General features: G+C 39.2%; 11 protein-coding genes and 1 non-coding gene across 12 annotated transcripts; 5 read left to right on the top strand and 7 right to left on the bottom strand.

Moving 5' to 3' along the window:
• Positions 1-2,502: 2,502 nt before the first annotated feature.
• Positions 2,503-3,444, bottom strand: LOC147860387 (18.1 kDa class I heat shock protein-like). The gene is made up of 2 exons (XM_087324244.1): positions 3,088-3,444; positions 2,503-2,955 (listed from the first exon to the last, which is right to left on the bottom strand). Exons 1-2 carry the CDS (start codon positions 3,314-3,316, stop codon positions 2,681-2,683), a joined length of 504 nt encoding a protein of 167 aa, XP_087180370.1. The 5' UTR covers positions 3,317-3,444; the 3' UTR covers positions 2,503-2,680.
• Positions 3,445-11,675: 8,231 nt separating this feature from the next.
• LOC147860386 (18.1 kDa class I heat shock protein-like) lies at positions 11,676-12,731 on the bottom strand. Its single transcript, XM_087324242.1, has 2 exons — positions 12,347-12,731; positions 11,676-12,203 (listed from the first exon to the last, which is right to left on the bottom strand). The coding sequence occupies exons 1-2, from the start codon at positions 12,573-12,575 to the stop codon at positions 11,929-11,931; spliced, it is 504 nt and encodes a 167-aa protein (XP_087180368.1). The 5' UTR covers positions 12,576-12,731; the 3' UTR covers positions 11,676-11,928.
• A 1,714-nt stretch (positions 12,732-14,445) lies between these two features.
• Positions 14,446-14,518, top strand: TRNAH-AUG (transfer RNA histidin (anticodon AUG)). Its single transcript has one exon. It is a non-coding gene; the product is annotated as a tRNA-His (tRNA).
• A 4,762-nt stretch (positions 14,519-19,280) lies between these two features.
• LOC147860384 (18.1 kDa class I heat shock protein-like) lies at positions 19,281-20,031 on the bottom strand. Its single transcript, XM_087324243.1, has 2 exons — positions 19,744-20,031; positions 19,281-19,610 (listed from the first exon to the last, which is right to left on the bottom strand). Exons 1-2 carry the CDS (start codon positions 19,970-19,972, stop codon positions 19,336-19,338), a joined length of 504 nt encoding a protein of 167 aa, XP_087180369.1. The 5' UTR covers positions 19,973-20,031; the 3' UTR covers positions 19,281-19,335.
• Positions 20,032-23,360: 3,329 nt separating this feature from the next.
• LOC147860383 (16.9 kDa class I heat shock protein 2-like) lies at positions 23,361-24,234 on the top strand. The gene is made up of 2 exons (XM_087324247.1): positions 23,361-23,749; positions 23,909-24,234. The coding sequence occupies exons 1-2, from the start codon at positions 23,545-23,547 to the stop codon at positions 24,178-24,180; spliced, it is 477 nt and encodes a 158-aa protein (XP_087180373.1). The 5' UTR covers positions 23,361-23,544; the 3' UTR covers positions 24,181-24,234.
• A 2,251-nt stretch (positions 24,235-26,485) lies between these two features.
• Positions 26,486-27,253, bottom strand: LOC147860382 (18.1 kDa class I heat shock protein-like). Its single transcript, XM_087324236.1, has 2 exons — positions 26,967-27,253; positions 26,486-26,793 (listed from the first exon to the last, which is right to left on the bottom strand). Exons 1-2 carry the CDS (start codon positions 27,193-27,195, stop codon positions 26,516-26,518), a joined length of 507 nt encoding a protein of 168 aa, XP_087180362.1. The 5' UTR covers positions 27,196-27,253; the 3' UTR covers positions 26,486-26,515.
• Positions 27,254-33,906: 6,653 nt separating this feature from the next.
• Positions 33,907-34,838, bottom strand: LOC147860381 (18.1 kDa class I heat shock protein-like). Its single transcript, XM_087324430.1, has 2 exons — positions 34,462-34,838; positions 33,907-34,249 (listed from the first exon to the last, which is right to left on the bottom strand). The coding sequence occupies exons 1-2, from the start codon at positions 34,670-34,672 to the stop codon at positions 33,969-33,971; spliced, it is 492 nt and encodes a 163-aa protein (XP_087180556.1). The 5' UTR covers positions 34,673-34,838; the 3' UTR covers positions 33,907-33,968.
• An 11,969-nt stretch (positions 34,839-46,807) lies between these two features.
• Positions 46,808-47,894, top strand: LOC147860380 (18.1 kDa class I heat shock protein-like). The gene is made up of 2 exons (XM_087324245.1): positions 46,808-47,211; positions 47,524-47,894. The coding sequence occupies exons 1-2, from the start codon at positions 47,001-47,003 to the stop codon at positions 47,799-47,801; spliced, it is 489 nt and encodes a 162-aa protein (XP_087180371.1). The 5' UTR covers positions 46,808-47,000; the 3' UTR covers positions 47,802-47,894.
• A 3,254-nt stretch (positions 47,895-51,148) lies between these two features.
• On the bottom strand, positions 51,149-52,438 carry LOC147860379 (18.1 kDa class I heat shock protein-like). Its single transcript, XM_087324235.1, has 2 exons — positions 52,040-52,438; positions 51,149-51,881 (listed from the first exon to the last, which is right to left on the bottom strand). Exons 1-2 carry the CDS (start codon positions 52,272-52,274, stop codon positions 51,604-51,606), a joined length of 513 nt encoding a protein of 170 aa, XP_087180361.1. The 5' UTR covers positions 52,275-52,438; the 3' UTR covers positions 51,149-51,603.
• A 2,857-nt stretch (positions 52,439-55,295) lies between these two features.
• LOC147860378 (16.9 kDa class I heat shock protein 3-like) lies at positions 55,296-56,169 on the top strand. Its single transcript, XM_087324240.1, has 2 exons — positions 55,296-55,554; positions 55,685-56,169. Exons 1-2 carry the CDS (start codon positions 55,326-55,328, stop codon positions 55,960-55,962), a joined length of 507 nt encoding a protein of 168 aa, XP_087180366.1. The 5' UTR covers positions 55,296-55,325; the 3' UTR covers positions 55,963-56,169.
• Positions 56,170-61,751: 5,582 nt separating this feature from the next.
• LOC147860377 (16.9 kDa class I heat shock protein 3-like) lies at positions 61,752-62,657 on the bottom strand. The gene is made up of 2 exons (XM_087324246.1): positions 62,295-62,657; positions 61,752-62,132 (listed from the first exon to the last, which is right to left on the bottom strand). The coding sequence occupies exons 1-2, from the start codon at positions 62,497-62,499 to the stop codon at positions 61,861-61,863; spliced, it is 477 nt and encodes a 158-aa protein (XP_087180372.1). The 5' UTR covers positions 62,500-62,657; the 3' UTR covers positions 61,752-61,860.
• A 1,942-nt stretch (positions 62,658-64,599) lies between these two features.
• Positions 64,600-65,801, top strand: LOC147860376 (18.1 kDa class I heat shock protein-like). The gene is made up of 2 exons (XM_087324241.1): positions 64,600-64,922; positions 65,055-65,801. Exons 1-2 carry the CDS (start codon positions 64,694-64,696, stop codon positions 65,327-65,329), a joined length of 504 nt encoding a protein of 167 aa, XP_087180367.1. The 5' UTR covers positions 64,600-64,693; the 3' UTR covers positions 65,330-65,801.
• Positions 65,802-69,904: the final 4,103 nt, after the last annotated feature.

Genomic DNA, 69,904 nt, shown 5'->3' with positions numbered 1-69,904 from the left:
TTCCTTAGGATTTCCCTGTGGAAACCAGTCATACTGCTTTTCTAATTTCACATGAATACGAAAGGAACCTTTGTATTCATGCATTGTAGCCACAATTTTGGCCAAAACATACTTTGGCAAATAATCCTCGTTCTGTATAATCTATTTCTTGAGTCAGAGACAAGTAGTTAAAGCACTTCTGCACTGCTTGGCTAACTTCATACTGTAAAATGTATTGGCAAGTAAACCTTGTTCTCCATGATATATTAAATGAGTCCGAGACAAGTGGTTAAAGTGCTGGTGGGCTAACATGATACTGTAAATGAATATAGAGGCATTGACAAAGTATGTCCTGCAGAATGAAAAGCCAGTTGTGATGGTCACTGCTGAAGAAGAAATACCAGATGAATTTTTATCTCAGCTGGTCATCAGGAGGTGGTTGTTCTGTAAGTCTTGCCTCGTTACTGATGTGGAAGAGGCACTTTGCAACTTCAGAAGGCTCAAAAATATGCATCTGCATTCAGACTCTCATGCAAATGTGTGAATTGGTCATGTAAGATGATGTCACAGCAGGTAAGATTTCAATTGGTCATCATCTACCTTGACTCCGTCAATGGGATTATCCACATTGTCTGCAAATATTGAGTGTATATGATCTCCATAGCTATGCCATATATTTGTTCTGCCTATACAAATTTCATCTTGATTGTGCTATGAACTCTTCTAGTTGGTCAATGTATAGATGGGAAAGAGTAGGTAATAAATGACATCCTTGTTTCACTGCCACAGGGCTTATAATGAAGCCGTTATTCTTCAATCTCCATCTCATTTGCTGGTATCACCAGGCCACCATTATTTTGGTGTGCTGAAATGTTGTCTAATGTCTGTTGGTGTGGCGAAATGTTGCTGTGATGAAGTAAACTAGTTCTGTTTGGGTGTCCTTGTGCAGATCAGACAATGTGAATGCGAATGATGATCTCCATGATGTGGTGTTGGGATGGCCCATGTGCACTATATCTTTTGTTGTTAACTTTCCTTGGCTTGCTTAATCACAACTCTGGGGGTGGTTTACCCTGTGAAGAGTATGGCATACATCTCTTGGATATGATTATATTATAGTCTTTGCCATAGCTGCACACTGTGTCCCTTGCTACCGACCTCAAATTTGGCTTAACTAACAAAGTTTGTCACCCCTAGACAAGAACATCATATGCCTCGGTTTCGTCAATCCTTTGAGAAACTCAAGGAATGATCTTTGGATTAGACAATGTCTTTCCCGTGTGGAGAGATAGATCTTACCACAATACGTTGTTTTTGTTTTTTTCATCTTATAGAGATTTTTAGTATTGGTAGGGTGAGTTCTTAATGATTGGCTCATGATTGGGTGTCCGAATGCCACGCATCATGGTCTAGAATAATCCTTCTGATATTGTCAGCAAACGTGGCCAGTATAGTTTCAATGATCTTATGTGTAATGAAGTCTTTGCGACTTATCATCAATGACAACATGATGAAGTCTATGGTTTTATTAGGTTACCGAATCTGGGCCTGGACATCATCTTTTTTGTCATCTTGCTTCCTAGCCACTTGCTTGCAATTCTACCATATTAGCCACTTGCTTGCAATTCTACCATATTAGCCACTTGCTTGCAATTCTACCATACTTTGTCAAAACATTGAATGATAATTAGAGCTCAAACAGAACGTTTATAGCATCTATCAACATGTGGCTCCATATTACATATCTCCATTCTTTTTTAATTCATCATGAAACATTTCAATCACAATGCTGTAACTTGTCTTGACGTTTTCACTTTGGGAGTAACTTTTCCATCAATTTGATCATCTGCTGAGAACATGTTAAATCTATATACTATTAATAAGGATGAATCAATGGATATTTTTTTATTATCGTTCCAAACTGATTGTCCGAGCATCTATGAACCTTGCATCTCTACTATACTCCGGTAAATCCTTCTTTTCATTCAAGGGTGAGAAAACCTGATGGGCAACCATGGCATAAATATGTGAAACAATAGACAAATTGTGTGATTATGATTGTTTTACCCGACTAGCGTATATTTGCTATATAATTCCGATTGTACAAGTGATTATCTGAAAATTCATTGGAGGTTATATTTGCTAATTTTTCCTCTCTTAACAGCTTCTCTTGGTAGGTCACGTGCACATTCATTTTAGGTTATTTTCATCTGTTTATACCAATGTATTTTGCTAATTTTGCCACTCTGAGCTCCTTTTGCTAGGTTACGTGTACACTAATGTATTTGCTGATTCTTCCTCTATAAGAACCTCGCTGATTTAGCAAGAGCGGAATTCTATTATTAGATAAGGCGTATATTGTAGACACTTTACATGCATGAAGATGATATTACATGATTAGTGGCATGTTGTCTTTGATTAGCAGCTGGGAATAAATAATAAGCGAAAAAATTTCAACTGCACGGAAAGTTTGATACAAGGAGATCCAGAAAAGATATTTAATTGTTTCCTGATAATATTAGAGAGATAATTCGCATACAACTACCCCCAGCATATCAACTGTCAGCTTTAAATGATATAAGGAGAAAAAGAAGACGAAAAAGTATTGACTGGCGTTTTTTACGTATCCCATAGTAGAAATCAGAAGCAAAAGTTGCTGGGCTTGGATGGAATACAAAACCTAAACTCAGGGTTATCAAATTTAACCCGAGATATCAATGGTGCGTACAGCAGTTTTTGGCTCAGGCGGTGTAAACTTGGGGACAGTGACTGTGAGAACACCATTCTCCATGGCTGCCTTCACTTCCTCCACCTTGGTATTCTCTGGGAGCTTGAAACGGCGGAGGAAGCTTCCCTGTGAGCGCTCCACCCTGTGCCACCTGTCGGTAGAAGATGTCTCCTCTTTCTTGCGCTCACCACTGATCTGCAGTACACGCCCTTCTTCCACCTGCACCTTCACTTCTTGCTTGCTCAGACCTGATTAGCACACAATGCCAAGGGAGTCAGGACTACCGTACCATAATTTGGAAGAGAAAAGTACTGAACTGGAGTAATAGTAAGGCTAGTTAAACCAAATGGTTAGAGAAAATTCAGGCAGGGTTTCGTTACCAGGTAAATTAGCCTTGAAGATGTGGGAGTCGGGGGTCTCCTTCCAATCCACCTGCGTGTTGGCAACCGCTGCAACATCTCGAGCAAATCCGGGATGGTCAGGGAAAGAGGAGACAGTCCAAGCAGAAGAGAGCGGGAAAGAGGGGAAGATGAGGGAGTCGGAGAAGATGGAGTCGAGGGGATCTTCTGATGCTTTGCGATTGCCACGTCCAAAGAAGGAAACAGCCATTGCCGAGAGCGATTCTTGTCCTGAGAAGAAGATTCTCTGTATCTGTGGGTTAAAATGGCGATGGAGAGAGAGAGAGAGAAAGAGTTAGGGGAGTGATGGGAGCTTGAGATTATGTGTATGCAGAAGACTTAATGGCGATGGCGATGGCGATGGCGAGCCCTTTCTTTATATCTGTGAGTGGTGGTGGCGGTGGTAAGCAGTGAGGAGGAGGAGAAGAAGGATCTGGATGTTTCTAGAAGAGTAATCCCGATGTTTCTAGAAATCTCTCAGAAGAACTAAACGTTTATAATAAAAACAAGAAGAACTCGTGGACTATCTTTATATATAAAAAAAAACGTTTATAACTCCCCGTCTTGAAGCTCCTTTTTACCCCTCACTGCCTCCTATTGTAGTTCCTTACAAGAATCCAACATGGTGGACATTTTGAGTTTCCACGGTGTGCTATCATGGACATTACGTTGGGCGGGAGGACATGTATGGGTGAGGTGAGGCCCGAGGGTGAAGATAAGAGTAGTGACTAGTTTGAGTATGAGTAGTGCATTTGAATGTGGATGATGAGTAGACCCATATTAAAATGAGGACATGTGGCCTTGGGTTTTGGCTTCAAATCAACCCATGGGATTAACAACTTTTAACAATGAATTAAGGTCCTATGATTGCCATTTAAGAGAATAGGCAAGAAAACCCCTTCTCATACATTACAAATACCAATGCATGGAGAAAATAGAACCATGCAGCCAACATTAACAAGATAATATCAATGAATTATGTTCTAATGACTATTGATCTACTTGGTGATAAAGATCCCTTTTATATATTATATATTACACACACTTAACCCTTTATGTTAACTAGAAAAGCGCCAAACGTTAACCTCCACTTGCAGAAGTTACCATCTTCTATTGCATTGCTTGAGTGAACATGATCCTCTTTTATGTGGGAACATACCTTTGCAACTATGTTCTGTCCTCCAAAGCTTCACTCAAGAAGCAAGTGCAAAACCTCAAAACTTTGGACACCATATAATATTTTGCAAAATAAAAGAGGTCACAATCAAATAGAACAAATAATGGTGAAAACAAGAATATATATTAGCAAAGTGCCAAAGCGTGATGACGACAAGGTTTGATGCAACATGATTTCATACTCTAGTGCGACCAAGTACATATATAACGTAGCGGATGATGTGAAAAGCCAACCTTCGAGTCACTCCCAATATACATTTAGACATGGTATTAACTTGATGGGTGACATGAAAAACTAGCCTTGTACATATAAGTGATCACTCTCAATCCACATCTAGATATGGTCTTCTGAACACAAGAATGTCAAGATTGGAATGATGCCACTATAATGCCTAGATAGGCAGGCATGTACTTGCATTCGTGAAACTAAACATGATATATTTTGTTTTGGCTACATCCATTGGAGCAAAGGCCACCCAACATTTGGAAACTTGGGATACTGATATATATATATATATATATGATCCCATGCATGTTTCAAATAATAATTTGTTCGTAGCCCATGGTTTTGGAGATCATTGATCATCATCAATAGCTATTGGCTAAGCAAAGCAACCAACCAATGTTCTTCTTTGGATTCCAGTACATTTCAACTCTTCTTCTGGACGATAATGTCCTCCATGGCCAATTCTGTTAGATATAAGGTTGTGACTTTTGACATGCCAATTCATAACGTGTAAAGAGTGGCTAGACAGTTATGGGATATATAATTCGGAAGAGTTTGGGCATAGCAAAACAGCTCTTGGCATTGGCGCATTTAGTTATAGCTGATTCCCCATATGGCAATGTCTCTACACCATGGCAGTTCTTTTAGAAGATATCAACAATAAAACTATAGACCAATACTGCAACTTTGAAAGAAGGTTGATAAGGTATCAATAGTCGAACATATAACTTTATATCACAATTTGCGTTCTTTTTCGAGAGGGAAGAAGGTTGTGGTGATGGGAAGCTTGAAACTGGTAATCTCAACTTGCGAATGCAGGTCTGATAATGGTAATGGTAACCTCAACTTTGCAGATCTTACCCAGTCGTTTTGACTCTTGGCATGGTTATGGTACCCTCACTCAACTTCAATGATAAACTCCTTTGCCTGGTAATGGTGACCTCAACTTGAATGGTTCGGAACCAAAAGTTCAACTCTTTCATGCAGTAGAAACATTTCTACAGCAGCAACAAGGATCCCCAGATATTCACCAACACTAATAGATGTCAAACCTGGACCTCCTCATCCATCCTGCACATGAATGATACAATAACCGTGGTTGGATCATCGCTTTGATAGTAAGAAAAGGCCAAATCTGTAATTTCTTACTATTTACGCATAGGTATATAAACTAATAGAAATGAGGGTTTCATTTGCCCCCAAAAAAAGTTTTGTCTTTCTCTTTTCTGTTTTTTTTTCTGTGTGCTGTTTTTCTCTGTGTGTGTGTGTTCGACATTTTCTGTGCAGGCCAGAAAACAGCAGCTCGTCCGCCTCCATTACTCCAGATTCAACAGTGGTATCAGAGCGTGGACTTTGTGAGACTGTGTGTAGCAACAAGCATCTACATTTCTGCGTTTTCCCCCTCTGCGCATGCTATTTTTCAGGACCTCGACAGAGGTAATATCTACTACACGTTTCCGTCTTGAACAGTTTTTTTTTTGTGTGCCTATTTTTTGGGGAAAAATAGACCTTGGTGGAAGGTAGAAACAGAGAAGACTTGTTGTTTCTAGTATACAGAAGTGAGGATTTACACGCAAAAGAACCTGTGTTTGGTTTTTTTTTTTTTTTCTCCTTTCGATGCTTGCTCACTTGATGTGAGTTTGTGACGTTGAAGTTACGTCTTGGTTACAGACATTTTACCTTGGCTGATATAAGAAAGAGGTGTTGTCCTCAATCGAACACACATACCTACCCTAGAACACGGCTTGAGACTAGGTAGGGAGTAGTGTCTCAACTATTGTTAGTTGTTTATATTTGGGATTGACCAAGTTTACCTAGCTTCCAAATGGCTGCCTCTGAAATGTCCGAGGTTTCAAGTACCTCACGCGGTGGTTCGTTCAATTCCCATAGAAATCACCCTATGAGTGGAAAAGACCACCTTGAGATCCGTAAATTTGACGGATCCAACTTTGCCTTGTGGAAGAATCAGATGAGAGATGTCCTGATTCAAAGAAGGCAATTAAGACCATTAAGTGGTGAAGCCAAGAGACCTGAGGGCATGACCAAAGATGATTGGGAAGAGCTCGATCTCTTGGCAATGTCTACTATAAGACTACACCTAGCCGACAATGTGTATTTCACGGTCCTAGATTGTGACTCGGCTGAAATACTATGGACCAAATTATGCAACACATATGAAAAAGAGACCGCATCAAACAAAGTTTATCTAATGAGAAAACTTTATGATCTTCGAATGAAGGACAATGACAGTGTCGCCTCTCATTTGAACGACTTTGATGCATTGTGGTCACAACTACTAGCTCAGAAAATGATTTTGGATGATGAGCTGAAATGCGTATTTCTGTTATGCACTTTGCCTACATCATGGGACACCTTTTGCACTGCCATTAGTGCTAGTGCACCAAACGGGAAACTAGTCTATAATGATATATGTGGAGCACTTTTAGGTGAAGAAATTCGTAGAAAATCTGTGATTGCATCACATAATGGAGATGCATATAATGTTTCTGATGTTGGTCCTCGCAAGAACCAACATCGTGGTAGGAGCCAAACAAGAAATAGTGGTGGAAATGATAGAGGTAGAAGCAAATCTAGGAAGAAAAATATGGAGTGCCATTACTGTCATAAAAAGGGTCACCTTAAGAAAGATTGTTATGCCCTTAAAAATAAGGAGAAAGATAATGCTAGAGGGCATGGTAGACAATCTAGTGGTCCCTCTTCCTCGTTGGAAACGGAGGAAGTAAATGCAACATGTGGTGAGACGGACATCTTGGTCCTAGATGATGTTAGCACACATGCTGGGGTGAACACGGTTTTTTCTCCATCATATACGTGGTTGTTGGACTCCGGTGCATCGTTTCATGTGACTCCACATAGAGAATGGTTCACATGTTATGAAGCCAAGTCGCTTGGGAAAGTTCGACTTGGAGACTCACATCAATGCGATGTGATTGGCATTGGAGATATCTCAATGCATTTTAGTGATGGTGCTCATTTGACCATTAAAGATGTACGCCATGTTCCCCAACTAACTCGTAGTTTGATCTCCGTTGGTCAGCTTGATGACAATGGATATAAGGTGATGTTTGCTTCTCAATCCTTCCGTATAACGAAAGGAAATATGATTGTTGCAAAAGGGAACAAAGTTGGTTCCCTCTACCCTCTATTTGTTCATCAAAAGGAACACTTGTTGGCTGTCACAGACCAGCCAATGACGAGCATTTGGCATGGTCGTTTGGGCCACATGTCAAGAAATGGCATGGAAATCCTATCTCGTTATGGCCACTTACCTAAGTTGTCATTCTCTGATTTTGCCTTATGTGAGCATTGTCAACATGGTAAGCAAACTAGAAGTGCACATAAGACTAGTGTAAACTCATCCACTAAACCATTGGATCTTGTCCACACGGATGTTTGTGGACCTATGCCCACAAGATCTTTGGGTGGTGCCCTATATTTTGTTACATTCATTGATGATGCCACTAGGAAAGTTTGGGCTTATCCAATTAAGGGAAAGGATGATGTATACCCCACTTTCAGAAAATGGCTTAGTTCGGTTGAGCTAGAAAAGGACATAAAGCTTAAGGCTTTACGTTCGGACAATGGAGGTGAGTATACCTCTCACGAATTTGTTGACTTTTGTAAGTCTAGAGGTATTCGGAGAGAGTTTACAGCTCCTTACACCCCTGTCCAAAATGGTGTGGCTGAGAGGATGAATAGAACCATCCAGGACAGAGTTGTCTCCATGCTACACCATGCAAACCTCTCGCAAGGCTTTTGGGCAGAAGCTGTTTTAACAGCAGTCCATGTGATTAACCTATCACCGAACACAACCATAGGTCTAAGAGTGGCACAAGAGGTGTGGACTGGCAAGACACCTCATTATGCTCATCTTAGAGTTTTTGGATGCGAAGCGTATGTACACATTCCAAAAACTTTAAGAAAGAAATTAGACTATAAATGCAGAAAATGTATATTTCTTGGTTACGGAATTGATGGACAGTTTGGATATCGCTTATGGGACCCTGACACACGTACTGTGGTCAGAAGTAGTGATGTTGTTTTTGACGAGAACAAAATGCATAAACAGTCCGTAAAGGAGGTAGAAGTGAGAAAGGTTGCATTTAAAGATAGTACGCCTTTTGTTGATGAAAAACAGAAAAATCTTATTGATGTAGATGCTTCGCAGTCACAAAAAACTGTTATTGACCAGGATGAAGATGCCCAAAATGATAATGCTCAGCACAATGATGTGCAAAATGATGCTTTTCAGCAAGAATATGCTCATAATGATGATGCTCAGAATGAGGTTTCTCATGCACAACCTGATGGCACTCAGGTTCAGGATTCATTGAGGAGATCTATGCGTGTGCCCAAGGCACCTAGTAAGTTTGCTGATTATGTAATGCTAACAGATGCCGGTGAGCCTTCATGTTACAATGAAGCCATATCTGTAAATGACCATGTGAAATGGAAACAGGCCATGCAAAGTGAATTGGACAGCATTTATAAAAATGGTACTTGGGATTTAGTACCTTTGCCAAAGGACAGGAAAGCATTGCCATGCAAATGGGTATACAAGTATAAGTATACATCTGATAGTGCTTCTCCAAAGTATAAAGCACGCTTGGTTGCAAAAGGTTTCAAGCAAGAATATGGAATTGACTTTGATGAAACCTTTTCTCCTGTAGTTAAGATGACTACATTACGTATGTTGCTTTCATTGGCTGCAAATCAGAATTTGGAACTTGTCCAAATGGATGTGAAGACTGCTTTCCTGCATGGGGACCTTGATGAGGACATTTATATGGAACAACCAGAAGGTTATGAAGTATTGGGAAAAGAACATTTGGTATGTAAGCTCAAGAAGAGTTTGTATGGGCTTAAGCAGTCCCCGAGGTTATGGTATCAGAAATTTGATGCCTTTATGAAGACTCAAGGATGTACTAGAAGCAATGAAGATGCATGTCTTTATACGAAAAACTGTTCAGATGGGAGTTTTATCACATTGATATTATATGTTGATGACATGCTTATTGCTGGTAAAAACAAGGATGAGTTATCCTCGTTAAAGAAAAACTTGAGCCAGAATTTTGACATGAAGGATTTGGGAGATGCAAAACATATTCTTGGTATGCGTATCACTCGTGATAGGAGTAAGCGATGTATTTACTTGTCTCAGGCTGAGTACATATCGAAAGTGCTCATGAGGTTTAATATGGAGAATGCGAAGCCGTTAAGCACTCCACTACCTTCATATGTAAATCTGAGCACACGTGATTGCCCCACATCCGATGAGGACAAGAAATTCATGTCCAAGGTTCCTTATCAATCCGCTGTTGGGAGTCTTATGTACGCTATGATAGCGACCAGACCAGACATTGCTTTCGCAGTGGGAGCTGTGAGCAGATTTATGTCCAATCCTGGTAATAAACATTGGGAGGCAGTTAAACTGATTTTAAGATATCTGTGTGGCACTAAGAATAGGTGTCTATGTTTAGGTGGTGGAACTGTATCCATCATCGGATACACAGATTCTGATTATGCTGGCTGCTCTGACAGCAGAAAATCCACTTCAGGATATATTTTTCAGTTTATGGGAGGTGCAATATCTTGGAGATCTCGTCTCCAAAAATGTACTGCTCTGTCCACTACAGAAGCAGAGTATGTCGCAGCTAGCGAAGCTTGTAAGGAAGCCGTATGGCTGTCCAGATTAGCTTGTGACATGGGCATATCTAAGCTTGTACCCATATTGTTTTGTGATAGTCAGAGTGCCATTGCATTGGCTAAAAACCCAGTATACCATGCGAAGACCAAGCACATTGGAGTGAGATATCACTTCATTCAAGAATGCATAGCTGCTGGCTATATTAGTCTTGAGAAAGTTGTCTCTCAAGACAATGCCGCAGATGCGTTGACCAAGGCTCTATCGCACGAAGCACTAGAGCATTGCTGCCACTTGATGGGGATAACTTAGGTCATGAGGTTACACATTGTTTCTTGTACATTGTGTAACATACTCATCAAGTAGGATGTGTAGGTCTTGTTCAATCTCCCCATCAGCTTTGTTGATCCCTAGTTTGGCCTTTTAGTGGGAGATTGATAGTAAGAAAAGGCCAAATCTGTAATTTCTTACTATTTACGCATAGGTATATAAACTAATAGAAATGAGGGTTTCATTTGCCCCCAAAAAAGTTTTGTCTTTCTCTTTTCTGTTTTTTTTTCTGTGTGCTGTTTTTCTCTGTGTGTGTGTGTTCGACATTTTCTGTGCAGGCCAGAAAACAGCAGCTCGTCCGCCTCCATTACTCCAGATTCAACACGCTTCCAACCGGAGAATCAGCAGCCATCGCATACTGCATATGCAGATCACACATCATGGGAAGAGTCAAAGAATTCAACTATCTTGAGCAGAAAAATATATCTTCACATCTCAAGCAGTTCACACGTAAGGAGCTGATTCTCTCAGTATGCTGCTGAGCAAAGAGAATTTCCTGTATCTTGAGCTTGAAAACATTCAGTCCACCTTGTTGTTTAACATGTACACCATGCCACATCAATATCCATCTACTGATTTAAACAAAGGCTTACCAGACCTGCTTCTCTAAGTATGCACTCAGCCAAGAGAACTTCCAGTTTCTTCGGCTTCAAATTGTTCCATTATCATATTACATCACGAGGAATCTGATTAATTGACATGCAGACAACCTTCATATTTATGGGCGGGTAGGAAGCATGGAGTGACAGAGAGAAAAGTACAAAGACTAAGGCACAATAAGGAGCTGTGCGGTGAGATTCATTTTTAGGAGGAACATCATTGTTTGCTTTGATATTCACCAATTCCAGGACAATTAAGAGAGACCAATGGAGGATTTGAAAATTCGAAATTATTTTCAATCCATGTTTGACACCAGAGAGATTAATATGAATTCTCATGATGCACTAGACAAGATTTAGACAAAAACCTGACTTTTTTATAGATGCAATATGCATTTACTCCATTTACATAATCCATTATAAGCTGATGCTCTTTAGATTTATATTAGATCCTGTTGAAAAACAAGAGCTATTGCGACTAGTGATAGAACTTGATTCTGAGCAACTACATGATACCAATCAATGTTGCACACCAGACAAGATTAAGATAAATTCCACAACACACTAGACAACATTAAGACAAAAACTGACTTTTACATTTCCAAAATGCATTTGATCCTGTTACATAATAGGCAGTGCCACCATTACAGACTGATCCTGTTTAGATGTATACTTACATACACTAGAATGCGTTTGACCTTGTTGCAAAAAAAAACATTCAGAATGCATTTGACCATATCGCAAAATAAGCATTACTGTCACAAGTGACTGAACTTGTTTCTGAGCAACCACACGATCTACGAACGCTGGTGGCTTTCCATATAAACTTAACCAGATATATCTATAGAACGGACAGTAGATTTCGGCTCGGGTGGTGCAGCCTTGGGAACAGTAACAGTGAGCACACCGTTCTCCATGGCCGCCTTCACCTCTTCCACCTTAGTGTTCTCAGGGAGCTTGAAGCGTCGGAGGAAACTCCCCTGGGAGCGCTCGACCCGGTGCCATCTATCTGAAGACTTTGTCTCTTCTTTCTTACGCTCTCCACTGATTTGCAAAACACGCCCTTCCTCTACTTGCACCTTCACTTCCTGCTTGCTCAGCCCTAAATTATGATTATTGCGGCAGCAACAAACAACAGCAGGGTTAGGAACCGCCTCAGACAATAGAAGACCGAAGGCTGAAGAATAGCAAACTGCCTTAATTAAAAACTTGCCGAAATCTAGCATCCAGGAAGGAAATAATTACCAGGTAAGTTAGCCTTGAAGATGTGCGCATCGGCGGTCTCCTTCCAATCCACCTGCGTGTTGGCTACAGCCGCAACATCACGTGCGAAACCTGGATGATCAGGGAAAGAAGAGATGGCCCAGGAAGAGGAGGTTGGGAAAGAGGGGAAGAAGAGGGAATCGGAGAAGAAGGAATCAAGGGGATCGTCTGAAGCTCTACGGTTGCCACGTCCGAAGAGGGAAACAGCCATTTGGCACTTGGAAATTGATGGAATCAAGAATCAAGAAAGATCTATGCGAAACAGATACAACAAGTTTGTGAGTGTGGGAATGCGCAGACAGTTGAATGAGAGAGGAATGTGTATAGGTAAGATTACAGAACGTACTGCAGACTTCTGAGAATTCTATCTAGATGGGTTGGAACTGCGCAGAGTGTTTTAATTTATATGCGTGTGTTTCTGTGCGCGAGGAGGAGGTGGAAGAGGAGGAAGGATCCGGATGTTTCTAGAAAACTGTGGAAGCATGTAGAACATTCTGGAAATGTCTTCGGACTGAGCCTTCGATAGAGAGAGAGAACAGAAACACTTCGGCTCTCTTTTCACACGTTATATGATTTTGGGTGTTGGGCTATGGATGAGGATCGTGTTACTTTTTTTCCACATCCTCCCTGCCATAAAAAAATGTTGACGCCTAACAATCGGCAACGGTTCGGTTCGGTGCGGTTTGGTTTGAGAGGGTCCAAACTGTTTAAATTTTTTTAAACCTGAACCGAACCGAACCACGAAACCATTACACCATTAAACCGTGGTTTCGTGGTTTGGTTTCAGTTTCCAACATAGGTCTTTTTCTTTTTTTTTTAATTTTCAATTTTTTTTAATTTATAATATTTTATTTTTTAAAAATTTTAAGATGTTCCTAAAATGTGAGAATAAGGTCTAAAAATGAAAAGATTGTTTAAAAATCATTTTTTGATTTTTTTACAAATTTTTTAATTTTTTAAATTTAAAAATAAAAAACCGTTAAACTGTTTAAACCGCGGTTTTTGGCTATTAAAACCGAACCAAACCATTGAAACCGTTAAGCTGCGGGTTTGCGGTTCGGTTCGGTTTGAACCGAACTATTGCCGATTGTTATTGATGCCTTCAACGTGTTGTAAGGTGATTGTCAGACTATGTTGGGCTCCCCGTCGGGTAGATACTAGAGCGTCTAAGTTGGGTTATCCCATGCTAAATGGAGATTGATTGGTATTGCTAATCGTGTTTGATTCTCTTCCGAATCCAAGTTTGCTTGTCCAAGTGCTAGAGCAAGTCGTCCACACTAGGTTGATTCTCTGCACGATATAGATGCAACGATGTATTAAGCTTCAGATGAAGACGTCACAATGCATTCTTGGAGTTTGGGTGTCCAAGAAATCGCTCCTCATTATTGAAAAATATAGTTGAACGTCGACACACTCAACATAGTTAGAATTGGTGAAGCCTGTGAGATAAGACTTTGATGACTTGGCCAAGTCCAAATGTCCAAATGTAAGAGCAAGATTGTTTTTGCCAAGGAGATGCTAGCAAATGTGTTTGGCAGTGCTCCTGTTTGTGTGTGGTCCATTGTCCAAGTTCTACATAACCCTACTAACAATAGCAACTTCATTGGCTATGTTGTATTGGATTGTGATCATCGTGTACCTGAGAGATCCAACAAACAAAGCCTATTGCTTCTTTTTCATGCTCTATCATGTGCATAATGGTAGTGGGGCAAATGAAACAGAGAAGACTAGATGAACCAAGTGGAAGGAAGAACTTTGAGAAACAATACGATGATATGTAAATTCTTGCTCAAAGACATCATCTGCGAGTATAGATGTGTGGGGAATATAGTGACAGATAGGGGAGATCTAAATGTGAATGAAGCAACGAAACTCCGACTATTTAATGGTAGTCTTCATGACATTGTAGGTTGTGCACTCATTCCTCATTAAAAGAAATGATTGTGCACTCATTCCTTATTTTACACAAATTCTTCATTAAAAGTCTATCCGACATGCTTGTGCAAGGATTTTGTCAAATCTCACTCTCGCACGTCAATCATGATTCCTAATGCAAGTGCTTTCTATTAAGAAAAACCAAAGATCCTATGGCCTAATGGATAAGGTGTTGGTCTATGAAACCAAAGATTTTAGGTTCAATTCCTAGTAGGATCAATTAATCTCTCCTGTTTGGGAGATTGGAAATACAAGAATGATGAAGTATTGAGTAATGTTGTCTAATCAATACATGCATGCATTGGGGAAGGAACGTAATCATCGATCGCGACGACGTAGGAACCGTTTCTGCTTAGGAACATGTTAACAACACCTTTGTAGCTTGGGCTCGTCATGCTCTTTTTTGGTTATACGAATGAGTAGAGGAAAGAATGTGATGGCATTTAGTTGCTATATAATGCGAACCTAGAAGCTCTGGTTTATAGACCATGCCTTAACCATTGGGCCATAGGATCTATGGCTTTTCACCATTTATACTTTCCACATCTAGCATATTCTTCCTTTACTACTCACTTAGAAAGCAACCCATGCCATTGCTTGTGGAATAGACTTATAATGCGCAATTTGTGTCAAATAATCTATTTCTATTCTCTGAAGGAGAACATCCTTATTAATCAGAGCATTCAACCAAACAATAGATATATGATTATTCTTTCTAGACACTTGTAATTAATGTGTGCGGTGACTCCATAATTCTTCATCATTGTATTTCCAATCTCGTAGGCTAGGATCATACTAGGGGTCAAGCCTAGAATCTCTAGTTTCAAAGCCTAGTGCATTATCCATTTAGGCCATAAAAATCACAAGTAAATTATCATTTTTACAATTATATTATTCTTCACATTACGTAGAGGAACTAAATGGATATATTAGACAAAAGTACGTCATACGATGTAATCTATAGATATCCATGACCCTACAAGTAACAATCAGCAACGGTTTGGTTTGAACCGAACCGAACCATGGTTTAATGGTTTCAATGGTTCGGTTCGGTTCAAGTTTAGGTTTTTTTAAACGGTTCGGTTTCAGTTTGGTTTCAACAGTAAAAAACCGCGGTTTAAACGGTTTAATGGTTTTTATTTTTCATTTTGTTAAATTTTTATTTTAAAATTTTAAAATTTTAAAAAAAAATCTAAAAAATTTTAAAAATTGTTTTTAAACAACCTTTTCATTTTTACACCTTATTCTTACATTTTAGGAACATCTAAAAAATTTTAAAAATTTTAAATAATGAAATATTATAAATTTTTAAAAATAAAAAATAAAAAATAAAAAAATTAACCTATGTTGAAAACCGAAACCGAACCACAAAACCGCGGTTTTTACACTTTAATGGTTTAATGGTTTGAAAAATGTTTAACGGTTCGGTTTTACAGTTTCGCGGTTCGGTTCGGTTAGGTTCAGGTTTCAAAAAGAAATAAACGGTTCGGTTTGGACCCTCTCAAACTGAACCGAACCATTGCCGATTGTTACCTACAAGTGACCTTTAAGGCGAGCTTTTGTTTTAAACTGTCAAACTAATTTGTAGTTAATGTTCGTCTTCTATCATACCAAGCAAGCTCCTCGATGATTTTGCATTTTCTAAATGACATTAAACTTTACCTCAAAATACAAAATTTTCTATTAATTGTACTCTAGTTATGTATATCAAAAGTATCACTTACACAACTATTTATTGGTTCACATTATGTATATATATTACCTTAAACACATTTATAAATATTGCTAGCCAATTACATGTATATGGCCTCATAAAGCCCTTTCAAGACACATTTTGTGTTAGTACTCAATTGTTTGTAAGTAGCCAAGAATCAGTTGATATACTTTTTGTAGTGGTAAAAGTTTTCAGGGCTTCGAATGATTCTAGAAGCTCCCTAGGAAAAGAGGAGAAAAAAAGTTGATTTTAATTCAATTTATGCAAAGACAAAGACCAAAGCTGGATAGAATAACAAAGAGAGTAAAAGGATAAGGAAAATGTGTTAAAAACAAGAGGGCCAAGATTTATAAGGAATAGCCAAAAGACTTTATTTGAATCAATTTTATCTGATAACAAAATTCTTTTGTATATATAGTGCATGTTCATGTTATGCATGGTTACCATTTGATTATCGTGCATGTACACCATTGGTTCAAGCTAATAAGTTTAAAATTGAGATCATGGGTTCAATTTCCCCCATAAAACCTTGAAAGATGAATCGATAGACTTTTTGTAATGGTTCTTCCTCATTCAAATCCCAAGAGCTCCACCTTACGCTATTTGTTCTCTTTGTAATGACCTTCATTAACCTATAGTCTAGATATTAATCCTTTCAATTACCCTAATCTTGTAATTTCATTGCATGGTCTAATTAAAGCTTTCATTTTTTGTTCTTCTATTGAGTGCTTAGAAGGTCGTAAAATCTCCTTTGATCAAGAAATCATTAACTGTGTGAATATGGTTAGGTTGTAGAGTAAGGTTAGATAAAAATAGTTTATACATTACTAGCTTGAGGGTGGTGTCAATCATCCACCCGTTTCACCCTCGAAAGGATAGATGGTGACATGTTCCTTCTCGCAAAGAACAATAGAGTAGAAGTAGTATCCAACAAGAACACCCAGAACAAGCTACAATGGTCTCTAACTAGGTCAATGAAGTTGTGTTTCATCTCAATCTCTCTCCTCATTTGCTTCATGCGATGTTCTATGTATCACTTTTTGAACCTTATGCTTAAAGTTATATTTTTTATCGCATTATTCCTTCCCCACCTCCTTTTTAAAATTGTTGATGAGGTAGAATATGAGGTTGCCACCATTTTGGACTTCAAGAACTAGAAGTCTAGTAATTGATAAGTATACTATTCCTGGGCAACTTTAGCAAGTGGCTTATTCTTGCAATCTTTCAAGTCACCCATAAAATACAATGAGGTTATCAAAAGAAAGAATTTAGTGATTCTCAAGATTAAACATTTGGTGCATTCTTTCCTCCATCTATATTAAGTAGGCTCTTGAGTGACTTTATTGACGAATAGCAAGTCTGTTCGAACTTGTGTCGTATCCTTGGCAAGGAGATGTTCTACCATTATAGATTTTTCTTTTTAATTTGTATTTACTTTATAGTTGATTGATTAGATCACATAGCCTTGAAAGTCTACACAGAATCAAAGAGTCAAAGTTTTCTCTGTGGATGTCGGTTGTTTGTCCGCGCTTCACTCTATTCACTAATCTATAAACGTTATAACTAACTTTCATTACTGTTATTGTAATAAGGAAAGTCCCATTTCATGTGTTGTAACTCGTGGACCAATTTGTCCAAGGAGTATATTTTGTATTTGCCACCTAGACCAAATGTTGGAATCGTACTTCCTCTAAGTTACCGATAGGTTTGTTGTGGTTATCTATTGTTGAGTGCACCTTGATCATCGATGGTTGTGGCCCCAATGAAATTGGTCGATCGGCCCTCTCCTTTGATGTCCAATTCACACTACAAAACGATGATTGCTAAAGTGATTTAGTTATTGGTAAACAAAGCATCATGACTTAGGATGGGGCACAACAAGGATATGTCCATTAGTTGTAGGCAAAACTACCATGGGTTGACTCATCGATGGAGAACAACATCCTATGGATGATGAGGGATGTCCATACATGTAGGATGTCCTACTAAACATGGTGTAGGAGCTTCATGGGGAATTTTTTATATTTCCCCATTATTTGGGATCTGAATGATCCCACCTACCTAAGTAGGTCAGTTTGTTAGGATCCCAAGCAAGTCAATCAATCAATTCACAATCAATGTTAACGGTCTACAATCAACATTAATGGTCTTCGCAGTCGTCGTACTACCTTGACAATTCAAAATGTTGCATGTACTCGGTGATGATTATTTGAGAACCAACTACAATCCTTGCAACAATAAAATTAGTAATTGAATGGTCAGTCCCGTCAATCAAGTGACTCAACCTCAATGTGTCAAATACTCTCAATCATGGCGGTGATGATCACGATATGGGCAGTTGTTGCTACACTTAAGAGTCGAGGATTGCTTGGGAGAAACTTGTAGTTCAACTAATCACCAGGTTAACACATAAACAAACATGTTGGACAAGTTCCATGTGGTGAATCACAACGCTCAATAGAGTGCACATGATAGCAGGCACAAGGCGCATTGCATTCATGAAGTATAGTGAGTTGCAAAATGTCCACAATTCTCAATTAACATCAATCAAAATTTGTTACTATCGATTGCTTAAGAGCACTTTTTACTATCCAACATATGGCTAACAAGAAGATTTCCTACAAAATCAAGAAGCGAACATGATCGTCCTCACATTGATTGATCGAAGGATCACATATATGCTCTCCGAAGCAGGAATTTCACGTGAAGAGCAAAGCGCTATCAGACACCTAGAGCACACATGGAAACAATTTAAGAAGAATTTCATCTACCTCCCTGAGATTCACTACCATGATTTTACCTTCCCCAAGAAGGATGGAATTTTAAATCGACAAGACCAATGGTGCATTTCTACGCCAAACTTCTGTCATTGCCCATAGCCTATTATCCAAGAACGGTGATAGTAAATAGACAATATTTTCTTGGAAAAGCTAAACCCCGGCTACAATCATCAGTATCTCCACTGCAAAGCCACTAACTAGCGGAGGCAAATTTTCCTCTAATCTCAGGAACATAGAATCTAGACCTTATGTTACTGGTTGTAATCTTGAATCAGAATGTGAAAAGTTACACATCGTATATACGCATCTCATATTTATACAGATACACAAAAAGAGTACAGAGTGGGGACGCCAACAAAAATGTTCCAACTTTGTGGAAAAGAGTTAACACAAGAATAAGAGAAATAACTGTATTCCTATATATATTCAGAATGCATTTGATCCTGTTACAATAAAAGCAGCGCTGCCACTATTGAATGATTCTTATTTTCGTCTTGAGAAACTAAATCATATACAAAACCTAGTGGTGATTCATATCAATGTTAACCAGATATGTCAATGCTGCGGACAGCGGATTTTGGCTCGGGTGGTGCCACTTTCGGCACGGTGACAGTGAGCACACCATTCTCCATGGCTGCCTTCACCTCTTCCACCTTAGTGTTCTCAGGTAGCTTGAAGCGCCGGAGAAAGCTCCCCTGGGAGCGCTCCACTCGATGCCATCTATCTGAAGACTTTGTCTCCTCTTTCTTCCGCTCTCCACTAATCTGCAACACACGCCCTTGCTCCACCTGCACCTTCACTTCCTCCTTGCTCAGACCTAAATTGTGAACGATTTACACACCGAGGTAAGTTGCTATCTTATAAGAATAGTAAGGAGGAACAGTCCTCAGAACATTATAGAGCACTAATTATAATTTTTCAAATTAAGTATACAGGAAAGAATTGAGTACCAGGTAGATTAGCCTTAAAGATATGGGCGTCGTCAGTCTCCTTCCAATCGACCTGCGTGTTAGCAACTGCCGCAACATCACGAGCAAAGCTGGGATGGTCGGGGAAAGAGGAGAGGGCCCAAGCAGAGGAGGTAGGGAAAGAGGGGAGGAAGAGGGAGTCAGAGAAGAAAGAATCAAGGGGGTCGTCCGATGCTCTGCGATTGCCACGCCCGAAGAGGGAAACAGGCATTTGGCACTTTGGAAGGAATGGAATGGATTGGATCGGATTAAGAAGAATTAATCAGGCGAGTGGGGGGATTACTGCGAATTAAGCGGAGGTTCTTGCACGCGTAGAAAGACAGACAGACAAATATTAGAATGTTTAGGGAATTAAGAGATTATAGCTTGATATGCGGAATGCTGCGAATTCGACGAGATGAATAAGATTGCGCAGCCTTTCCTTCTTATATGTGCGTCCGGGTGAGAGTGCATAGGAAGAAGGAGATGAGGCGTGAAGGAGAAGACTGGAAGGTTCCGGATGGTTCTAGAAAAACGAAGAGCGTAGTACCTTCTGGAAATCTCTTTGGACCAAACGTTTTACAAATCGTCCTTTCACACGCTCTCTTCGATTTTAGGATATCTACGTGTGTTTCACACGCTCAATTCGGAATCGGCAACGGTCCGGCAAACCAAATCGGTTAAGCCTTCACTGGTTTCGGCGTTTTCAAACTTGATCTGAATTGGTTGCTAAACTCATTAAGGCTTACTCGATTTGGCCAAACCAGTTAAGGATTAGCCGTTTTAGCTCAAAATGGTTCAATTCGGCTTAGAGCCATCCCAAACCGAGCTCAAACCAGTTAAGGAAGCTCAAGCCAGAACTGAACAACCAACCCACCAAACTGTTTAATAAACGGTTTAATGGCTCGCTTGGTTCAAGCTTTAGCCGAGCCAAGCCATTGTTGACTCCTACACTCAATGGTAATCGGCTTCAAACACACTTCCAAGTCTCCACTTCAGAATGCGAGAGACCCGTGGACTTAGTAGAGTAATACCTCAAACATGAGCATTGGCCACTTGATTGTAATAACGAGCATACTTGATTCAGAATGTGAAACACCCAAATGCAAGATTGTTGTCAAGGTTTGCTCGTTATACTAAATTGGGGCATTAAAGATCTTGGGGTTTATTGTAATCCATGACATTATAAGAAACATGGATTTCACATACTTCAACATGGATAAGAAACATAGAAATCTCATGTTAAAGACATCATACTCAATTACATTTTGTAGTTGTGATTGTAAGACGTGCTTTAGATAATAATATTTGCTTGTATGCATATAAAAAGTCTAGTAGAATGTAATATGGATATTGCACTAATGGCAATGTCAGGTTTTAGGGTGGTGGAGGTTGTAGTCTATTGATCAAAGGCATATGGTTTAGGCAAAATGATGGGGGAAATTTTGTGTTCAAGTTTATGGCTATCGGTGTAAGGCATGGTATGTATATAATTGGTTAAAGGTAGAACAACCCATTTAACAAAACAAGATTTAAGGTTTAAGAAAAAATTGGGGTTTAGGGTCAAATACAAATAATGTCATTCAATTGATAAACATTTACATTGGGGATACTTAATGGTTTCATTGCATATTAGCAAAACCATATCCCTATGGCCATCATTGAAAAGATCTTAACGCAAGTGCACCAAGGTATCGTCTCATTTAGAGTTGACAAATGAAAGTTGCAATGTTTTACCTAGAAAAACAACTCCAAGAATTTGATAACCCAAAGCCCTTTCCTATAGTTGAGATGGAATCATTTGAGAATGAAAGGTCCAAGATCGAGTCTTTTCTATTTGACTCTACCTGGAATTGATGATGGAATACATAGTTGATATTTTGACATAGTTCCCCAAATGACTTCTCATTGCCATTTGCTATGTCCTTGATATTTATAACTCCTATGCATCTTAGTGGCAAAAATGGAGAGCTAATATTTATAATATATTATATGTTCAAGGCAAATGACCTTCTTAAACAAGAACTGTTGCTTCAAAGGTTGCCTGATTTCAACCAATCGTAAATCTTGGCTTAGACAAAAGCGTACACATGATATGTGTGGCACCTCATGATTATATTGCTACATGGATTCATGTTAACTTCCATGCGCCTAGGCCACACTTTTCATGAGACATAAAGAAAGCCTAGATTTGTAAAAGGCCATTACGTTAATATTTGAGTACATCATGATATTGCTTGGAAACTGGAGTATCATGGAGTTCTTAGCTCATCATGAAACAAACTACAAAACAATAACAAATTTGGATTGTGGAATCATTGGATAAAATGCCTAAGAAGAACTTTCAATAATAAGTCCGGTGGTGGATGAAAGTAGTCAATATTGACCAATGTTTTATCATCATTATTATCCATAGTTATGAGATCCATCTTTCTTACATGTAAAGAACTATAGAATATAGTTTTATGCAATGAAATATATTAACTAAGATGTGTATGTGTGTGTCAACGGAGAGGGAGTGAGAGATTCATAGACCCAAAACAATAAACTCTATATAGATAAAACGAGGTGGTGGTTTACAATAACAAAAAATTGATACTAACACTAGATATCACATACATGCTTGGTTTATATAAAACACTATTGTGTACTTCACATAGAAGTATGTACGGATAGATCTATCATGATGAAAGAGTAAGTGATATATCTAGAGTATTCACTCCATTCCATATAAAGTATCTCCCATCAATTACTTACAATAACGGAATTTAACAAGCATGTGCCTCAAAGAGTGAGCAATTAAGGTAGATATTTCAAAACACCACTCAAGCTCATTTATGTTGTATTGTGAAGTGGATAATTGTTTCATATCAACTTATTGCAAGTGTCCATATTGACCAACACATAGAGCTTTTCTTGCAGGGATGGATTTGAGCTTTATGGAGTTGCTAAGAATGGCATTTTGTAGCCTCTTTGTTAAGAGTTATGACCATCATCTTCATGCTCAAGCATCTTTGTCTTTCCTTCATTGGGGCTAACAAGATTGAGTAGACTACATCGGTTTTGTGTGTTGTGTTGATAAAATCAAATTTTGGTCAACCAAGCTCTCTCATTTGTGCCACACTAATCAATGGATTTTTTTTTTTCACTCTAGAACCCGAATTTGCCATCGAGTGGATCATCATTCATGCAATCCAATGAGTTGTCAAACGTGTCACTAAGTGTAAAGTCGAGGATGTGTGTGGCATGTTGATAAGAATAATGCATATGTATTTGTAAGAGAACATCATTGAACAAATTGCCCGCCCATCTATGTATGTGATACGAATTTCATATAATTAGAACAGAGATATAGAAAGATCATACATAATGGTATAATCAGGTGTGCAAGGGCAAGTGCCCACCCGCCCATCGTGGTTGGCCGGCAAGTGCAAGGTTACATGGACATGGAGGGGGGGGAGACCAGACAAAGAAGTTTCCAGAAAGTTCTAAAGAAGCAATTAAAAGATAAAAGAGAATATGATGGAAACTTCGAGTTGTTTCTAGAAACATCTCATCTCCTAATCTCTCTCACAACCCCTCCTACCCTTTCGCTTCTTCAAATACGCCATAGCCCACCTCCTGCTCACTCATCGTAGAATAATTGCTCCTGTTTTTCTTTAAATACAGCTCAATCTCTCCTCCAAAAGTTATCTCATATCCTCCCATATATTTCCATTTCATCGCAAATCTGCATAATCTGTCTGTCTACACCCTATATACTCTGATAACCAGTCAAACGTATCGTTCTGATTCACAGCACAAATGTCTATTTCCCTCTTCGGTCTTAGCAGCAATCGCAGAGGCGGAGCATCTGAAGAGCCTCTCGATTCCTTCTTCTCCGACTCCCTCATCTTCCCCTCTCTTCCCGACCATCCGGGACATGCCCATGATGTTGCGGCTGCTGCCAACACGCAGGTGGACTGGAAGGAGACAACTGATGCCCATGTCTTCAAGGCTAATCTACCTGGTAATATACTCATGAAGGCTTGCAGCCCTAATCCTGACACATTTGTTTAGTTATAACACATCATTATTCTTGAAGAGTTGCTTTTCCTTGCATACTAGATATGTGGCATATGTCCCATTTTGGTGGTGTTCTGATCTTAATAGCCCGCATCGTTTTTAGGTCTAGGAAAGCAGGAAGTAAAAGTCCAGGTGGATGAAGGGCGAGTGTTACAGATCAGTGGTAAGCGCAAAAAAGAGGAGACATCTCCTTCAGACAGATGGCACCGTGTTGAACGCTCTCAAGGGAGCTTTCTTCGCCGCTTTAAGCTCCCTAAGAATACCAAGGTGGACGAGGTAAAGGCTGCCATGGAGAATGGAGTCCTCACTGTCACTGTTCCCAAAACCGTGCCTCCGAAGCCTAAATCTAATGTCCGCACCATTGAAATATCTTAGGTTCTAATTTGTTCCATTTGGCAATTCTGTCTCGATGAGGCTTTATATTGTACGAGGTCAGCTTTCCAATTTAATCAATGATATATATACATCCATTCCCTTTTGCTGAGTAAGTCTTCTGACTTTTGTAATCGGTGATATAATAGAGAAACCTTGTTCCATGCTCAAAATGATATTTTGATGTTCTGTTTTAGTACTGCTTTTCTATTGATGACTGTTTCCAAACATTTGGCAACATCTATGCCAACTGAAGTTTGGGGAAGTTGGGATGAAGATCGAGTAAAGAATGCTAAATACGTGCTGAATTATTTGCCCATTCTTGCTTGTAACGAACAAAATACGAATGAATCGTACATCATGAAATGTTCTCCATAAATGATTCGAGAAAGTGCTACACGATTGCTTGATGCTACTACAAAATTGAATTGTACTGAGTAACATGGAACAAAATGAGAATACATAGATCATGCCATCTTACGTTTCATTTTTAGATCCGCTAAGGTGGGATGTCCTGAACAGCATGAATGTAGACCGCCTGCTTGTGCTTCGGATAGTTAGTTGTCTCTTAATCATATTACTGGTTTGTATTGATTAATCATATTACTGGTTTGTATTGAATTCTCTTCCAATCATATTGGTGGATTATGTAATGGGTTTCTCGTACACAATTTAAGCCACTGTGCGAGAAGCATGATTTAATCATACAGTACTTTATACTATACCATGGTGTATGTCTTAAGGTCCCATGTCTACTGGCACCACACATTTCTTGCCTAAGAAAGGCTGGCTAAAATGGGACCCACCAAAACTAATGTTCACATGTACACCCATAGGACATGCTGTTATACAAGGGCGGGCTACTGCGCATGTCCATGTCCACGACATGCTCATATGCTCTTTTACACGGGAAAGATCCCTCCGTTCACACAATGTGCCAAGGGAATTTGCCCAACACTCCCAACACTACACACAATGTAACATGTTAAAAGTTTGTGTCACCGAGGAACCTTATTAATCCCTCCCTAGAATTTGCCCAAGGAACGAACTTTTATCATCTCCTTCCTATAATTTTCCCAACACTGCACACACATTTAAGTTTGTCATCTAGGAGCATACTCTCCCGCCCAGAGGAATACACCCCCCTCCGAAAAGATCAACTATGCATTTGCGGCTTGGTCAGCCTTTACCCAACAACGTACCGTGACCTCGAAATAATGAATCTGGTCACAAGAAACAAACAAAGCCTGAACCATACCTTCGAGATATCTACCGTTGGTTTATCGAGAACTGCGAGAAACTTACCCTAGTACGAGGACTGGGTTGGGTTAACCTATGGTGTTCTGCTAGGAGCATACTCCCCCCCAAGTTCAAGTTAGGAACACATTCTTCCCGCTCCCTCGTTATAATCACAACACTACGTTTGTGTTGTCACCTATGAATTATTTTATTATGATCCTTCATGTTTGACACATTGGTCATAAATCATGACAAAACATTCGCCTCAGTAATATCGTTGGTCCTATTCATGACCTTCGGCAATGACAATGACTATGTACTTCCATATTACCTTTAAGGAGGCCAACTTTCCTATGGCACCAAAAATTAATGATTTTGTTTAAATTTCTCACACAATTATTTATATCCCAATGTCTCATAGCAACATTGTTCATGGGAGGGTGTTTTTTCCTTCACGTTCACATTCACCATAATCCTTCATTCATGCTTTCCATAGAAATCATAGACATTTGTTCGACCCAATTTAAGTTCATAAATCTCTACCCTACTGATTTCACAGGTTAATGAACTGTATAATATAAGCATGTCCCATCTATCTAAGCAAAGAAATGCAGGTAAAGTAGACATTAGCAATGGAAATTACAAAAATAAAAAAGTGTCCCATCATTCATTTAGTAAAGGAAATTACAAAACAGTAGCAAAGAAACGTAGGTAAGTAGAGATTGGCAATGGAAATTACAAAAAAAAAAAAAGTGTCCCATCATTCATTTAGTAAAGGAAATTACAAAAAGTAGCGTCCCCTCTATATCTATCCATTCAGGATTCCGGGAACCAATTCTTTATTACAACTATTTTCAACTTTGTTTGTTAAAACAAAATTATATTTAAGCGAAGAAACAAAGAGACGGCAACAAAAGGGGGGACACCCGACGGCATAATTTACTAAAGCAGAACAAGAAAGTAATGAGCATGAGTTCCTATTGACTTTTTAACAACAACGTAGGATAGGCAGTGCTTGCAGTACTATTATTATTAAGGCAGATCCTAAATCCTCTTAGGTATATGAAGAAGATCTCAGCTGATGGTGTTACCACTGGATTTAACTGGACGAGATGTCCACAGTGCGGACAGCAGATTTGGGCTCAGGAGGTGTAGCCTTTGGGACAGTGACAGTGAGCACCCCATTCTCCATGGCCGCCTTCACCTCCTCCAATTTTGCATTCTCAGGGAGCCTGAAGCGCCGGAGGAAGCTGCCCTGTGAGCGCTCCACTCGGTGCCATCTGTCTGTAGAGCTTGTCTCCTCTTTCTTTCGCTCCCCGCTGATCTGCAATACGTGCCCTTCCTCCACCTGCACCTTCACTTCCTGCTTGCTCAGACCTACATTGCAATTGTTTGCAGAACAAAGGGGGGGGATCAGATACTATATAGCTACCACATAATAGTAGAAGGAAAAGCAATCAATCTATCTATCAGCCCTAACCCTAAGCCTGTGCTAACTGAAAAAAAAATGTTGTCAAAAGAGTATAAACGGCAGGTGTTGAATGAATTACCAGGTAAGTTAGCCTTGAAGATGTGCGCATCGGCGGTCTCCTTCCAATCCACCTGCGTGTTGGCTACAGCCGCAACATCACGTGCGAAGCCTGGATGATCAGGGAAAGAAGAGATGGCCCAGGAAGAGGAGGTTGGGAAAGAGGGGAAGAAGAGGGAATCGGAGAAGAAGGAATCGAGGGGATCGTCTGAAGCTCTGCGATTGCCACGTCCGAAGAGGGAAACAGCCATTTGGCACTTTGGAAAGAAACGATTCGATGGATAGAAAGCGTTTTTAAGAGATGGCAACTAGTTAGAATGGATTGAACGCAGACGCCGCGATTAGGAATGTGCAGCGCGATTAGATTAGATAAAAGAGGGCGATTAAATATGCGAGGCAATGAAAAGTTTGCAGGCTGCTACGATTTTCTGGATGGATATGGAAGATCGGGGGGGGGGGGGTCTTTATATGAGAAGGATTGCAGAGGCAGAGGCAGAAGAAGAGTCGAGATGTTTCTAGAGACAGACAGATACTTTGGCTTGGCAATGAATATGAATGAATAAAATGAGTGTAGAACATTCTGGACATGTTACATGCCGTCCGACCAAATAAACGTTTAAAAGACAGAAACAAGGGGGCTGGATGGACCCTCTCTCTCTCTCTCTCTCTCACTTCTCTCTCCCTTTTCACACTGACTTGGCTATTTCTCGACTCACAGCCGATCCCCTACTCATGTAGTTCCCGTGTTAGCAAGCGGCCTTGCCTGGAACATGCTGAACATTGCCCACCTGTGACCAATATGATAAATCCTTGGTAATTATCGGGTATAGTTGTCTGATTAAATACTCCGGACACTCCGGACAATGCCCTAAATAAACTTAACCCTAAACCTTGAAGTGTTATAAAAATAGTCACATTATTGTTGGGTTCAAATGCACTTCAACCTAATGATATAGGACTTTCGACTTGTTTAAGGTCTAGGGTTTCAAGACTTAATAATATCAGGAAGCTTACAAGTTCTTGACATGTCTAAATGCGAAGGCTCGTCTCCAAGCTTTGGATGCTCTCAAAGGTTTGTTGTCGACAACTCTTGGCACAAAACTAACCAAATCATAATTTGATGGCATGGCACTACTAGAGTAAGCGTTTGAATTTATCTATAAATACATTCAATCATCAACTTCTTCTTCTCCCTCCTCTCCCATTTGAAGCTTCCATGTACAAATAAGTCTTAACTTTTCACATGAGGAAGTGAAGAAATATATGGTGGCGATGAAGTACGACACACATTGAAGTGGTCCACCACAAAAATTAATCCCTTTTCAAAGTTTGTTGTGGTTATAACATGGAAACAAAGGGTATTTGATGGGTTGCCAACCACAATGCAAAATGGGATGGAATGGTGTTTACTGGGACAATTGTGAAACTTCTATCGTCACGTTACATGCTACCAATTTCTCCTGCTCGACTGTATCTCAACATATTAAAATGGAGATGTGATGTATATTATATTATTATTTTGCGTTAGAGAGTGGCAAAGACAAGAACGGTATTATGTGTAGTTGCATCCTCAAAGGGAGCTCAACCCGTTGTGTGAGAGTAAGGAATATAGAGTAGAGCATAAACCATGAGAACACTATAGGGAGGACTCTTGAACCATTAATATTGAACTACAATATGCTTGATTTGGTAGGTTTTTCTCAAGAAGAGAGCACCATAACGAGGACTCTTGAACCATTAATATTGAACTACAACATGCTTGTTCTTGGTAGTTTTTTCTCATGAAGAGGCATGAAAAACTTCTAAAAAAAAGGACACCAAAAAATATTGATAAAAGTACAATGTCTATATACATATATCAAACACACAAAGAAGAGAATACAACAATGATAATATCTTAAGCCTTCTTGTTGAGGAGTGACTTGTCAATTCTATGTTACAATTCATTAATGCGAATGGATGATCAATGATGTCTTTTCTTTGTAAAGAAGAATGTGTGCGATGCAACTCTACTATAAAACTATTGTAACCTTACTCTCTTCATAAGTTTAGATGTCCTATTTTTTCAAAAATAAAAACATATCCCAATCCTTTTCCTCCTTCACAAGGTTAGAGTACTTGTTGATAGTTGTCATTTGTGTGGAAGGATCTACATTTCATCATTTATTAATCAGGACAATGAATTCAGTCTAGAGAGTAAGTGGTAGACTGAATTGATTATCATGAATCATGATTGAATAAATAGAGTAAGGGGAAAAGATTGTAAAGGTCTCCTTTTTTTAGTACTCAGTAAAACTTGGAAGATCATTACTGCTCTCTCAGAATGTAAAGATACCAGTGGCTCAGAAACATTAGACCAATTGGGGTGTTTCCACTTTGCATTTGAGAACCTATTGGAAATGGATATGGTCATTCAAGGGGTCAACTAAATTTATTCTCTTTCGATGGTTATTAGTGCATATGGCTCTACCAGTTGGTCATGCATTGAAAGGGAATGTGACACCCAATTTGCGGCAATGTGCCAGTTGCCATGAACCTCAAGAGACTACCAAGCATGTCTTATGGTCTTGTCCTTTTGCTCAACAAGTATGGAAGAAAGTCGTGTCTTTATTCCTAACAATAAATGTAGGTTGCTTATTCTCATGGGGATCAACGATGTGGGGAGTATTACACTCCGGTTTAATGTTGTATGAGGCAAACGATGTTCATGAGGCAATGACAATACATAATGGAAGATTGATATTAGTTAGTCCTTTCCAGCAACCTCGAAAGCAGGTGCGATCCGTCCAAATTTGGAAAACTATGTCCACAATAACATTATGGGTATTATGGAAATATCGATGTAAACGACTTTATGATGGGGTAGACATTCATCTCTCACATATGTTGTTTGAGTTATGGGAGAACTTGTTGGCTGTAGTCCGTGGTCAGTATGACAATATGTAGGGTTCCCTAGATACTATGAACAAGAAAAGGAAAAAGCTTCTTCACTTATGGAAAAAGGTGCCCCTGTTTACAATGGTAGCTCAAGAGCCTCAATGGCAATATCGACTTCCATGGACTCTTTGAATATCAACAAATGTAAACATCCTCGTATTTTATATCAATGTATAAAGAAAGTTGTAACCTTCTTGGTAGCTAGGTTCAAGTTGTAGCCTTCGGGCGTTTTGTTCTTAATACTATTGAAGAAAATCTTTTATAAAATAAATAAATAAATAGAGGTGTAAACCAAATTGATTGTCACGAGAGGGAGGGTAGGGTGGTCTACTATATGAATCATGAAAATTGGCTTTCCTCATTCAATTTGGTGGATGCCACAATTTATTCGATTGTTTTGAGGACATAAAGATGGAGAGAGACAAGAAAACATTGACAATGTCATAAAAAATGATTATTGAATTGATTTTTAGTTTTAGATTGTGAGAATGCTATAAAGGATCTTTACAACACTATTACAATTAACCCTAAAGAAGACGAAATGTGCCATGCATAGGATGATGATTTTGCTTGGAATTCATCATATCATGGCATGATACTCCAAATGGTAACAAAAGACAACATAGAGAAATGCAATCATGGTTTATATGAAGGTGGGGAGGTAGGGGTTTGATGATCAGAGCAACGTTACATTGGTTTAATTCGCACTTATATACATTTGGAAGTCCCACTTATAGGTTGAGACATCAATCTCAATCACACAACTTACGTGAGAACCAACACTCAAGCAAATTTACTTGTTTGCATTGATAAAGTAGATATTTTAAATATCCCACTCATTCTCCTTGTGTAAACTAAGTCATGGGTTGTACATTTCATACACACTCATTTTCTTACCCTTACCCTTCTTCTCGACCCATTTCATGAATGTGTGCCAAGTCATGCTCTACTCATCCTCAAGACTGAACTCAACCAATAGTACTCCTTGAAACTCTTCCCATGTTGTCTTTGTAGCGTGGATTTCTAGGTGTTGGCAACGGTTCGGCTCAAGTGTGGAAGCCCATGGACTTTTCATGTGCAAAACCATGGCCATAATATGTTTGTAAAAACCATGTTCTTTTCTTTGGAGAAAAACAAAAACAAAAACAAAAACCATGTTGTTAACCCATGGTTTTGCTGCACATAGTATGTACTATGAACCTTATGTACCATAGGTGCATTTGAATTCGAGTATGTTTTGATCATTCAAGTAATGCTAAACACCCTCGAAGTATGGTAAATACCATACTTTTGGATTCAATATATATTATAAGGTAACTTTTTTTTAAGGTAAGAAAGTTCAGGTACAAAACATAAAATAGACACATGTTATGTTTTCATGACATACACATTCATTTGCAAATGTATGAAAAAAAATGTTTGCAAATGTATTTGGGTATGTTACGTTCTATGGTTTTGCAACAACATGATTAAAGCCGATGATTGTTAGCCATGTCCTTCATCATGACCTTAAATGAAATAATCTATGAAATCGCAAATTAACCATTTCAAATCCTATATAGAATGGTTTTATGGTAGTTTCAAGTTTATTAAAAATTCTTGGTATCTTGTGAAATAACCCTTTTGTGCCCACATCCGGAGGTTTTTCCATAACTAGACTTTTTATTTATTTTACTTGTTACTCATATTGGCTCTAGTTTAGCGACTTCCCCCAAAACAATATACAAAATGTTTACTCTATGGCATCATTTTCCTTCTTTCCAAAGTTTCTTTGTTTGTATTGTGGCGTTTTTCTGTGTTAGCAATTTTTTTAGAGAGGATTCTATGGTTTTGCATCTTTCTAACCTGAAATGTGCAAGGAAATAAAATATTGCTTCGATAAGGGTTCCTGGAACAAATCCAATGGAAGAAGACTAGGGTTTCAATGTATGCAAATGACTCATTGTTATGAACTACTTTAGTGGTACTCACATATTTTCTTTTATAGGTTAGGCTCAAAACTTGTTCAAACATTTTTTTATTTGCATATATTGTGGAGTAGTACTTGATAGGCCAGAATCCATGTTTTTACACTCTTCATCAATATAGACAGCATGACATCCATCCCACCCTACCAACCTTGCACATGCTCTAATATGTGCTAATTGTGGACATTTTCTCTTTTTAATAATTTATCTTCTTTAGTATCCAAGTCTTTGTTGTTCTGATTATTTTGTTTCTCGCTTCTTGAAGTTTCTAACTCTTTTCCTTGCTATTGGCACGTCATCTTCCATGAATTTCTTTAGACCTTCTTTGCCATAGTTGACACTTCGTGAAGGATCACAAATTATTCCTTGTTTGGTACAAACCATTGAACCATAACCGATCATGACATAGGTTTTCCGTAGTTTTTCCTAATCTTATGATGACTATATGCGAGTTAATCCTGAAAGGAATGAAGGTATGAATTGCATATTGCAATTCTATGTTTTAAGAGAAATTGTTGAGCGTGTTCTCACTTGACAACTTCATATTACAGACCTAGGGTTTTTTACTATACTAGAAGTCTATCTATCTTCTTATCAAGGACAATTGACCTATGTCAAGGCCATGTTAGTGTGGTTATGGTTTCAATTTGCTAAACATGTGAATTACTCCAAAACCCAAGGTATAATTGCATCAAGACTCGATGGTATGACTCTACCTTGGATTTTGTTAACCTACTTTTGTACCTTGTCTACGATGGCATGCTTAAAACTTGATACGTACCTTGCTTCAGGCACATCTCTTTGTGGCAATAAACTCTACAATGAAGTCAATGGCCTAGTCAAGACCTGCATCTTAGCCTTTAGCTCTCATTCATTCTCTCTCAACAACCACCATAATCTTTTCCAATTCTTCAGCTTGGTTTATTTGAGGATGCCATATTCACATTGATTCTTCTATGAAGTCTTCAAATAAGACTTTAACCTTTTGGAGAGAGAATAAAGTGGAGATAATGCTCCACCAAGATGGCTTTATGTGATTAAAAGTTATAAATCAAGCTTAAATTAAATTGTGCATTTAGATTAGGTTTAGGGCTTCCTTCGATAAAGTTTTGGTGTTTGCTCATATGCTTACAAGTGTATGACACCCTCTCCTACTCGTCTCACTAATACAAGAGTAGACATAGTCTCAAAACCGTTAGAACTTGGCGATTCAAGGACAACTAGGTTATGCTAGAAAGAATATCGAGTGGTTTATCTTCTTCCAGCTAATCAATGCTTCATGGAAATCTCTGAGTTTGATCCCCATAGCTTCGTACATATCATCGAAGGTTTGCTGTCCTTGTTCTTCTTCCACCTAATCAATGTCATCCTCTTATAATTACATACTTCTCTTGTTCGTAATAGTGATTCATGTTTGATCATGATTTCTATATTTCCCCTTCTTCAGACATGTGAATTTTCCTACTCATTCTCCCTTCTATTATTCAATATTTTCAGAAATTTATTAAGTCTTTGAGGTTGTGGCGATTCGAGTTGTTTATGTTGTTGGCTTCCCAGTGCTGTGGTAAGTTGTTTCCTCAAAGTTGTAGATAATTGAATTGCTTCCTCTACTCGTCAACAGGTTCACCAAGTTTATTCAATCCAATCCACCCACCCACCCATACGAACAATGCACTCCTGATTACAATGTTAGTGAGCCTTGATTAAAACTGATCCATTCATATAGACACTCAAAACACTCAATAATCCATGCCAACTATTGAACATAATTTATATATTGGTTTTCTCAATTCCGTTTACGCGTTAATACAATCAATTTTGGACAAACTAAACAAGGAAGATAAAAAAGAAAAGCGAGAGAAAGAAGAGGATGGGAACTGCGTGCATTCGGGAATGAAGAGAGAGAACCAAAGTATAAAACTCTCATTACTCTAATCTAGAAAGCAATTCTATTACAACTACCCAAGCTACCACCAGCAGACGATATCATTAAGACCACAAAAACTGAGCATAAATTAATACAAGACGAAGAAACAATTACAAATTTTGTGTACCCCATGAACTTCTGATTTCAGGACATGACAATCACAAACACAAAGCTGGTGGTGTTTCATATCAATTTAATCATCTGATGATATGTCAATGGTACGGACCGCAGATTTTGGCTCGGGAGGTGCAGCCTTTGGGACAGTGACAGTGAGCACACCATTCTCCATGGCCGCCTTCACCTCCTCCAACTTAGCATTCTCAGGGAGCCTGAAGCGCCTGAGGAAGCTTCCTTGGGAACGTTCCACCCGGTGCCATCTGTCTGTAGATGCACTCTCCTCTTTCTTGCGCTCCCCGCTGATCTGCAACACGCGGCCGTCCTCCACCTGCACCTTCACTTCCTGCTTGCTCAGACCTACAATCATGATTTGTTGTCACATCAAGGGGTTCAGATACAGATCTTACCATATCATATATAAACACAGAAGAAACTCAAATCTACCAGAATCACAACATGTTCATGAAATGTGCGATGCTTGAATAAAGAAACTCAAATCTACCAGAATCACAACATGTTCGCGAAATGTGCGATTCTTGAATTAGAGAAGAGTAGGTCTTTAATTTTACCAGGTAAGTTAGCCTTGAACACATGGGAATCGTTAGTCTCCTTCCAATCCACCTGCGTGTTGGCTACCGCTGCTATGTCACGGGCGAAGCCGGGATGGTCAGGGAAAGAGGAGAGCGGGAAAGAAGGGAAGAGGAGGGAATCAGAGAAGAAGGCGTCGAGGGGGTCCTGTGTTGATCTGCGATTGCCGAGTCCGAAGTGGGAGAGAGCCATTGGCAGAGATTGGAGGATTAGGATTGAGGAGGAGAAGAAGAATTGAAATTTGAGAGGAGGAATCAAGAAACAGTGGGATGGATGGATGGATGGATGGATGGAATCAGAGTGCGTTAATTAAGGAATTGAATGAGAATGTGGGGTGAATGATTGGTACTGAATTTGAATTGGATTGGATGTGTACGATCTAGAGTCCTAGACGATTGTCTGTTGATACTTAAAACCTTTTTTTCCTCCCTCTCTTTATATATATATATGTAGAGGAAGGCTCCAGATGTTTCTAGAGAATGCTAGACTAATCTCTCTCTCTCTCTCTCTCTCACGAAATTGTTTGTCACATGAGAGAAAGAAAGAAAGAAAGAAAGATATATTAACGTCTTCCAAGACCAAATTTGGCCCATGAGACAATTGGTTCGTCTTCTTTCTTCTTCTCTAATTTAATTACTTATCGTTGGTGGGCCACTTTCGGCTTCATAATAAGGCTCTAATGTAATGTGTGTGTGTGTGTGTGTGTGTGTGTGAGAGAGAGAGAGAACTAAGTGAAGGAATAGGGGAAAGGAGTTGGCATGTCACGGAACGACTGAAACATAACATTTCGAAATTATGGACGACTATCGAAGGCTTGGGACTAGAAAGATTAGAGATGCTTCTTCTAAAACATTGTATTCAGTTCTAGATCTATATTCCGACATAAACCTAATTCTATAACATAAGCTCACGATAACGTTAGACCAGCATACATATATGAACACACACATAGAGTAACTAACTATTCATACATGCATATCATGTTAGCGTAAGAGTTTTTCCATTTTTTTTCTTTTTTGAATTACAAGGGTTCTCTATTTTTTTGTATGCTTGACACCACCTTCCACCCCTCTCAAGTGTCACTTTGTTTACATTGTTGATATATTGTGGTAATATCCCTAGTCCTATGTTTCAGCTAGGTGCTTTCGTGTTCTTGTACATACTTTGGGCCACCATCTCGGCATTTTGATGTTGTCTCTCTACGGGTATATTATCATGGATGTCATATGGTCATTGTCCTCTTCTAAGCGCGATTAGCCCATTGGTAGGCATAAGTTGCACAAGCTCACTAGTTATCTCTGTCAACATTGTCATTGTGAGTCGATGGCCATTTTAAATGTGTGATACTTTGTGTGTGTGTGTGTGTGTGGGTATATTATCATGGATGTCATATGGTCATTGTCCTCTTCTAGGCGCTACTAGCCCATTGGCAGGCATAAGTTGCACAAGCTTACTGGTTATCTCTGTCAACATTGTCATTGTGAGTCGATGGCCATTTTAAATGTGTGAAACTTTGTGTGTGTGTGTGTGTGTGTGTGTGTGTGTGTGTGTGTGTCGCTCTCTCATCTTTGTATCCTTTAACTCTCCCTCTCACACATTCATATACCCCCACCAATTGTTATACCGCCCGCACTCTTTGCTTCGACCTCACGGTCAATAACCCCTAAAACCACACATGCAATGAGTTTTGTGGTTGTCTAGATGCTTCAAGAATTGCAAGTTAAGTGTGCTTGAGTTAGAATTGTACTAGGATGGGTGACCTCCCGAGCTGTCCTGGTTACATCTACAATAGTAATGGGTTGGGGGGGGGGGGGGGGGGGGGGCATTGCTATCAAGAATGGACACGCTCCGTATTCGAGCGGTATACCGACCCACACTCCTTGCAAAGTCGTAAGGCAAACCCAAAAAGTGACCCCAATATACTATGGAGGGATTCCACCTAAGTGTAGAACCCGCCACCATGAGAAAAACGGTTCATTCTTAGGCCTCTAGTGGTTGCATAGTTCACACTTGTAATTGTTGTGACGTTCGCAATCGGTATACCATCCACTTGCGGGTGACAACCAATCACTTGTTGGGGATCAATGTGTAGCACATTCCTACTTACCTTGGCAACTCACATGCCATGGGTTTTGTGGTTGTCTGGATGCTTCAAGCATTTCAAGTTAAGCGTGCTTAAGCCAAAAAAGCATTGCTATCAAGCCTAGACTCGCTCCGTATTCGAGTTGTGTACCAAGCTACACTCTTTGCAAAGCTGTAAGGCAAACCCTAAATAGAGAGATAGAAAGATAGAAAGATCATAGATACTTTTTAGTGTCCATAGAGATAAACATTGCAATGGGGAGTACACATTGCAATTATTTAAGAAACGTGTTTATGGAGTGGAACAATGTGTAGAAAGAAAATGTAAATGTGGTTATATGTAATACCATTGTATCAAAGCGTAGTGCTATAACTCTCCTTTGTTTAGGTAAAAATATGCATAATTGATGAGTCTTCCCACAAGTGCCCAACACCTTCTGTCACATTGAAGGGAATGAGAACTTTGTCATATTGAAGCAATGATAAAAATGGCAACCAAAGGTTATGTTGAGAGAGAGAGAGAGAGAGAGAGAGAGAGAGAGAGAGAGAGATGTCTCTCTTATAATTGTCTTGATTAATGCTTAATGGTGGAATGACATCAAAATATTGCCCTCACGAGATCTATTCTTTGGAGCATTGATGTGGTAGTTTTGTTTATTATAGCAAATTAAAAACATTTCCTTTATGGGGTGGTTATCTTGCCTATAGACAATCCAACATATCCTATTACCCCCTGCTTTGTGGTAACATTGTAGTATTTTTCACAAATTTTTATTAATATAATTAAATGTTTTCACCATAAAAGAAACAAAATAAACAAGAACCCCTCATAATCATTCTAATATTCATCATCAAGCGGCTCCTGTAGAAGATGTCTTACTTTCTCACGAAGTTAGAAACCTATCTACTCTTGAACATTTGAGTAAAGAAACCTCTTTTTCTCTATGCTATAGGCTCAATACATGCACAAGGTACTATAATATATCATTTTTTACTACATTCTTTCATTCCATCCACCAAATCATCATTCATGGTCTACACAAGTTCACATATTTGTTCATTCATATGAAGAAAAATGTGATGCTGCTTTGAGCCCAACCTTTTGGCCAAGCTCAAAACCAAAGGTTTCTTACTACTTTTACAAGTATTTCATGTGAAAGGGCTATAAAAGCTAAAGAGTAAATTAGGATGGACACAAATCACATGCTCAAATTGTTATCCAGGAAATGAACTATTTACAAGCATTATAGGCGACGACGACAACGGTTCTCGGATAATCCAAAGCAGCATTATTTTTTGTAGAACCAAATAATATTTAGGAACATTACTCATTGATTGATTGTGTAAATGGTGATTTCCTTCTGTCTATAGTTTCACATTTTGTTCTACACAGTTTTTGCTATTCTTCCCCTCACAAGGCATGTCTAGAAGAACATACCTTTTATTCTAGTAATCATGCTTTGTCAAACCATGCATGCAAAGCCATCATATAAGTGGGCTCTCCATGCTAATATAAAGAGATTCTCTACTATGTCAGAGACACTCTTCAGTTTGATCCCATTTTGTCCATGTTCAAACCCATTTTGTTCATATAACAAATTATCTTGCCAAGCTTGGTGTACCCTTAATATATTCAATAATGCATCCTGAAACTAGACTGCATATCTTGAGCTTAACTGAAGCAAGAACCTTCTTCACCCTCAACAAACAAGAAGCAGCTATACCAGTGGAACCCCAAGCAAAACATGGCACATGCACACATACACAAGCATCCTAAAGTTTTCTTGCTACTCCAATATTTCTGAAACGATTCCAGCCCCGACAGTTTTACCACCCTCTCTGATGGCAAATCTCATTTTCTTCTCGATTGCCACTGGTTGAATAAGCTCCACCATCATCTTGACACGATCACCAGGTAAAACCATCTTGCTTCCCTCCCCCGAGTCATTCCCTACATTCACAACCTTCCCAGTAACATCTGTGGTCCTCATGTAAAATTGAGGGGTAAAACCAGCAAAGAAAGGAGAATGCCTTCCACCTTCTTCTTTCCTCAAGATATAAACAGATGCAACAAATTTCTTCCGTGGCTTAATGGTCCCCGGTTTCGCAATAACCATCCCTCTTGATACATCTGCCTTCTGAATGCCTCTTAATAGAAGCCCCACATTGTCCCCTGCCATGGCCTCGTCGAGAAGCTTCTGGAACATTTCCACGCTGGTCACAATGGTAGTTCTTGTATCTATGAACCCAACTATATCCACTGATTCACCTATCTTGATCTTTCCTCTCTCCACTTTCCCTGTGGCTACAGTTCCTCTTCCGGTGATGGAGAAAACGTCTTCGATAGCCATCAAGAACGGCATATCCACCTGCCTCACTGGTATGGGTATATTCTGGTCGACAGCATCGATGAGCTTATAGATTCTATCTACCCATTCATTCTCACCTCTCTTGATATCAGCCTTATTCTCGAAGGCTTCTAATGCTTTTAAGGCCGATCCATAAACTACAGCCACATCATCACCAGGGTAATCATAAGACTTGAGGAGATCTCGGATCTCGAGCTCTACGAGCTCGATGAGCTCTTCATCATCGACTTGATCAATTTTATTCAAAAAGACAACCACATGAGGAACACCCACCTGTCTAGCAAGAAGGATATGCTCCTTGGTCTGAGGCATGACACCATCAGATGCCGATACCACAAGGATCGCCCCATCCATCTGAGCAGCTCCTGTAATCATGTTCTTAACATAGTCAGCATGTCCAGGACAATCCACATGCGCATAATGTCTTCTCGGAGACTCATATTCGACCACCGTAGTGTTAATGGTGATTCCTCGAGCTTTCTCTTCAGGTGCAGCATCGATCTGATCATAGCGTTTAGGCTGGCTTCCAAGCTCCGACGCCATGGCCATGGTGAGGGCCGCCGTGAGTGTGGTTTTCCCATGATCAACGTGACCTATGGTTCCGATGTTCACATGAGGCTTCCTTCTTTCGAACTTCTCCCTCGAAGCTGACCTCACAGACACGAGAGGATCGGGGGTTCGCTTCAGCCATGGTGGCGTGATGGGGAAGCTTGTGTGCAAGGAGAGGGATCTTTCATGCTTCTCTGTGGGGGAGAAAGAGGCGGAGAAGCTCAGGCCGAGAGGGGGAAAGGGAGATATGGGAGGAGATCTGGGAGGGGTGAAGAGGTTGGGTCCTTCAGCGAGGGAGCAGGAAGCAGGGGTGTGCGCCATAGCCCGGCCTCAGATGCTTAGTCTGAGGAGGAGGAGGCCATTGGGGATACAAGAGAACAACAGGGGAGAGGGCCTTTTGTATTATTATTACTTTAGCTTTGGAGAATGGCAGGCCATTTCAAGAATAGGGGGTGGTCTTTTCTTCTTCTATTGGACGTCCATTGAAATTTAGTGTGGTGGTTTGCATGGCCATCCAATGTCCATCACCATTTCATGGACACATCCCGCCCATTTCTCACACCACCATCCATTGGCTCCGTCCGTAAGCAGAGCTTCTGTTGTCTCGTGCCCGCAATCCATACAAATATTCACCAATTTACTACAACAAAGGAGAGCTATTATTCGATAATGAGAAAACAAAATAGCATTGGGCGTCACAAGGGAGCCTAATGCAGAATGTGGAAGCATTACCTTTACACATAATCTAGGGATCTTTGTTGTGCCCACCAATTTGTGAATCTCAAAAAAAGTAGTGCCCATAGAATCCCAGGCTTAGCTTTGATCAACTTGTTAAATACCAAGTTTGATCCAACTAATGCTAACTTACACAAAAAAATTTGTTTATGTTAATAAAATCGATTTATTTAATTGTATGAAAATATGATGGAGTGGTAACGCATGTGCTTCCCATCTTTTAAGCCACGATGTGATATTATTCATAAAAAAATATCTTCAAATTTTGAGTTTGATATCATGCCAATTAACAATTGCTCATAAGAATTTGGCTTTACAAAATCCCTTTAGAGAACAAAAGGGTTAGTACACTCATTGGTTGATTTAGTCATTAAACTAGAAAACGTTAAAACAAGTGTCAAACATGAACTTATAATTGCAAGGTGGTTCCAAAGTCTAGACGTAAGAAAGATGTACAAACATGCATGATTGGAAATTTTAATTTCTTGTAATGATGAACCTATATCCAGGTAACAAGTAAGCAATTTGCAGATGTATTTACCACCACCCTAAAGCTTTTCTTACAAAAGTATTATTTATCCCATGAAATTGTATATTCCCAAGTGCCTTGCAATCATCCATTGGCATGGAGATAATCGAACACGGTAAAAAATAATCGGAGCAGAACAAACTATTTTTATCCACATGTCCACAATATGATTATCAGCACCCTCCACAATTTTAATTTTGGTCATGTAGGGTTTTTTGGAACACGCCCCACTAGTTAGCTACAATATTTACCTAACCCATCAATCGTGCCTTTTGTAGAATATGTATTTTTCTGTCTATGGTTTAATGTTCATCCCACCTTTGAGTAAAACAACCTCTATTGTAAAAACACCATGATATACATATTGGGGTCTACGATCGCCAATAGTGATACAATTTAGAGAATAACGCTAGGATTTCAAATTATGTTGTTTTATATCATCCCACATAGTAAGATATCGTTTATTCATTAGCTATTTAGTAATTGGATCCTAGCACAATCACAAATTTCCTTCTAATAATATCTTCACATGATGGCCAATCTATAAAATGCCTTGGCCTTAACTGTTGACATGTAATACCATCATAAGGTGCAATAAGAGACTTAGTTTTCTCCTAGAAAAAATTAGATTTAAGAAGTTTTGCATATAACATGTGTCTTCAGCTAATCAAACACTTTTTGAAGATGCTCCAAATGGTTCACTAGCACTATTCAGCACAAAAAATGACTATAAACTTCTCAAAGTATTCTTTAAGAATGTTATTCATTGATATGATAAACTAGATGGAACATAATGAGCTTGATGGCATGGCCAAAATGTGTATGCATAGTCATTTCATGGACTTCCTAATTTCATAGATGTACTTGATGCTACTTAGAACAAATGCCTATCCTAGAGAAACATAAGGGTCCTCATAATATATCAAACAACTTCTCTACTAGAGGCACCAAATAATGTTCCTTAGTGTGATTGCATTTAACATTGGATAAATTGGCATTATTATGCCATCATTATTCATAACGAGCATAATAGACATAGGCCAAGGAGAAGATGATACATTGATATGTGAATAAAATGAATGGGTAAATACTTTGTTACATATGTTTGACTTTCTTCACCTTTTTTCACACTTAAGCATTTTGCTCACCGTTTCTCATTTGTTACTAGGTAACAAGTCTATTAGATTTCCCATTACTTGAGGAGGAGGAGAACCCAAAAGAAAGTCCTTTGGAAACATGTCTACATACTTATCTAATTGATTATGAAGATAAATATGAAGAAATGAGTATGGAATGCATCATTATTCGATGACATTTTTTAGAGAATAGAACAATTTCAATAGCTATTTGTTGAGAATGATTCAACAATTCACAACATTCAATGCCATTCCTTTATGTTAATGGTGACTAATGCTCTGGCCGCTAGAAGATCTGTTCTCCCTTGTTCATGCTTTCTCTATGTGTGTCTTCTTTATGTTATATATGTGGTTGTGAAGTGTGTTAACATGCATATAAATTTGTGTTTGTTTTGCACTTATAGGAGTAACTCTATATGCGAGATTGTGTATGTGTTTACGTGTATATATATGAATAATAGTTTGTGTTATTGTGTAATTGTGCATGTATTTTGTTATAAGTATATAGTGCATACTTTCACATTTCACGTGAATGTAGTAGTACTATGTGGGGTTTGCATGCATCTGAGTCGTATACGTCTAGAATAGGCTTTGATTTTATGTTTGTGTGCACTATGCACATGAATATATTTAATGTGTGGGATTATGTGTGTGCATGCACTCTTGTGAAAGCTCAAAAAGGGTAACGATAGGTCTAAAACCTAGGCTTGGTTTCAAGCCTAGTATTTGGTAGTCGAGGGTAAGGCTAAGCGTCGTGGTTTGGGAGGATGACACAAAACCATGATAAGGGATCAGGGTAAGAAGGATGTTTAAGGAGATATCATTAAGTTTCAAAGTGACAAGTTTATGATTGACGACAACATTTCCTTGTCCATTGTAAGCCTTCCACACACCCTCATGATTCGCAACCTTGTGATTCTACTTGTGAAAAAAGCTTGGGTGCTCTATTCCTAAAACGAAGGAACCCAAGAATGGATGCATTAGCTCATTATAGGAGTTCCCTTATCGGGCAAAAATAGTATTATCTCTTCTTAATACGCATAATTGGTTTTCCTTTTCGAGCATGCACATTCTTATGCTTACACAACACTTTGTTTCAGCAATTCTATGTGATGTATTGCATTTACCACATGCTTTCCTATTATTAATTTTTAAATATGCATTGAAGCTCATCATTTCCCCTTCATTTCCTTTGCTGAGTTTTGACATGTTGACGTTGTTATTCTAATGGTTAGCTGAAGCCCTAAAGTTTTCTTTCAGTGGTCACTTAGACCAAGTTTTGACCAATAGTAAAAGTTGAGTTTTTTGCACTCTCTCCCTCCCTTCACATGCCACGTTTCAAAAATGTCATAAATTAATTTATCACATCCAATTATCCTAAGTTCTAACTACTGATAAAACCACATAGTTTTTGGAAGTGATTGTGAGCTTCCAACTATTGTAGCACTTTTGTAATACTATGACATAACAATTGTCTTTTCTAGACAATTGGAAAATCCTAACCAATTGTTGTACTATAGTTAAAGATGATTTTGCATAAATTCAAGCCGAAGAAGCAACATACCACATGAATACAAAACTTGGTGCACTACAATAATCCATCCCGCAAATGATGAATTTGCAGTACTACAATGCACAATTTTCCTTCTAATTTTATTTAATTAGGCAAAGTTTTTTGTATTATCCTTACATAGTGTTTCATAAAATGATCAGACACAAGTTAGGGATCACAAAAATTAGACCTTCTAATAACAAAGATTCTATAAAATGATCAGGTACACAACATGTAACAAAGATTCTATTAAATGCAGTAGTGATGCAAAGTCCAATCCAAGACTAATACTTTTCAAAGAACAACCTTGTTAGACCATCATCTCCAATACATGCATCTCGATGTAGCTCTAACAAAGCAAAAAAACCTCCTCTAATGTCATTGGTTGCATCAAAGTTGACAATATGTATCTATGAGAACTACAAATATATAATACAATCAAGAATTTCATTCTTTTCTTGCAAATCATCCACCAAAAAGAATACCGCACCAATAAATTTTTGTAAAAGTCAAGAAACAATGTCCCTCATACCAAAAGGAGCATCAATTAATGTATCGTCAAACCACCTTAAACCATTTGAAATCGTGAATGTTTCCTCCTATGCGTTTTAAAGAATTCTTTGGGTCCCTTATCACCAACATTTTTCAACTTTACTCATTTTAAAAAAAAGGAATACTTACTAGGGAAAAGTACCAGGATACCCCTGGAAGTTTCAAATTTACCAAACTACCCGTATGTCCAAAAAATTACACTTTATAAAGTAATTATACACTCACATCTACGAGCCCTATTTACTAAAGATGGAAGAAATGGACCCGAACTAGCCCTATTTACCAAAGATTTGAGTGTATAATTACTTTATAAAGTGTAATTTTTTAGACATAAGGGTAGTTTGGTAAATTTGGAACTTCCAGGGGCATTATGGTAAATAGACGATTTTCTAGGGGTATCTTGGTACTTTTCCCTACTTACTATTGAGTTACTTAGCTGATTTAACCTCCGGAATAGTCTCTTAACTCATTCATTGTCCAGAAGCAATGTGGATAATTTTCCTACAATCGTTGCAAAGAAACAACCAATATCTTAACCATCACAATCTGTACAACGCTTTCTTCCTTAACACCATTGTCCTAGCCACAAAAAGCTCCTCAACTCAAATCAAATTATGCAACAACAAATCAACTAGATGAACCCCATCACAATACCATCAACTCTTAACATCATCCCATCTATGAAGACGGATTGTGCAATATGAACATGATCTTCCCTTGGCCAAGAATTTTGATGCACATGCATGAGTCCCCTCAACCAACTAATGATCCAAAAATGTAGTATCAAAACATATGCACTCCTTACCCCCCATGGTAGCCAATGCATCAGACAAATAAATTCTATCAATTTGTGATAAAATAGGATTCACCAAATGCCTATTCAAATGAGAAAATCTTAAAGAATGTGTGAAAAAAGTAAAATTACACGTTACCAAGGCATCTATAATATTTGGATGGAAATATAATTGTTCGCAAGCACCTATTTTTGATCCATATACCATTGTCATAAATATTTCTAAGCAATCTTCAATTGACTCAATCATATTCAAATTGTTCGCCAAACACAAGGCTTCCGTATTAGGTAACAAATTAAGTAAAGATCTAAAGAAAACCACCCCATCATACATCAAGTTAGGATCATATACATTACCAACATTGACATAAAAGATTCTCACTTTGAACAATTGTGCCCTTCCACCGATAATCTCCACATGGTCCAAAATATAAAGTAGTCATTGACATTGTAACTAGTTTGTAAATGGTGTGAGTTGCCATTCTTTGTATTGTAACGTTTGTCTCTCACTTTCTCTCTTTTGTCTCCTAATCTTGATCTTTGTTTAAGTTGTCTTTGTTGTTGAATCATCTTGTTTACACCAACTTGTTGTTCTTTAACCTATAGTGTTGTTTTGTATTCCGCACTACGGTCTCAGTTTACAACACTTAGAGCAACAAGACACTCACCCCCACTAAATCTACACATCGTTTTTTATGTACATATGCTACCAAGACATTCCTATCTCCTTTAACATCCATCAAATCGTCACACTCTTGGCGGTCCTTACCTTCCTCACTCAAAACAATCTCTAGTACTATAAGAGGATCCATTTGTGTGTCTTTTCTTGAATATCTTCATTGTCTTCCCTACAAACAACACTTGAAGTGGTCCATCCAACTCACTCAAGTAGTAGGTGTGATTGTCGTATGGTCTTTAGACTTCATATGGTCCAAACCATTTAGGAAATTTTAAGAGACTATTGTGTTGGTGGTCAAGACTATTTTTATATACCATTACTAATTCCCTATTTCCATCTTCTTAAGATAAAGGAGGTTCAGGGTTAGGGTTTAGAAAGACTCTTGTTCTGTAGTCAAACTTCTTGTTGTCAAATATTGATCAATTCCAGTGTAAACCACGAGAAACAAAACATGTACTAACATGATAGGACTATCCCCCAACCATCCAATATGTAGACCCTTTCTTTTATACCCTAAGCTTACCTTGCGTTTCACATATGGAGACCATATATTCATTCCTAAGACAACGTGTGGATATCATGTTGTGATTAAATTAGTCCTTAGGCAATGCAATGGAAAGAACGCCAATGCTTTATACTTATGCAATGTGCTTTAGATATATACAATATGGGAGAAGTGTGTTCGAAAAAGTTTCTCAAAGTTCCTATAAGCATGGGAAACGTTTCAAAGGTTATCATAATGTCCTACTAATCATGGGTTTGTGTTCCCGAAGTCTTCCAAGGTAATGTGGAATTTAGAAGCAACTAACAATGTTCAAGAAGTCTCTCAAGGCGTTGGGGGCTAGATGATTTTGTAGTGCTATTTTTTTAGATAGCTTATTTGATCACTCAGCTCCATAATATGCCAATTACCATGAGCATTGTCAATTGATATGTAGCTTTTCATCAGTTACAAGAAGTGAATCATTGTGCGCCGTGATTATTGAAGGGTTTTATACTTTTCGCCGAATGTGAGGGGCAGAGGCAATAGCGCAAGGACAAGCTTAGAAATAAAAGATGATTTGTCTGAGACATGATGCTTTTCGTAAGCGCATAATGGGATCGGACTCTCGCTCGTGCCCCCCCTTTGACCAAACTCCCAAAGTGTGAAACAAAAGGAGCGAACTCGCAACAAACAAATAATGCTTTGGGCTCTCAACGTCATCAGGTCATGCATTCTCTAGAAACATCCGGAGTCTTCCTTCTCCTACACACACACACACACCCACACACACATGTATATAAAGAGATGGACGCAGGCCCATGGAGGAGACAAACAGTCGTTTTGATCGTCACCTCTCTGCAATCCAATCCGATCAAATTCAATCCAATCCGATCCTACTCTTCGTCCTTGCACGATCATTCCATAAACACACACTCTGATTCCATCCAATTCCCATCGATACTCATATATATATATATATATATATCTCTGCAGCAGGCAAGGCACTGTTTTTTGATTCCTCCTCCTCCTTCTACTTGATCCCGTCATTTACTCTCTGCCAATGGCCCTCTCCCTCTTCGGACTCGGCAATCGCAGAGCAGCGCAGGACCCCCTTGATGCGTTCTTCTCTGATTCCCTCCTCTTCCCTTCCTTCCCGCTCTCCTCCTTCCCTGACCATCCCGGCTTCGCCCGTGACATAGCAGCGGTGGCCAACACGCAGGTGGATTGGAAGGAGACTGACGATTCCCATGTGTTCAAGGCTAATTTACCTGGTAAATTTAGTATAAATACCTACTACTCTTCTTTATTCAAGCATCACGCCTTTCACGAACATGTTGTGATTCTGGTAGCTTTTGAGTTTCTTCTGAGTTTATGTATGATATGGTATCTGTATCTGAACCCCTTGATGTGACAACAAATCGCACATTTCGCGAACATATTGTGATTTGAGTTTCTTTATTCAAGGCTCAAGCATCACACATTTTACGAACATGTTGTGATTCTCGTAGATTTTGAGTTTCTTCTGTGTTATGTATGTTTATGGCATCTGACCCCCTTGATGTGACAACAAATCATGATTGTAGGTCTGAGCAAGCAGGAAGTGAAGGTGCAGGTGGAGGATGGGCGCGTGTTGCAGATCAGCGGGGAGCGCAAGAAAGAGGAGAGTGCTTCTACAGACAGATGGCACCGGGTGGAACGTTCCCAAGGGAGCTTCCTCAGGCGATTCAGGCTCCCTGAGAATGCTAAGGTGGAGGAGGTGAAGGCGGCCATGGAGAATGGCGTGCTCACTGTCACCGTCCCTAAGGCCTCACCTCCTGAGCCTAAATCTGCAGTCCGCAACATTGACATCTCTTCGGATTAAATTAATCGATATGAAACATCCTCAACATTTTGTTCGTTAATTTCACATCCCCTAGAAACAGTGTCCCCAATGTAATGTATGTTGTGTATGTATATTCATGTACTTTTGAGTCCTGTCAAGATCTGAAGTTCATATGAGTTAATATATACTGTATCCAGTCTTTTCCTCTCGTAATTATGGTTAGTTTCTGGTCTCAATGGTATCGTCTTGTGGTGTCTTAGTTGTTTGTAATTTGTTCTAAGAGAATTGCTTTATACATGATCAATGAAACTATTCTTCAATTACTTGATCGTAAAGTTTGCCATTATTGAATAATTGTACTTATAATTGCAACATAAGTAGAAACTTTTTATGCTCAGATTGTAAAATCTGCCTTGTTTCAATGTTGAAACACAAATTTGAAAATGGTGGTGGTTCAACACCCTCACTGTCGCTCTCAAGCTTAGTATTCACTTTCTTTCACCATTCACTATCCCTTGGACTTGTAAGAGTCTATGTGCTTATGGTTATAATCTTATCACTATACATGCTTTGTACATCATCGTCGTGCAATTGTCCCAAATGGTTTTAGGCTATCATTTTTCGCTTCAATACGTATCCTTTCTAAGTAAAGGCCTTGTGTATGTTATATATTATGACATGTGCTTGTCTTTTACGTTGTTGGATGACTAGCATATGATATGGTCGAGGAATAGTGGAGTTCGTGAACGAACCTAGAGGAGGGTGTTAGATAGGAGGAAAGCGATCAACAATGGTTAAAGGATGTAATTATCTTGGGCAAGTTAGAGGAAGGAGAGTTGTTGTGTGGGTTCAAGGATGATGTAATTGTTGTGCACCCACAGGGAAATGAGAAGTGTCAATTAGGTCCATGATTACTTGACCATTAGGTGTCATGCATGTCCATGGTTACTTGGCCATTTCGTGTCACGTAGGTCCATGGTTACTTGACCAGTGGGCTACTAATAGCTACTTGACGAGCTAATGGCTACTTGACGAGTAAGCTCTACTTGCCCCTTAGGCTGCATGGATTTCACAACTTGGTAGGAATCAGAAGATCACAAGGGTTGCCCAAATCACTACACGATCAACTCTACTTGCAACTTACCAATTCCTTAGACATCCCACACTCTTGAGAAAATGTAGTTTTGACAAAAATTATTTTTGCCTTGAGGCTTGTACAACAATCACATACTTTACAATTATCACTTTGCTACTCTCAAGCTTAGTTTTCAAACATTGGTCATCATTCACTATTCCTCACAACATTCGCACTACTTGTGGTTGTGATCGATACACAACAAAAGGAGAAGACGTAAAGGAATAAAAGGTAGTGTATATTACATCTAATGTTGGAAATTATTGGAAAATAATCATTAGCTAATACATCAGTCACCCAAAAGGAAGGAGAAATATTCTCCTATTAGTTTTTTTGTACCTTGCATCCCGTGTCCAAATGTTAAATATTTGCCGCACGTAACACGCCCGTTGGCGATATTCACATCACTACAAGGACACAAGTGTGGGACTTAGAAAAAGGAACACTTAAGTATTGCACTCAGAGCCTTAATGTAAAACAAGACAATGTGTTTTCTTAAACAATGTTAAGTTCTCCCCAATCTCTTCTTGAGATGTATGTGTGTTGGTGATTCTCATAAATGGAAATGTGGTTGTCTTATTCATATTTGTGTCAATTTATGTGTTTGAATACAATAATGCTTAACTCTTATTAAGGCACTAGTGAACTTCTTGGTGAGGATAACTTCATGAGAGAAACCGGAGTTAGTGTTTGCTTAGTCTAGGTACGTGAGGCTAGAGGTTCGAGGGTACTTGACAACTACTCTTGCCCTAATTGCTACTAATAAGGTAAATGGTGATCTTGACTCTTCAACAAATAATATTAATATGAAGGCATACCTCTCACAATACAAAGATGTGCATTCATTGCAAAACACCTTCAACCAACAAGTTATGATCGGTTATATTCATATTGTTCTCATGATTAGCACCTCCATGGATTGAGCACCTATTTCTAATTGCATGATAGGATAGGATGTTGAGGATTCAATTTCTAATTTCCTATCTAAGAATCATTTCTAAATTGTCCCTATTTCAATACATGCACAAAGTGAGATAGTGCCACCCCGTGTTTCCACTCCATAAAGTCACACTTGAGCACCATAGCGTTGAGTAACATCAATGTTACATCCCATCCTTCAATAGCACACCACAACATAAATGGGCATACGTTGTCACAAAAAGCATTGGTATTGGCTTGCCATCGATGCATTAAGCTAGGTTTATGAAGATTGCCACATGTTGTTAAGCGATGCACTCTTAACATCACACATCAACACCATAAAACGGCTATTTCCTAACCTATAAATTAAGACATCCCTATTTTCCTAATTAATGGGAGTCAGTCATTTAACCTATGATGGTATTATATTATTGTTTGTGTGTTTATTCAAGTGACGAGGTCTTGACACTAAAAGGTCTCTATTCTCATTTTTGAAACATTACAAGTATGTGAGTACCTTTTGCTAACAAGACTTCACTCTTTGGTTAATGATCTACATAATCTATTCAATCTGTTCATAGTAAAGCAAATTAGACTTCATGATACCCATGGGCCCTGATATGTTCGCCAACACACATTTTTGCTTCTAGTGGAACTTTTAACTTTTCGTGTTTTCTTACTTGAAACTAGGCTTTTGACTTAAAACATTGTCTACCATCAAGATTAATTAATAAGGGCTAACATAGTGTGTGCAAGTTGCAACCCCATTAGGTCATCTTCAATCATTCCCATTTCCTAGTATGGAAGTAACTCGTGTATAATTTTTGATGGGCTCAAAATGACCCCCATTTCCTAGGTATAAGTAGCTTGTGCAATGTATAACCCACCGAGTCTCTTATTCAAACCTCAAACTCACATGTATAGAGGTTTTGAGTTCAAACAATATAATCTCTAATGAGTAAGAAAGATATATTTGGATCTGCATTTTGCTTATATATGAGTATTTCTATTGTTGTTTAAGACTAAAGTTAGATTTTACAACCATCCATCATCTCCATCTTCGATTCCCTCCTAATAGCATATTTTGCTCCTCGGCCACTAAATCCCAAATTGCATTCTTCATCTAAGGTGTTTGGACGAAGTATTTTCATCGTTCCTCACAACTAAATCCCATTGCATTCATCTAATGTGTCAATACAAGAGTGGCTTGACGTCTACCACTTAAGCTATTTGATGCGAATCTAACCAAATGGGCTTACAGTTTAGTTAAAAAACAGACTGTATAATTTATACAACTTGTATGGACTATCATTGCAATCAAAATCAGAGAAAAGAGAAAAGAGTAAAATCTCATTCATTCATGAACCAATTCTGTTACAAAACATCCACATGATTCTAGCAGACAAAGAAACAAAAAAGGGGAGCAATGAAAGCCAAAAACGAACTGCTTCCAAGAGCTAAACTACAGAAGGAGAACAGCTAATTCCCCCAGCAGAGCATAACCAGAGAAGGAGACCACATGATTCTAGCAGACAAAGAAACAAAAAGGTGAGCACTGAAAGCCAAAACGAACTCCTTCTTCCAATAGCTAAATTACAGAAGGAGAACAGATAATGGCCCCAAAGAGCATAGCCAGAGAAGGAGAACAAGTAGCAACGAGCAAGAACTACTATTTTGACTTATATATATCACGTATACGATGGGCTGTGCTTCCAGTACTGACTGATCCTGATTCTCAACTGCACAATCAGTCCTGAAAAGTACAGCCTGCTGTTCCCACTAGATTTAACTGGAAGAGATGTCAACAGTGCGAACAGCAGATTTGGGCTCAGGCGGTGCAGCCTTTGGGACAGTCACAGTGAGCACCCCATTCTCCATAGCCGCCTTCACCTCCTCTAATTTAGCGTTCTCAGGGAGCCTGAAGCGCCGGAGGAAGCTCCCTTGGGAACGTTCCACTCGGTGCCATCTGTCTGTAGAGCTTGTCTCCTCTTTCTTGCGCTCCCCGCTGATCTGCAACACGCGCCCTTCCTCCACCTGCACCTTCACTTCCTGCTTGCTCAGACCTACATTGCAATTGTTTGCAGAACACAGGGGGATCAGATACTATATAGCTACCACATAACAGTAGAAGGAAAATCAATAAGAACTAACCCTAAACCTATGCTATCTGAAATGATTGGATTCAAGAGTATATATAAACGGCAGGTGTTGAAGGACTTACCAGGTAAGTTAGCCTTGAAGATGTGGGAATCGGCGGTCTCCTTCCAATCCACCTGCGTGTTGGCTACAGCCGCAACATCACGTGCGAAGCCAGGATGATCAGGGAAAGAAGAGATGGCCCAGGCAGAGGAGGTAGGGAAAGAAGAAGAGGGGAAGAAGAGGGAATCCGAGAAGAAGGAATCGAGGGGATCGTCTGATGCTCTGCAATTGCCACGTCCGAAGAGCGAAACAGCCATTTGGCACTTTGGAAATCGATGGATAGAAGAAAGACTTTAAAAAGAAAGAGAGAATTAGCAGCTAGAAGGGATTGATTTCAGGTTGAACAAACGCAGACGCAGCGCGTGGGAATTGTGGTATTCGACGAATAGATCAAAAGGTAATGAAGATCAGATGCGAGAGTGTAGTAGGATGGGAATGAATTCGTTGCAGGCTGCTGCGATTTACAGATAGCGATGGAGGGGGAAGGAGGGAGTATTTATATGAGAGTCGGGAGCAGAAGATGTTGCAGAAGAAGAAGAAGAAGTGTCCGGATGTTTCTGGAGACGCAAGAAGAAGAAATGTCCGGATGTTTCTAGAGAGAGACACTTGGCGTGAATATTGATAATTGTATAGTCTGGACTTTTGATATGCCTTCCAAGTATGTATGCAAACAAATGTTATAGAACAAAACAAGGGCTGGATGGGCCCTCCTCTCTCTCTCTCTCTCTCTCTCTCTCTCTCTCTCTCTCTCTCTCTCTCTCTCTCCTTGTCTTGTCAAAATGGTCTTCACGATGTTGGGCTATTCCGGATTCATCTCCAATCCCTTGCTCGTGCCGGTTATTATCATATGTCCGGTCTCCTACTAACAATATGGGAGGCCTAAAGCCCCGCTAGAATAATAATATATGGAGCACGATCGTTGGCCACTAACAGATCATATAATAAACTCTTGGTATTCTTGAGTGTAGCTGTTGTGGTGACAATCAATGTTGCATTGAGAACTGTAGAAAGTGTCGTGCAGTCTCTTCCCTCTGTTGTTCCTCTTCAATGCAAAAGCTACTTGACCCAAATAGTACACAACTTATAAGCTACGATTGAGCAAATCTTCATTGTAGGTAGCTACATATAGGAATATTTTGACGTAGTTGTTGTGTCCAAGTTGCACCTGGCCCTTGCTCACTACATCTGAGTTGGCTCGTGCGTAGCTTGCTACACTTGATTTTACTCATGTGAAACAAGCTATGTTTCGATCATAGCTATTTGAACTTGTAACTGGACTATTTTCGTATGGGCACGCAGTTTGACCAATTGTAGATGCTGCATATTTGATGTTACCACACTACTCTGTTTTTCCTCTAATTGTTGGATAGCAAGATAAATAATGATTTTCCTCCTTTACATGAAGTACCGATTTTATGAATTGAATTTATCTTCGTATGGGCGCCCGATTATACCAAAAGTGCACATCTCAGATTTGCTATTACCACAACTTCTCCCTTCTTCATTATCCATTCATCATTTTTCCCTTTGAAGTTTGACAACTAGTTCATTGTTTTCCTTCTCTTTCTTGATCTTGTCTTTTTTATTTGCGAACCAGTTTAATTGGATTCACAAGTTTAGCATAAAGTTGGACTACATCACAATATTCCGTCCACGTGTGTGAAATGTGCCGAGCCACAGGGGTCTCGAACCAAAGAGGGATGTTTCTATCATGATTGTTTCTTGGAGCTCAACATAGCGCATGTGGGGATGTGTGTGTTGTGTATGTGGGAAAGCAAGGTGTAGGTGAGAACATTAGTTTGAGGTTAGTTCTAGATTTAGTAAGAAGTGGTTGCGTCCATGGACATGGTTGTTGCATTGCTCCAACAATCTACTCTTTGTGCTTCATCGCTACTCTTTACAAGATAGAGTAGCCGTACTCATTACAATAATGAGTAGCGACGTAATGAAGAAGCAATTCTCTTCTTTGATTCTCATCGTGAGTAGCCACTTCACTAGTGCTATTTATTACGAAGTGAAGCTTCACATATAGCAAGTTAGGTACAAAGAGCGGCTTTGTTTTTAGATTGCCTACGTAAAAGGCAAGCTATGTACATAGAAGTCAAGCTTCAAACTTAGTGGGGATTTGTACCTAAGCATCATTCCCATGTAGGTTCACACAAAACCTTCACATTAGGCTTCAACATAAATTTCCCACATAAATCTCATTCATTTATAAGCTTTTTTTACAAGCTCCTTATTCAAGATGTTTTGTTAGAAAGTTGAGACTCAAGTTAAATGGCACTAAATGATTTATAAAGAGGCAAATGAATTACATCAAGGGATCAAAGAAGTGATTGCAAAGCCGAAATTAAAGAAAGGGCCGGTTATAAAATCCACAGATATAATCAATCAAATTCCAATGGAATTTGTGGGAAAGGAACAAAGAAAGAATGAAGTTGGCAAGGTCCTTGAGTCAACGTGGCGAGTCATGTAGGCCTTTCACGCACAATCTCATGATTCACTGTCCTGTGGGGATTCTTTGCGAAGTTGGAGCTTGGCCATAAGTTCTCCAAAATTCCAAACCCAGCATTAAGCTATCTCCTTCCATATTATAGCTGTCACCGAAGCTTATCTCTTTCACTAAACATGGGTATTTTTAAGCGCGCAATCGGTTTTTCTTTTTGCATAGGTGCTTGGTGTTTGATAAAAGAAAAATTGATAACAAATTCGTCCTTACCGAGTTTTTGCTTGGTTGCAACGGACAAGGGTGATAACACCACACACTAGATTTGCTTCATTGTTCCCACCACCACAAGGAACTTAGTGTCAAAGGATTTAGTGTCGGTTGGAGAAATAATAATACATGCTCGTCTAATTCAAAAGTGATTGGTGCTTTATCGAAGCTCAATGCACATTGCAAATGGACAAGATAGGAAGACAATAAGAGTAACTATGGATCTAATTAACTAATTCCTAGTGTGAAACGAAAGAAAGAAGAGAAGCCCTCGGCATGGTCTTGTGCTCCTCGCATGCATTCTCTAGAAACATCCAGACCCTTCCAGACCCTTCTTCTTCTTCTTCTTCTTCTTCTTCTTCTTCTTCATTCGCGCGCATATATATATAAACATCCAACCTTCAATATTCTCATCAGATTAAACGCGAGTGATTCTCTGCACACTATCTAGTCCCACAATTCATTGTATTCGAATTTCGATCCCATCTATCCAGCTGATTCATTCCAGCTACTCGTTTATCTCTCTCCTCAATTCATTCAGACATTAACTGTTTTTGATTCCTCCTGAATCCCATCCATCCGCTCTCTGCCAATGGCTCTTTCCCTCTTCGGACTCCGCAATCGCAGAGCAACTGAGGATCCCCTCGATGCTTTCTTCTCTGATTCCCTCCTATTCCCCTCTTTCCCTCTCTCTACCCCTTGGACTCCCTCCTCCTTCCCCGATCATCCAGGCTTTGCCCGTGATGTTGCTGCAGTCGCCAATACTCAGGTGGATTGGAAGGAGACCGATGATTCTCATGTGTTCAAGGCTAACTTACCTGGTAAAGATTTGCTTCCCTGTCCACTCACGCCGCAAATCTGAAAACATTTTAAAATTTAGCATATTGCTTGTCTTCTGTACTATGGTATGGTATCTGATCTCCGTGGTGTTTGGAAAAATCGTATTATTAGGTCTGAGCAAGGAGGAAGTGAAGGTGCAAGTGGAGGAAGGGCGCGTGCTGCAGATCAGTGGAGAGCGCAAGAAAGAGGAGACCACATCCACAGACAGATGGCACCGGGTGGAACGTTCTCAAGGGAGCTTTCTCCGGCGCTTCAGGCTCCCTGAGAATGCCAAGGTGGAGGAGGTGAAGGCGGCCATGGAGAACGGTGTGCTCACTGTCACTGTCCCAAAGACTGCACCTCCTGAGCCAAAATCTGCGGTCCGCACCATCGATATCTCTACTGATTAAATTAGGATGGAACACCCGTACCGACGTTTTCGTAATTATAATCTCCTAGAAAATGACTATTAGTCGGTGTCTATTGCGCAACATGATCAATTGCGAATCTGAATATTTATATCATTGTATTTAAAAATCATCAGAAGCCCAGTTAAGTTGTAATTACAGTCAATTATAATAATCAATAGAAGCTCAATAATTTATGTATTGTAATAATGGTCAGTTTTTTCTTTTATTGTTGCGTGCAAGCGGGGTAGATTCTTGATGCATTTTCAGTTTTGTTGAAAATTACTGATCACTTTCAATCGCACTACACTTATCATTTCTGAAGGTACCTTCTGTTCAATCGCACTACACTTATCATTTCTGAAGGTACCTTCTGAAGTTTAAGTGGGATGGCCATAGAGTCAGTTAATAAATCATCCACCCGTAGTCCCAAGCTTTGCAACAGTAACTTCTATAAATATTTGGGGCAAGAAAAGCTTTGGAAATTTTTATGTCCCAACCAATCTACTAATGGACCATTTTTAACGTAATGGCTTATAAAGACTAATAGTTAACATTACATCTAAGAAATTTAATGTCTACCTAAGAAAACACAACTATCTAACGCACGATTATTTAACATCAACATCATGTCTATCTTCTAAGTCAAGCCACAACCATCTAATGGACGGTATAGACCTAACATAATTTTTATCTAAGAAGACAATCATATTGTGAAATGCACATAAGAGATCAAAACCAGTCTAGCTAGCTTTATACTTATCATTCAATATATAGAAGATACAAAGAACCCATTTTGGGACGGTCTAGCTACACGTGTCCCAAAATGGTGTGCTAAAAGGGTGGGCTAAAATGGGTGATGTGCTAAACGGGAGGTCCCAAAATGGTGTGCTAAAAGGGTGGGCTAAAATGGGTGATGTGCTAAACGGGAGTGGCTAAAAGAGTGGTGTGTTCAAATGCATGCTCTTGCATGAAAGGTACACCACAATATAATGGACGATTTTCATACAACATAATGTCTATCTAAAAACATCATCTAAGAAATGTAATGTCTATTTTAGGAAGACATTGAATTGTCAAAGATTTTCTAAAGAATTGGAGTGCCAAGATATGTCAACGGTGAGAGACCATGTATCAATGTTATTTTGGTATGGTCTCGTTGAGATTGTCCTTGGTTTGCAGTTTGCTATTCTTGAGATATCTATTTGGAACTTCCTAGCGACCAATCTATGTTAAGACCTATTGTACAAATTTGAACTATGATATCAACATCGTGAATGTCAATTATTCTTGTACTTTTGTGGTATTCCCCCTCAAGATCAAATTATGAGTGGCCTAAGGCCTACATCCATTGAGAAATGATGTAGCTTGTTGAGACCTTGAGCCTTTCTAAAAAAGTATTGGGACACCTTCTAGTTGGTAACGATGTATTGATGGTCAATCTCTTCGGCCAATTTTAATGTAACCAAGCTACACAACTGATAGGACAATCAAACTCTTTTATTTGGCCTCAACTTAGAACCACGGGCATTTGAAACACCCTTCACTAGAATCAATGTGGCTGTATGTAGACCCAATGCAATTGCGTGGTGAACCAAAAGTCTCCATGTTCCCTTTGCTTGATTCCATGCGTGTTTTAGCGGATGAAACCATCAAAGTACATCCCTATGTTAAATGATTGCCACATGATTCATTAATATCTCATCGTGATTTCTATGCTTAAATTAACGATCAGATAGCATATATCAACCACTATGCTAAAAGTATATAGGATTCTAGACTAATATTTCTACATATCCTTATTGAGACTAAAGTTTGTATGCACATGTATACAGACATACACACTTTAGATACAATAACAATATGATGACTTTAGTATACATTACCATTGTCAAAATTTTATTGGGAAATGTATGACTCCAATATGTTATAGTGGAATGATAGGTTAAGGTGTATTTTCCAAGAGACTAAATAGATTGGCCCACAGATCGACAAGTTTATGTAAGTGATGATCTGGTTGATTGTAAAACATTACTAACCTTGAAAACTTATGGATCAAAAGTATTGTATTGTTCTAAAAACATCTTTCAAAACAAAAAACTCAGTATCGGGTGATGCTAAAGAGCAGTGAGTGTTTCCCAAACACTCAAGATATCTGCTTTCTCTACACCTTTTTCTGTCGTTGGATGAAGAATGTAAGGATCTTACCATAATCCACATCAAACATAATTAGTATTAGGAAAATCTAAACAAGATGTCGTCAACCATCTATATAGAAAGTCAATCAGCATTATTGGGAAATCCAAAAAATATGGCAACATCAAATTAAATGGCAGGAATGTATGCAGTGGATAAACCCAAACCACAATGACAAAATGTGGTAAACGAAAATGGAATTAATTTTGGAATGATCAAACCTTAAAGGGATTATGAATGGTTCTAAATGAAGTAAATGGAAAAGTAAATATCTAGATGTAATAATGGAAATAATCATGCATCTGAGTAGTCGACTAGTTTATCGTGGTCGAAGTCCCGGATTTGTTTGAGCGATGTGGAATCATCTTAAACAATTACACCAACCCTTGGAAGGTATGACCAAAATATTCTCCAACCAAACCCTAATGAACATAGGGATTAGTGACAAAGAACCGATGGACACCTTCATAAGCAATTGCCAGGGTTCTAAATGAAGTAAATGGAAAAGTAAATATCTAGATGTAATAATGGAAATAATCATGCATCTGAGTAGTCGACTAGTTTATCGTGGTCGAAGTCCCGGATTTGTTTGAGCGATGTGGAATCATCTTAAACAATTACACCAACCCTTGGAAGGTATGACCAAAATATTCTCCAACCAAACCCTAATGAACATAGGGATTAGTGACAAAGAACCGATGGACACCTTCATAAGCAATTGCCAAAGACAACTAGATGTAATGATCTCAGTAGATAACACTTTGAAGAAACATAAAAATGTGAAATATTTATGGGTTCCTTACCATAATCATGTATCACATTTGTGAGCATCCATAGCAACGAGAAGGACCTCAATCTTCAAACCTTGATTGTAGCAATCTCAATAGATAAAACTGTTGATATAACACAATATGAAATACTAATGGGTTCCTTCAGACAATCATGCATCACATTTGTGAGCATCCATATCAACTAGAGGGACCTCAATCTTCAAATCATAATTGCAAAAATCAAGCAATATGAATTATGAAGAAAGAAACCAAACGATCAAATAAATGCAAATCACATGCCAATTCCAATTTCCATGAGACATAACAAAGGCAATTACCACAAGTCGAAGGAATTCTAGAAATATCACCCAATAAGCCTCCTCAAGGATATTAATTTGCATGTTTTGAGTAAGCTCGCTGATGAAATTAAGCTTGTGAGAGTATTCAACACATGTTAGATATTTTGGGTAGAGGGATTCATGTGTGTGTTGAACAAGTTTGTTCGTCAAAATCATGACCAACGTCATCAACGGTGAAGGTTTGGCTATACAAAGAGTGCATTTACTACCTCTCTAAGTATGTGTTAGATGTAGACAAGGACACACCACTTATGAGGACACAATGTGGCAAAGAGGTGTTTTGTGACAAAGGGACACCAATTCAACTCTCACACAGTGGACTTTGAGAACAACATCTCAACTCTTATCATTGGTAACTCTTAACGTATAGTTCACATTGTGAAGGAGTTCAAAGAGAATGAAAGTCTCAATGAGAAAATGTGGTGCCAAAGTGCAAAGAAAATAAAGTGATGACAACTAGGGGTGGGCTTTGAAGCAACCATCCATCAAAGAATGCATAATCGTTCATTGATCTAGCTTCATGGAACAAAAATTGTTTTGAGCCGTAAGTGATTCACCGAAGTGATCAAATGCTCATTTGCAACCATGCACCATGAACCATTAAGTTTTTTGTCTATGGACTTTACAAAACTTCTATGGGTTACTAAGTAGCCCTATATTTTTTCCGGTCCGTTGTGAAGCCTTATTCTACAAATATCCAAACACATTAGAGACCATGTTATGGCTAGTTGTGCACATCACCACCCCATGAGTAAGATAGATGTTTGACATTCAATCACACCAAACCCTATCCTAGACAATGGCAAAAATAAAGCCTTCATCGACACTTCAGACATCACACCAAATGATCAAGAGGATAGCAATGATCATGAATACAGACATCACACCAAATGATCAATAGGATAGCAATGATCATGAATACAAGCTGCTACTCACATACTCACAAATCAAACGCACTAAGATAACCTCAAGGATTACGAGGACTTTTCAATGCAGTCTACTCGAAATTATGGAGTTACAAGAGCTTATTAATAACAATAAAGAGATCAAGATCTTTATAAACATCTTCAATTGATGATCCCATATTTGAGTCCACAAGGGAGGCTACTATACATAGATAGAACCTTAAAAAGTTAACTTGGAGGTGTAATTCAAATTACATAGTCTACATTCTAATATGTTAATTTACGTTATGGTGAGAAACATGTTTTTGGATATGACTCAATATGAGTAAGAGAAATAGTTGGTCCACTATCAATAAAAGTGGTGTTTTATTTCAACAAGAAACATACGCCTACATCCTTTATTTCTACTCCCTAATTAACCTATAATCGTCTCCAAGACAGATTGGTCTGTGGATGATCATAAAGATGATCGGAGAGATTACTCTATAAGCTAGATTTACCAACAAGAAGATTGTATCCATCATGTGTTCTATGATAGCAAACCGTAGGAAGTTACTAGGTGATGATATAATGGTGAATGAATGGCATTGTAGAATTGCAAAGTCATTTAGTAGTCAACTCAGGACCAAATCGTTTAGAGTAAAAAAAATGCCCTCTAATACTTCTTTGCAATTTTCTGTACCTCGGAAAGACCATCTTTCATCATTCGCTACCTAGATGAGTAACCTCTAGTAGAAGGCATCTCCAAAACTTCTGGGTTGTGAAATTTGGATTTAACAGGGTACAAATTCTTTTGGGAATTGTGAAGTTGTAGCTATACCCAAAAATTTTGTAAAAATTCGGTAACATTTTGGTCTGAATGAACCTTTAGAATCATTTCTGCGTAAGTCTACAAGGTTATGCAATGTCAATAGACGACAATCTCCTTTCTGGCATGTTTAAAGGTTATAGCCTTAAGTGATCTCTTGACCTCTCATTATTCAAGATAGGGAAAATCTTAAGCAATTCCCACAAGCAACCTAGTCAAGGATATCATACAGTAAATCTTCCTAGTCTAGAACCGATCAGTTAAAGCCATTATCTTCAAATTCTTATAGTCAATCATCCAATAGTCTGTTAACCCTGATTTATACACATCAATTTCCATACTGTCATTTTAGTGTCGACAAATTATCACTAGATTGATCCTCAGAACCATATATTCTCGTTCCATTATTAAATTTTCTGGGATAATTGAATGAAAATGTGACCGCATCAATGCTAGTAATATGATAGCCCACTGCGTTTTAATCCCAGAATTACCAACGCAGAGAACCATGTGATCGTCATACTAAGTCTTGTTGTGACCTGACTGCAACCGTTGCCACAAAACGGTGGAAACTATTGCCAATCATGGAGACAGTATCATCAAAACAAAAATGAACCCATGAGCATTACTGCTAATAACAAAATATCATTTTCACTGTGTGGCAAGGCTTTTCTCATACATCAGCGATTACAAAAGACAGAAGACCTTTAACAGACACTCTTTACAAGCAACAATGCAATGGTAGTATTATGAATTCATTGGAAAGCAATTCCATTTCTACAATGAGGTAGAACTGCCCCTTTTCAAAACAAACTCTCATTGAGACAGAAAAGCGGAGAAAGAGAGAGAGGTATCGATCAACCCTAAGATATGTTGATGGACCGGACAGTAGATTTTGGCTCAGGTGGCACGACCTTGGGGACCGTGACAGTGAGGACGCCATTCTCCATGGCAGCCTTTACATCATCCACCTTGGTGTTCTTAGGGAGCTTGAAGCGCCGGAGAAAGCTCCCTTGCGGGCGTTCCACGCGGTGCCACCTGTCTGAAGGTGAAGGCTCCTCTTTCTTGCGCTCCCCACTGATCTGTAACACATATCGCTCATCCACCTGAACCTTCACTTCTTGTTTGCTCAGACCTAAAAAAATTATGTGTGTTGTTAAGATCAGAACATCAATATTGGAACCAATCACCATATCCAACAACATGCGAGGAAAAACAATTCTCTAGAATAATAATGTGTGATTTTCAAATAAATATGTGCCATTAGTAAGCAGGCAAGATTTCGATTGCATATTACCAGGCAAGTTAACCTTGAAGACATGAGCATCAGCCGTTTCCTTCCAGTCCACTTGCGTGTTGGCGGCTGCCGCAGCATCGCGGGCATGGCCAGGATGGTCAGGGAAAGAAGGGAAGATGAGGGAATCAGAGAAGAGAGAGTCGAGGGGATCCTCAGATGCTCCGCCTTTGCGATTTCCGCTGAGTGCGATGAGAGAGATAGACATGATGGGCTACGAATCAGAAGGAAGGTGTGAGCAGGTTAATCTGTGCAGACACAGAGAGAGACAGATAGAGATGATGAAGATAGCGACTGAAGGTATGGAAGCTTGGGAAGGAAAAGATTAGAGGTGCTCTGAAGACTGATCGATTTCTGCGACGATGATATGAGGGGAGGATCGGGCTATGGCGTATTTCAAGAAACGCAGGGAGAGGGAGAGGGAGAGATGTTTCTAGAAACAGCCAGAAAGTTCTTCGTCCAACATGTTATATATATTGTACGTATAACTAGCATTCTTTAGAACATTCGCGAAACTTCTGAGCTCGCCCAAATGGCTGGCTCCATGTCCATTGTGATTACATTTGATTTGATTTGTCGTTGGTCGGGCCAACCCATCCAAGTGCATAGATGTCTAGTAATGACATGAAATCTCTCACGATATTAGTAGCGAGTTTTTGTGTTATGTGTTGGCACCAAGGGTTAATTTTAATGTAAGTGACATAGACAAGGGGCAGTACAAACCCCAAGGGTTATTAACAAGTTTCTCTCACGGTATATGATTGCAAATACATGTGCTTCGTTGCCGAAAAATGATGCACCCATATGTACTCTTTGCGGTTCAAAAGACCCCATCCTAACTTTTATATTGTGAATTATTCTTGATTGGAGGATCGTTTAAAGTAACCATGTATTTAAATAGGACCCTAAGTTTCTCCTTTTCAATTGTGCACAACCTTCATGTTCGTGAATGGTTGGGGTTGATGTTTGCTTTCTTTTTTAATTGAAGACATTATTGTCACGTACATTGCATGAGACTATTTCTTCTTGTTTCCATTCACCAATGCTTATATATGCATAACACAAGGTACCCTTTTGTCAGCTTATTACATTTCAGATCTCTCAAGGGCTCTATAGGGTTTACTAGGACACACATATACGGGATATTTCTCCTCTGTGACCAAGGGTTTTGATGATCTTTAAACATACCTAGCCTATTTAGTGCTTGAACCACACCAAAATCCATAATAGCAACATGCTCTGCCATCATTATATTACGATCGAAGATCAACGTCTTAATAATTTTGAGTCCCCCATACTCCCTACCGCAAATATCCCCCTCTTCAATGCCCCACCTTTCAAGGCCATCATCCTCCCCATCAGCATCTCACACAAACACCAACGATCATCCACATTAGCAAATCTTTATCCAACATATGGCAATGCAAGACCTTTGAACCCAACGTCACAAAAACCCTAGTTGGACTTGGTGATCCCTCTTGTACCAGTCAAATGTGTTGCTATAGATTGAGGTGACATAACTCTCAACCCCACTCAATGACTAGCCAATCAACTAACTCATGCCACCACGATGAGTGGATTGGCCTAGAATCAAGAGGGCAAGATAGAATCCCTCCAAAACGGGAGGGTTGTTGCATACAAAGCTCACGGATTGTAATCTTTAATCCAAAAAGGGTCCTCCCCCCCAAATTAATCTCGTAGAGATCAACGAAGTTCATAAAGTGTACAAGTAGGTTCTTCGACTCCGCTTGATCTCCAATTTGATAAAGTTATTCCTTTGCCATGGCATCAAAATGTTTACAAACTTGTAGCACACTATGCCAGCTCTAAAATTACAGAAGCTGATTTGACATTATTACCTCAAGGCCCCAACGCTATCGTTCACTTACGATTGTGAAATTAAGCTTTCCGAAACCATCATCTGGATGGTGGTGATCGCCGATCGCCCAACCCAAACCCGTCCTTTTTACATCGTGTTTTCACTTGTCCACAGGTTTTCGTCTCTTACTTAATAAACAAACATGGTGTGTGTGACAACAAAGATAGTCCACGGGTTTTCTTTTCTTAATAGACATGGTGTGCACGACAACAAAGATATTCCACGGTTTCTCTTTTCCTTAACAAACCGTTCAATTCTGGCGAAGTTTCTAGAAACATCGGCTGTACGTTTCTAGAAGCGTCCAGATCCTTCGTCTCCTCCCTCCTCTTCTCTGCACTGCTCAGTGACTACCACCACCACTCTAACGCATATAAAGAAAGAGCTCATCGCCTCCATCGCCATATCCAGTCTTCTGCAAACACATCATCTCAGTCATCTAGCATTTAACAACTAGCCATTTTAACCCACAGATACACAGAGAATCTTCTTCTTCTTCTTCTCAGGACAAGAATCGCTCTCGGCAATGGCTGTTTCCTTCTTCGGACGTGGCAATCGCAAAGCATCAGAAGATCCCCTCGACTCTATCTTCTCCGACTCCCTCATCTTCCCCTCTTTCCCGCTCTCTTCTGCTTGGACTGTCTCATCTTTCCCTGACCATCCCGGATTTGCTCGAGATGTTGCAGCGGTTGCCAACACGCAGGTGGATTGGAAGGAGACCCCCGACTCCCACATCTTCAAGGCTAATTTACCTGGTAACTAAACCCTGCCTGAATTTTCTCTAACCATTTGGTTTAACTAGACTTACTATTATTCCAGCTGAGTACTTTTCTCTTCCAAATTATGGTACGGTAGTCCTGACTCCCTTGGCATTGTGTGCTAATCAGGTCTGAGCAAGCAGGAAGTGAAGGTGCAGGTGGAAGAAGGGCGTGTACTGCAGATCAGTGGTGAGCGCAAGAAAGAGGAGACATCTTCTACCGACAGGTGGCACAGGGTGGAGCGCTCACAGGGAAGCTTCCTCCGCCGTTTCAAGCTCCCAGAGAATACCAAAGTGGAGGAAGTGAAGGCAGCCATGGAGAACGGTGTGCTAACAGTCACTGTCCCCAAGTTTACACCACCTGAGCCAAAAACTGCTGTACGCACCATTGATATCTCCGATTAAGCTGCCAGAAACATCACCATTTATGGTTTCCTTAGTCTCTTATCTCACCCCAGCAACCTTTGCTTCTAATTTGGCCTTGGGATCATTAATCACGAGTCGGTTGGACCTTATTACATACATCTTTCTTTTATCCTATTCTCGTTTTTCCGTATGGGATTGGTAATGGTCAGTGAATTTGAACTTACGCTTATTACATCTTTCCTTTTCCCTCTTCGTTTTTCCCATATGTAATTATTATGATGTTTATGGTCTGCGAATGCTTTTTGTTCTTCAAAGCAAGATTTTGGTTTAAAACTCATATCCTTCTTTTTCTTCACATGCACTCATATTTTGGCCTCGGACTGTGTTATCTGAAACCACAGTTCATGTGTTGGGTTGTTATTGTATGCGAATAGCTTTCTAATTTTATGAGAAGCCAATAAAATACACAAACACTTCTTTATTACCATCTAATATTCCTTTGTGTGATAAATCTGTGTATCAATCATTTACATTATTAAATAGTAATGGTAACGCCAGCAAAACAGTACCATTCCTAACCGAAGACATGCTCTTATCAGTTGCTGAAATACATATAAATCGCTCATCAGATTGTAAAACGAATATAAATTCTATTCCTAATCTAAAATTTTCTATGCATTTAACTTTAATCCTTAAATATTTCACCAACAAGAACAAGTTAATACATAATTAAGATAATTCTCTGCAATAATGCAGACACTAGTCAAAAAATATGCTCAAGCAAATGTAAACACGTGGCTAGATAGTACTTATGGTCAAGCACTTCGAAGTGCTTATGTTCAACGACTTCAAATCAATTTATGTAATCCCTTTCCTTCTTAACTGGATGCCAAAGTATGGTTACTCATTACTATGTAAACCCCTTCATGTGGGCTTCAGGCCCTCCGCATCAAAAACTATCAAACTATAGCAACTACTCCGTCATGTTGTCATAAGTATATCCCACAAAGATCATTCAAACTGAATTAGCTGAATTCTATACAACGGTAAAAGGATTATTCTTCGGCAATCAGATTTGAACCATGTCATCTCAAAGAATTAGTTGAAATGAATCAATGGAAATGGTGACAATAACGAGCCAAACATAAAAAACTCTGCCAGTAATTTATGCTTCTCAAAGATAATGAGAAAAACATGGTATTGCGATAAGATCTATGGTCATTCCACACCCAAAAGACTTGGATCATATGGACCGCTGCAAAGATCATTTCTTGAGCTTCTCAAAGGATTGCTTCCTAAGAAACTGCTGTACATTGATGTTCTTATAACCCATGGTAGCTCGTATAACAATAGGCCAGCTCAAAATTTCCTCATATCAACTAGAGACTGAAGCATAATGAGCTGTTAAGTGGCATAATGGCATTGAGTTCGGGAGCAAGAAACACTGTGTAGATATTCTGAGAGCTGTCAAAAGGAATGCTGCTGACAAAGATTGTGAGTGCACATAGGCCATCCCAACACCAGATCATGGAGATCATCATTCACATTCAATGATCTGCACAAGGACACCCAAAATGCAAACAGTTTACTTCCTCACTGCCTCACTCCACCACACCAACAAACAATAGATTCCACATCCACTTACCACCCATTCAACCCATATGGAATAGTCCTGCAGTTTATGCTTGTAAACCCATGTTGAATATTTCACATTGTAAAGCCACCTCATAGATTAAGACCTTTAATTTTTGAAAAATGTCGATAAACTGACATCCCCCATATTTGTAACCTTGACTTGTTTCGTAGGCTGGTTTTTGACAATTATAGTGGGGTCTAGTTTGGCTAAATTTCTAGCCAGCATGGCTGAATGTCGAAACTTAGCCAATGGGTTGACAAACACCACAAGAGAGACGTAGTATGATGAGGTTTCTAACACAAAGAGAACACTATTGATAATCTCATCTGGTTGTGGGTCATATCCTGTTCTTTTGGCTTTCAACCCAATACCAAGAAGTAAAGTAATGAATGCCAACAACATGCATAAAAAGTAATGATGCATCTGCTTGAGCCTTCTAAATTTGCATAGCCCCCCTCCTAGCTAAAAGCCTTTGTTTGTTGAGGTAGCCCCTATTGCATGGGTTGAGTTTTGAAGTGACATTCCAGCACAGGAGCATCTCATCTTTGGTTTCAGATGTAATTCAGCTTAGTGGAGGGTAACCAGTAAGTTCTTCTTGCATACATGCATACAAAGGGCTTGGGAAGAAGACAAATTCCCAGCCTCCGAAGGATTGAAGTGCAATTTTTGGTACACATTCCAGCTTCACAGCACTCTGTTTTTTTTTATCTGGTAAGAATTCCATAAGATTTTTAGTTTCCAAACATGTTTATAACTACAAACGTCCAAAAGCTTCCTTTAAGAATGGATGAAAATGAATTTTGACAGCATTGACTAAAACAGAAAAATTAATGTAAAAGTAATGATCCACATCTTCTTCCTTGATATTCTTACACCAGAGCATGAAGTTCAGCATCTTCATCTGCAGGGGACAACACTTTCGTGGTTGCAACATTAGTATTGTTCTTATGTAAACAAATACTTCATTCTATGAACCTCTTTTCTTCAAAATTTGGAGGCTTTTTACCATTCATTAGGCCAACATACTGCTCTTTGAGAAGGATTGATTCATTCTTGTGAATCAAATTAGTCCCATCATAAGCTCTTTCAGAAAAAAACACAAATCAGCCCCCTTTTATTGACATATAGAATATTGAATTGTGCTGAATAACCATGGCCAAAAGGTTTTGAGGTAATCTAGATACTCTTTCCTGAAGTGAAGGAGGTAGTCAAACAATATCTTTTTCTCCAACGTCATGCTCAAGATCTCATTCACCAATGCTACCTGATGTTGCTCAAGATCTTACTTATAATGTAAATGTTGGCAGAGAAGAGGAGCGGGGCTGCGGCAGCAGCAGAAGTGGTGGAGGCCTTCAGGGATGCGCTCTGGCCATACCAATCGCCATAGCAGGGGGCAGCAAGAGCCATAAACGCAGAGTGACTATGAGTGAAAGTGTTTGTTATATATTGTTAATAGTCTCGAAAGTGGTAGCCCTTGCAAAGCGTACCAACAACAAGGTAGCGGCGGTGCTACTAGATTTTGAGAAAGCATATGACAGGGTATGCTGGAACTTTCTCGAAAGTGTGATGGGGAAACTCGGCTTTAAAGAGTCATGGATCAAACGCATTGCCGGACTTTATAGGAACGGCAGTAGTTGAGTTTCACTGGCAGGTAAAAGGGGCCCCTTTTCTGAATATCCCGATCTATACGACAAGGATGCCCACTAGCTCCATCCTTATTTCTATTATATGCCGAAGCACTCTCTTGCTTTCTCAACTCGCGGCATCTCAACCTACGTGGTCTTCCCATGCCTCATTCTCACCAAAGCATCCTGGATAAAGAATTTGCAAATGACACAACGGTCTACTTGCAAGGGGACTTGGAAAACCTACAAAAGCTCGAAAGTGGGGTAGTTGTATTTTGCAAGAGATCCAATGCCATGATCAATTGGCACAAATCTGTGCAATATGGCTTTCTCATGAAACACATCCTACGTGGCACCCACATCCCGCTTTCAAATGGATCAATCAAGGAGTGAGCACCAAATATTTGGGTTTCCAAATTGGTTTCAACATATCGTCGGAGACTATGATTGCACCCGCTATCCATTCCATTCGACAAAAGTTGATAAATTGGAGTTCGAAAAAATTGTCGCTAGCGGGTTGCATCATAGTGGCAAACCAAGTACTATTCGCAACAACATGGTACAGTCTATCATATTGGACAATCTCCCAGGAAAGTATGCATCAGATTCAACGACTAGTACGCAACTACATTTGGTCTGGTAAGGAAGATCATGTAACTCATGCCAAGGTGGCGTGGCCTATACTCACAACACCTAAGTCAAGAGAGGGATTGGGTCTTATTGATTCCCTCTCACAATCAAAAGCCTTACTTGCCAGATTTGTGGTGCGAGGACTCCAACTAGGAAATGATTGTTGGAATATGCTACTTCGGTTACGTTCCGCCTACTTTAGGCCACGAAAAGGGGTCAATTGTGCCCCCCAAACAGGATGGATTCTAAACATGGATCTCAAACCTAGTTTCTCCCGCCAATTGGAGGATAGATTCAGTGCATCCATGTGGAAGGCATGGTGTGACATTAGACGAGGGCTCAAGTGCGATCAACTGAGTTCCGAACCTGCCTAGCTCAACCAACGTATCCTATGGAACCCATGCATCAAGGATGAATCTAATCAACTAATTAGATCAAGTAAGGGGTTATCATGGGGATACATTGTAGAAGGTCCAAGAAAAAGTATAGAATGTTGGAGACGGTGTCGTGAAGATCCGTCACTACACGCGGATCGTGAGGCGGAACCACTGGGGTTCTGGACCGGAAGGATTCAAAGTCGGTACAAGCTTTGGCGCAAGCTTTAGCGAGAAAGTACTTAAGATAGATTGGGAAAGAGAGAAGTTGAGATTAAACAATTGAGAGAGATTGATTGAACTTTTATCTTTAGATTTAAGAAACAAGTTACACGATCAATTTGATAAT

This window comes from Azolla caroliniana, unplaced genomic scaffold (genome assembly GCF_043228905.1).
Source record: "Azolla caroliniana isolate FFs.n. ecotype wild unplaced genomic scaffold, voAzoCaro1.0.p SCAF_9, whole genome shotgun sequence".
In the NCBI taxonomy this organism is placed as follows: domain Eukaryota; kingdom Viridiplantae; phylum Streptophyta; class Polypodiopsida; order Salviniales; family Salviniaceae; genus Azolla; species Azolla caroliniana.
This window is presented reverse-complemented; position numbering and strand designations above follow the sequence as displayed.

Coding starts and splice junctions, on each gene's coding strand:
- LOC147860387 (XM_087324244.1), bottom strand. CDS start 3,316: ATGGCTGTTTCCTTCTTTGGACGTGGCAATCGCAAAGCATCAGAAGAT. Junction 2,956..3,087: donor CTTCAAGGCTAATTTACCTG/GTAACGAAACCC, acceptor TGTGCTAATCAG/GTCTGAGCAAGCAAGAAGTG.
- LOC147860386 (XM_087324242.1), bottom strand. CDS start 12,575: ATGGCTGTTTCCCTCTTCGGACGTGGCAACCGTAGAGCTTCAGACGAT. Junction 12,204..12,346: donor CTTCAAGGCTAACTTACCTG/GTAATTATTTCC, acceptor ATCATAATTTAG/GGCTGAGCAAGCAGGAAGTG.
- LOC147860384 (XM_087324243.1), bottom strand. CDS start 19,972: ATGCCTGTTTCCCTCTTCGGGCGTGGCAATCGCAGAGCATCGGACGAC. Junction 19,611..19,743: donor CTTTAAGGCTAATCTACCTG/GTACTCAATTCT, acceptor TTCACAATTTAG/GTCTGAGCAAGGAGGAAGTG.
- LOC147860383 (XM_087324247.1), top strand. CDS start 23,545: ATGTCTATTTCCCTCTTCGGTCTTAGCAGCAATCGCAGAGGCGGAGCA. Junction 23,750..23,908: donor CTTCAAGGCTAATCTACCTG/GTAATATACTCA, acceptor CATCGTTTTTAG/GTCTAGGAAAGCAGGAAGTA.
- LOC147860382 (XM_087324236.1), bottom strand. CDS start 27,195: ATGGCTGTTTCCCTCTTCGGACGTGGCAATCGCAGAGCTTCAGACGAT. Junction 26,794..26,966: donor CTTCAAGGCTAACTTACCTG/GTAATTCATTCA, acceptor ATTGCAATGTAG/GTCTGAGCAAGCAGGAAGTG.
- LOC147860381 (XM_087324430.1), bottom strand. CDS start 34,672: ATGGCTCTCTCCCACTTCGGACTCGGCAATCGCAGATCAACACAGGAC. Junction 34,250..34,461: donor GTTCAAGGCTAACTTACCTG/GTAAAATTAAAG, acceptor TCATGATTGTAG/GTCTGAGCAAGCAGGAAGTG.
- LOC147860380 (XM_087324245.1), top strand. CDS start 47,001: ATGGCCCTCTCCCTCTTCGGACTCGGCAATCGCAGAGCAGCGCAGGAC. Junction 47,212..47,523: donor GTTCAAGGCTAATTTACCTG/GTAAATTTAGTA, acceptor TCATGATTGTAG/GTCTGAGCAAGCAGGAAGTG.
- LOC147860379 (XM_087324235.1), bottom strand. CDS start 52,274: ATGGCTGTTTCGCTCTTCGGACGTGGCAATTGCAGAGCATCAGACGAT. Junction 51,882..52,039: donor CTTCAAGGCTAACTTACCTG/GTAAGTCCTTCA, acceptor ATTGCAATGTAG/GTCTGAGCAAGCAGGAAGTG.
- LOC147860378 (XM_087324240.1), top strand. CDS start 55,326: ATGGCTCTTTCCCTCTTCGGACTCCGCAATCGCAGAGCAACTGAGGAT. Junction 55,555..55,684: donor GTTCAAGGCTAACTTACCTG/GTAAAGATTTGC, acceptor TCGTATTATTAG/GTCTGAGCAAGGAGGAAGTG.
- LOC147860377 (XM_087324246.1), bottom strand. CDS start 62,499: ATGTCTATCTCTCTCATCGCACTCAGCGGAAATCGCAAAGGCGGAGCA. Junction 62,133..62,294: donor CTTCAAGGTTAACTTGCCTG/GTAATATGCAAT, acceptor TAATTTTTTTAG/GTCTGAGCAAACAAGAAGTG.
- LOC147860376 (XM_087324241.1), top strand. CDS start 64,694: ATGGCTGTTTCCTTCTTCGGACGTGGCAATCGCAAAGCATCAGAAGAT. Junction 64,923..65,054: donor CTTCAAGGCTAATTTACCTG/GTAACTAAACCC, acceptor TGTGCTAATCAG/GTCTGAGCAAGCAGGAAGTG.